Source organism: Monodelphis domestica, chromosome 5 (genome assembly GCF_027887165.1).
Source record: "Monodelphis domestica isolate mMonDom1 chromosome 5, mMonDom1.pri, whole genome shotgun sequence".
Taxonomy (NCBI): domain Eukaryota; kingdom Metazoa; phylum Chordata; class Mammalia; order Didelphimorphia; family Didelphidae; genus Monodelphis; species Monodelphis domestica.
The window spans coordinates 100134426-100206514 of NC_077231.1; the positions used below are offsets into that span (position 1 = coordinate 100134426).

Here is a 72089-nt window from a genome sequence, read left to right on the forward strand (position 1 = left end):
TATATCAAACTAAAAAGCTTTTGTACAAACAAAACCAATATATCTAAAATCAGAAGGAAAACAACAAATTGGGAAAAAATCTTCATAGAAACCTCTGACAAAGGTTTAATTACTCATATTTATAATGAGCTAAATCAATTGTACAAAAAATCAAGCCATTCTCCAATTGATAAATGGGCAAGGGAAATGGATAGGCAGTTCTCAGATAAAGAAATCAAAACTATTAACAAGCACATGAAGAAGTGCTCTACATCTCTTATAATCAGAGAGATGCAAATCAAAACAACTCTGAGGTATCACCTCACACCTAGCAGATTGGCTAACATTACAGCAAAGGAAAGTAATGAATGCTGGAGGGGATGTGGCAAAGTAGGGACATTAATTCATTGCTGGTGGAGTTGTGAATTGATCCAACCATTCTGGAGGGCAATTTGGAACTATGCCCAAAGGGCGACAAAAGAATATCTACCCTTTGACCCAGCCATAGCACTGCTGGGTCTGTACCCCAAAGAGATAATGGACACAAAGACTTGTACAAAAATATTCATAGCTGCGCTCTTTGTGGTGGCCCAAAACTGGAAAACGAGGGGATGCCCATCAATTGGGGAATGGCTGAACAAACTGTGGTATATGTTGGTGATGGAGTACTATTGTGCTAAAAGGAATAATAAAGTGGAGAAGTTCCATGGAGACTGGAACAACCTCCAGGAAGTGATGCAGAGCGAGAGGAGCAGAACCAGGAGAACATTGTACACAGAGACGAATACACTGTGGTATAATAGAACGTAATGGACTTCTCCATTAGTGGCGGTGTAATGTCCCTGAACAACTTGCAGGGATCCAGGAGAAAAAAACACCATTCATAAGCAAAGGATAAACTATGGGAGTGGAAACACCGAGAAAAAGCAACTGCCTGAATACAGAGGTTGAGGGGACATGACAGAGGATAGACTCTAAATGAACACTCTAATGCAAATACTATCAACAAAGCAATGGGTTTAAATCAAGAAAACATCTAATGCCCAGTGGATTTACACGTCGGCTATGGGGGGTGGGGGGGAGGAAAAGAAAATGATCTATGTCTTTAACGAATAATGCTTGGAAATGATCAAATAAAATATATTTAAAAAAAAAAAAAAAAAAAAAAAAAAAAAAAAAGAACTAATCATGTATGCCTGCTAAGAGTTATTTTTAAACCCCTACCTCCCATTTTAGAGTCAACACTGTGGTTGTTCCAAGCCAGAAAAGCGGTAAAGGCTAGGCACTGGGGGTTAAGAGGCTTGCCCATGGCTCAGGGAGTGGTAAGACCAGAAGTCAAGCACTGGGTCATGTGACTCTTAGTTGGAGTCTCTTTTCCTCCTACCCAGAAAGAGAAGATGAGATGAATTTTCACCACTGTTACCCTCAACCCTTTCAGCAACTACTGACCCACAGAGATCGTAACCAAGAATCACATCCCATTGGCCCAGTATCCTGGTCTTTGGCCAGTCTTCCTAGGCAAAAAGCATCCCATCCTAGCATAGATAAAAATGGAAGTCGCCAGTCACCAGGTCTTATTGGCCTGGTTGGAGAAGGGATTGGAGACCAAGACAGCCCAGAATCACCTGACAGATGAACAAATGTATAGCCAGCATGAGAGGAAGGAAGGGACAATTTTCTTTAAAATCAAACCTGTCCCAAAGTGGCTGCCTCAGGAGGTGAGGAGCTCCCAGTCATGGGAAGTGTTCAAGTCAGGTTCTATTTCTCCTGGATAATGTAGGGGGTCGGAGGGAAGAGAGCTGATCTGAAGGCCCTTCTAGCTTGAGTCTATTTCCTTGGGCATGATTGAGTTGGCTAACTAAAGGCTCACTCTGGACGTAAGCTGAACCCCAGAGGATTTGGATAGAGGGCCATCCCTCTCCTCAAGGGCACCTATGTAAGCTTCCGAAATTAAAAATGAGCTGCTTCCTGTGGCCTCACATCATACAAATTTGTCTCCATGTCCTATGCTCCACTATAAAATTGCATCTCCTCGAGGGCTAGGCCTCCATAATTTCTATGCTGGTATCTCTCAACAACAAGCTCAAGCCTGGAACTTAACAGGCACTTAATCTATTTTCAACAAAATATTCAGCAAAAATGGAAGTTCCTCGAGGGCAAGGACTTTTTTCCTTTGGTCTTTGGACCCTCAGCTGTACCTACCGTAGTATCTTGCTCCTGTGAGGTATGTAAAGATGCTGATTAGATTAGAGTGAACCCGATTTATTCTGTTCTCCATTAGCCCTAGATGCTGATCCCCCTCTTCTCTTCCCTTTCTCTTTCTGATTTCCCCTTCTCCTGCCTCTGTGTAGGCTAAAAGGCTCCTCTGTTCCCCTTTCTGACTAAAACCCCAGAAGTTTCACTAAAGACCTCTTTTTCCTTCAGAACCCAGAAAGGAGTAGGGGCATGTGGGTGCCCCACCCCAACAGCTGCCTTTCCACTAGAGAATAAGCATATTGAGAGGTAGAAGAAAAAAGAAGAAACTCAGGGGTCAGCCGGGTGGCTCAGTGGGTAGAGAGCCAGGCCTAGAGATGGAGATTCTGGGTTCAAATCTGACCTCAGACACTTCCTAGCTGGGTGACCCTGGACAAGTCCCTTGACCCCCATTGCCTAGCCCTTACCACTCTTCTGCCTTGGAGCCAGTACACCGTATTGATTCCAAGACAGAAGGTAAGGGTTAAAAAAAAAAAAGAAGTAGGTTTAAAAATTAAAAGAAGTAAGGGTTTAAAAAATAAAAAGAGGAAACTCAGAATATGAGGGGGAACTGGTTAGTATTGAACCAGGTGGGAGGGAGAAGTCAATCTGCAGGAGGCCAGGTTGTGTATTTGTGAGTATTTGGAATCAGAGGACCTCAGTGGACTTAGACATAGCATGTCAGAAATTAGAAAGTCAGAATGGGGAAGGGCTGTAGAATGTGGATTGCAAAAGCTGGGAGGACCTCAGAACAGGGAATACCAAAACTAAGAGGAAACTTAAAATTCAGTGTCAGAGCTCAGAGGAGAATTTGAATAATGACTGTCAGGGCCACAAGAGAGCTTAGAGGGGCAGCTAAGTGGCTCAGTGATTAGAGAGCCAGGCCCAGAGGCAGGAGGTCCAGGGTTCAAATTTGACCTCATACAATTCCCAGCTGTGTGACCCTGAGCAAGTCACTTAACCCCCATTGCCTAGCTCTTACCACTCTTCTGTCTTGGAACCAATACACAGATCTATTCTAAGATAGAAGGGAAGAATTGAGAGACACAGAGACAGAAAGACAGAGAGACACAGAGAGAGCGCACTTAGAATTCAAAATGTCTGAGCTGAAAAGGGCTATAGAGAATTTCCTAAACTCTGAGAATACTTTCTTCTTATCCTTCAAAAAGCAGATCAGCCATCCTGTAGATCACTTGACCAACACCAGTCTTCTCCTGGGTGTGTCTCACCCCCTCCCCATCTGATGCTTATGCCTTTTTTCTCTCTGGTGTGTAATGGCTAAAAATGCAAAGCACCCAAGGCTCTTGGGGGCTTCTTGGGGGAAGTTTTTAGGAAGTGTCAGAGTCTGAAACTTCGTATAGTCTGAGGACTTCCTCTCTGGCTATAGCAAGGGGAGGGGCCTGGAGCCCCAAAGAGACTAACATGTTCCACCCAGTGTGACACATCCCTTTGTCAGAGAGGCATAGAAACTACTGTCACAAGAGACCAAAAGGGCCAGGTCAAACAGAGGCACAAGAGAAGCCCAAACCAAGCAGGAGTGGCTTTATTCTTTCTGGTGTTTCAGTATGAATTTGTGTCATCCAGGTAAGTCTCTTGGGGTGAGTGGGGCAGGTTCTGAAGAGTGGGCATTGATAGCTTCAAAAGTAGAATGGAACAGAATGAGGGGAGGAAAGGAAGTGTGGGAGAGAGCAGAGCTCTATGACCTTGGGCAAATCACTTTCCTCTCTGGGGACTCAGTTTCCTCATCACTAAAATTAGGGAATTTGACTAGATTATCGCTAAAATCCTTTCCAGCTCCAAATCCCAGGATCCTATAAAAGACAGAGGAATGTCCCAATCTTGCCTGAGGGGAGTAGAAAGGGGGAACATTTCATTGTGACAAATGTCACAAATTTCTCTCCTCTATCTCTGGGTACTGGATGGTCTGCTTAGCCCCAGGAAGAAGGACTGGGGGCTATGAGGAAAGAGACAGATGACAACCTGATGTAGGAAATAAACTTCCTAAAACTCAGAGCTGTTCCAGAGGAATAGAGTGAGTTGTCCATCAATGAAGATCTTCAAGGGGAGGCAGAAGTATCCTTTGGAAGAGATAATTAAGATGAGATTCCTAGTTAAGTCCAGAGTAGACCAGATCTCTCAAAGACATCCCTTCTGCCTCTGAGTGTCTGTGAATAGGGGTCTTCTCTGAAAAAGCAGAAAAGCAGAGGAGGAGGAAGAAAATGGGTTCATTCCTTCATTATGTATTTTTAAAAATATGTATTTATTAATATACAAGATACTTGTCACCATTCACTTTAATCATAATAGCATAGAATTGAGAGTTAGGAGGAAACTTAGAACAGGGAATGCCAAAGGTAGAAGGGGGTCTTGGAACCTGGAGTATTAGAGGTAGAAAGAGTCTTAAAACAGGAAGTATCAAAGCTAAAGAAACCTAAGACCAGGGAAAGTCAGAGCTAGGAGGGGCTTAGAACAGGGAATGTCAGAGCTAGAAAGGATCTTAGAACTTGGAATATTAGAGATGGAGAAAGTCTTAGAATAGGAAATGTCAGAGCAAGAAGGGGTCTTAGAACCTGGAATATTAAAGGTGGGAACAATCTTAGAACAGGGAATATCAGAGCTAGGAAGACTCACTTAATCCAGGTTCAGAAGAAGAAATCAGTGAGGGATCTGGGTCATGGAGGTTCTCTCTTTTTGATCTTTTCCCTTTCAGGAAGTAAAGTATGAATGGCATTTGTCTGATTCAGTAATTGCCTGGAATCCCTGCCCTAGGATCCTCTGGTCTTAGTAAATTCTATAAGGGGGGAAGCTGGGTAGCTCAGTGGATTGAGAGCCAGGCCTAGAGACAGGAGGTCCTGGGTTCAAATCTGGCCTCAGACACTTCCTATCTGTGACTTAACCCCCATTGCCCAGCTCTTACCACTCTTCTGCTTTGAAACCAATACTCAATATTGATTCTAAGGTGGACGGTAAGGGTTTAAAAAAATAAATCCTATAAGGTCCAGGATCTACCCTACAGCAAAAGGATAAAATAAATACCTAGGTTTGCCCATCTCCATTCTCCTCTGGCCAATTTCACTGGGCAGGTTCTTCTGAGCACTTGACTAGGCCCTTCCTTCTCTCTCTAGGGACACCAAGTACTTATCTTTGTTCTCTCCCTTCCTCAGTACAGTGGAAAGAGTCTCTGCTTTGGAATCAGAGGATGTGGGTACAAATTCCACTTTTGATACTTTCTGCATGCATGGTCTTTGCCAATTAACAACCTGTCTGGGCCTCGAATTCCCTGACTGTAAGATGGTGTTGGACTAAGTCAGAGCTGGGACAGGCTCTATATATGGAATGTAGAAGAAGCTGGGAGGAGCTGTAAATTGTGTAGGGAAGGGAAAAGGGGTCTCCCTGAACATTAGTACAATCTCCATTGGGATTGCATCTATATAGATTGTATGTACATAGTGGTTTCATGTTGCCTCCTCTTTTAAAATGGGAGCTTCCTGAGGGTAGGACTATATTTTTGTCTTTCTTTTCCTCTCTAGAGCTTAGCGCTCATAGTAAATGATCAATAAATACATATTGACTGACTCTCTTAAGACTCAGTTTTCTCATCTGTACAATGGGAGAGATAACATCTATAGATTCTCAATAAAATGTGAACGTACTGAGGGAAGGAACTGTGTTTTGGTCTTTGTGTCCCTAGAGCTTAGCATAGTGACTGGCATGTAGAAAGAACTTAATAAATGCTTGTTGGTTCACAAATAACCCAATCAGTAATCATTTATTAAATGCCTAAAATGTATCAGGTATGGTGCTAGGACCACAAAGGCAACAGGGGAATAATCCCTACCCTCAAAGCTTTTATATTCTCTCAGAAGAGACAACACAGACACATATAAATATATGAAAATGTATGTGTGTATATAGTTGGTGTTATTGTTCAGTCTTTTTTGACTCTTTGTGAACCTATTATGGGGTCTTCTTGGCAAAGACACTGGAGTAGCTTGCCATTTCCTTCTCCAGTGTATTAAGTTAGATAGAAGTGAAATGACTTGCCCAGGGTCACACTGCTAATGGCTGAGGCAAGGTTTGAACTTGGGTCTTCCTGGCTTCAGGCCCAGCATCCTATCCACTTGAGGCACCTATGTAAAATATATGATTTCCTACTCTACAACCTTATCTTTGCCCACTCTTACCACCACCATCTCTGTAATCACTGTGCTCCTTTGCCCCTGGTAGTATGAGTATTCTGCTGAGAAGAAAATAGGAAAAGTGGCTCAGTATAAAAGGCATTGGATTAGGAGTTGGGAAAGCTCAGTCTGACACTTATTCCCTTCTCAGTCCTGGATTTCCCATGTACCTTGGATCTCATATTATAGATTTATGTTCATCTATAAAATGTAGGAGTTGGCCTAGACCATTAATATAGCCTCACCCAAAAATTATTTTTTATTTTATGTATATATATATATATATATATGTATATGTTCTTGTGAGTGTGTCTCTGTATATAGAAAGAGCCAGAGCCAGAGAGGTTTGCTGCCCATGTTTGAATGCAAACTGCCTGAGAGCAGGGACTATCTCCTTTTTGTCTTAGTATCCCCAGTTCCTAGTTCAATATATGGTTCATAGTAAACAATGTGCTTATTGATTGATAAATTATTTGATGGCTTCTGAGGTCTTTTCTATATCTAGATCCATGAGCCTTTGTCCTGGGTTTGAATCACAGCTTGGCTGTTTGTATAACCCTAGGCAAATCCCTCTGCCTCTGGGTCTCAGTTTCCCCATGGGATTCACAAGGGTTTGGATCCGATTGTTCTGAGGGTCTCTCTCACCAAAGGCATGTCTTATATGAACAAACAACTCAACTTAGAAGTTGTCCCTGCAACCCCCCTAATACAAAGGAAGACCCAACTGGAGGCTCTATCAGGATGAGCTCTTGGTCAGCTCTCTAGCCCAGTTCAGGACCACTGATCTAGGTCATACAGCCTCTTACCCTATCTTTTTCCTGACCAGAAATGTCATCATGGCAATTAAACTTAGAATGGCTGGTGGGAATAAGCCTTCCCAGGCACACTTAATCCATCTATAGACCCTTGATAGCTAGGCGTGACCTGCTAGAGATAGGACTCTACTGAGAACCCCTACAGTACCACCCCTATACTCTGGAGATATAGAATGGAAGATTTCAGGGAATAATCAAAATTTCTGCACTATAGTGTAGACCTCCCCTTCCCCCCCCCCAACTTCAAGATCAAGGGCATTTTCATTACAACAGCTCCAGGTTGAAGGGGAAATGGTCATTCTTACTTTCATGAGGAAACTGAGGTTCAGAGAGATCCAGGTGCAACCTGCTCAGAGTGCACAATTAGTCAGGAGTAGAATTAATATTTGAACCCAGGTCTTCTGACTCCAAATCCTGCTTTGGCTTAAAAAAAAAGAAGAAGAAGACTTATCTTCTGTCTTAGAATCAATACTAGGTGTTGGTTCCACAGAAGAAAAGCAGTAAGGCAATGAAGGTGAAGTGACTTGCCCAAGGTCACATAGCTGGGAAGTGTCTGAGACCAGATTTGAACTTGGGATCTCTCATCTCTAGGCTTGGCTCTCAATCCACTGAGCCTCCTACATGCCACATCCAACTTTTGCTTTTACAAATCCCACTTCTGCTACCATTTAGATATGTGACCAAGATTAAGAGGCTCTGGGACTCTGTTCCCTCGGATATCCAATGACAGGGTTAGACTCAGTGATCTCTAAACTCTCAATGTATGACCTATAATCTAATCCTTAAAGTGGAGGCCTAAGGATTTCTTCAACACCCATTCCATTCCCCTCGGCTCAACAGACACTGATCTCTTCATTTTATAACAAGACATCAAGACCCAGAAAAGCTATCACACGGCAGCCAGCCCCAGCCAAGGAATTCAAAGCCAGACCTCTGGCTTCCAAATCCAGCCTTGTTTTCCTTCTTCCCAGCCAACTGCCTTCTTGTCAGCTCTTAAAAATCTCCGGGGCTCGGCTTCCCCTCCCCCCCCCCCCCCCCCCCCCGCTAACAGGAAGATAAAGGGACCCACTGGCGAGATAGAGCGCCCAACCACAGAATTGTCTAGAAGTGGTCTAAAAGGAGAGGAGGGGGCTGGGAGGGAAGGGGACAGCGATGTGGTTAAAGAAGCAAACAGCTTCGCTGAGCAGCCCCGACCCAGGGAGCGGAGGAAGCCGCTGGTTGGCGGGTGCCGAGTGGTGTACACCCACGAGCCAGGCGGGAGGCTGACTCACTTCCCAGACTCCCCTCAGGAGGGGCTGGCTCCTCACACCTCTCTGGAAGTGTCTGCCCCTTCTCAGGTTGAGACCTGCATGGCAGAAGGGGCGGCATCGCCCACCGGGCTGTGGGCACCTCTGTCTGGGAAAGAGGAAGTGACTCCAGCTGTCCTGAAAACGGGTCTTGCACACTAAATGATTTCTAAAAATACTGACGGGAAAGAGGAAGGAAAAAGCGGAAGCAGTTCAGGGACTGGGCGCCTGGAGAGCCAGGATCGCTGGGGTGGGACTGCTACTGAAAAGAGATGACGCTGACAGTTGGGGTGACTTAATGATTGATGTTTACAAAGACTTTAAAGCATGCAAATGAGCTAGACATTCCACAAAGCATCCCCATTTTCCAGATAAACTAACTGAGGATCAGAGAGGGAAATTACTTGACCATGGTCCTTGTCAGAGACTGGATTGAAAGCCTGGGTGTCAGTAATGCCAACTCCAGTACTCCATCCACTTTATCATGCCCATGTCAGCAAACATTTATTTAAGCTTATACTATGTGCCAGGGGTCGTGCTAAGCACTAGAGATAGAAAGAGATGGAGGAGGAAAAGGAGATGATGATGATGATGATGATGATAATTCCTCAAAGGAGCTCATTGTCTAATATCGTCCCTTGCCTAGTAAAACTCAAAGAACCCTCTGCTACTTACTAGCTGGGTACCTTTCTCTGAGAACAGCTCATGAGGTAGAGTAGTAGGTAGGGTGTCAGGCCTGGAATCAGAAAGATTTATGTCTTCAGGAGTTCCAATCTAGCCTCAACTACTTACTAGTTTTATGACTCTGGGCAAGTTCCTTCACTGGGTCTGCCTCAGTTTCCTCATCTGTAAAATTATCTGGAGGAGGAAATGGCCAGCCACTCCAGTATCTTTGCCAAGAAAACTCCAAATGGGGTCACAACTAAATGCCTGAATGACCCTGTGAGCCTCAGACTCCTATCTGTAAAATAAGGATAATAATCTGTGACCTCCCGAGGTTGTCTAGGGTAAATATTTGATAAAGCACTCTATGAACTTGAGTGAGTCTGATAATACTCTCTCTCATGACTTGCCTCTTTCTCTTTCTAAGCGCTAAGTGAAGCCTGGAATTTGTTTTTGTTTTTGTTTTTCTGAGCTTGGGTTTCTTGCTTGGAATAATGATAGCTGTCATGCATAGTCCTGCAGTGTATGCAGAGCACCTTCTAGACATGATCTTCTCACTTGTACTCCATGAAGCATTGGAGCAAGAATTATGATGTCCATTTTAGAGAGAAGGAAACTGAGGTGTAAGTAACTGTCCTAGGCTACACCTTTATTAAGAGTCATAGGCAGGATTAAAACCCACATCCTGCCCAACCCCAAGTTCAGTGTTCTTTTTAGCATGTCAAATTGCCTCACAGGCAGACAAGATAAAGCTACAAATGCATCCAAATTCATACAGCCCTCTACTGTTCAAGATAACAGGTGGCTCAATGGTTAGATGACTGGACTTGGAGTCTAAAAGAACTGGGTTTGAATCCCAATCTGTGTGACCTTGGACAAACCATTGAACCTCCAAGCCTCACTTTCCTTATTCAAGATAAAGGATGTCATTAATGGTTATGTAGATAACCTTGGACTCTAAAAACTCAACTAGAAATTGATTTGTGGGGAGCAGTATATTGACTTAAAAATCATAAATGAACATTATCTATGTTGTGTTATATTTTTTATCTATTTTGTTTAACTCTTCCCAATTCTGCTTTTTTTTTAACCGTTGCTTTCTGTCTTAGAATTAATACTAAGTATTGATTCCAAGGCAGAAGAGGGATAAAGGCTAGGCAATGGGGGTGGGGGTGGGTCAAGTGACTTGCTCAAGTTCACACAACTAGGAAGTATCCACCTAGTTGCCCCTTCTCAATTCTATTTTAATCTGTTTTAGGTAATTTTGCAGGGAGCATTTGACACCTCTGTAGAAGACCTGGATTCAAGTCTCCCCCAAGAAAGGGTTCATGTTACCTTTGTGACCCTGGGAATGCCCCTTAACCTCCTTAAGCCCCAAATACCCCTCTAAGATTCTAAGTTTCAGGAAAGGTGCCAACTTTCATTGTGTGTGTGTGTTTTTAAAACCAGTACTGTGTATTGGTTCCAAGGCAGAAGAGTGGTAAGGGCTAGGCAATAGGGGTTAAGTGATTTGCCCAGGGTTACCCAGCTAGGAAGTGTCTGAGGCCAAATTTGAACCCAGGACCTCCTGCCTCTAGATCTGGTTCTCAATCCACTGAGCTACCCAACTGCTCCTCAACCTTCATTGTTGTTAGAGAAAGTTCCTAAGGAGGAGTACCCTCACTGGATGAAATAATAAGTCTGGTCAAGGTAAAAACCATAATTATTATGATAACACTTACCTACCATTGAGAACTTCCAAGAAGAAGAAGGACATTCAGAAACATGTCCATGGTTACACAGAACAAAAGTGTTGGAACTAGGATTTGAATCTGGATCTCCTGACTCTGGGTCCAGTTTCTCCAGATGTATCATGTTGCCTTCACAGCTAGCCTATATCTCTCTATCTTGTCCATAAGGATAGTATCAGAGGTTCAGGCAAGTGAGATGTTAGAATCCAGGTTATAATTTGCCTAACTAATCAACTTATCCTGTCACATGAGGAAATGAGGTTAGTCTGCCATGATCTGTCAGCCTAACCCAATGCTGGCTCTTAGTGCTCACCACCACCATCAAGCTTTTCATTCTTGTTCTAAAATTTCCCCAAGAATTAGAGTCAAGCTCACTTGCCTTTATGGTAGTAAATTCTTTAAGATAAGGTCTCTAACACTTACCTGTCTATAACCCCAGGCCACCACTACCATTCACCACTAACTTTTTAAGGTCACCAAGAACAGCTTGGCAATTACCCATGATGATTTTGTATAAAAATTCAAGACAACATAGACAATGTTAATCGATAGTTTTTTAAGTCACGATTTAGTTAGTCCAAGTCTACTGATCTAAATTCCCTAAGTATAGCTAGGGAGTTCTCTTATGCTTCCTCACTTCAGTTTCAATTCCTCATTACATTTTTTGTTCTGTCTTTACTAGTTAGGAGTCTATCTGGATTAAGAGAATGTGAGCTCAAATCTGACCTGTGATTCTTATTGTCTGTGTTACCTCTGGCAGGTCATTTCTCTTTCCTGGGCCTCAATTTCCTCATTTGAAAATCAAAGAATTAAAGTAGTTAGGTTTTAAGCTGCATTATGAACATCTCCATCACTTTCTTAAATCTTAAGACAATCAACAAAACAGTACATCAAGACCTGCTTTGAAGCATTTATCAATTTCTAGGGTGTAATTTGCCGATCAACTTTCTAAGGGATAAACCATCCTCACCTCCCCAGCCTAGATAGCCCATCAGGATGTCTCTATTTTCAGATCCAGCTGACCTGAATCAGAATGAAGCTGAGGAATTTCAGAATATCAAATGGCACCGGAAACAGCTTCTGGAGGACATCCAGGTAGGTGCCCCTGCCCGGGGATCAGTAGCTGCCTGGTGCCCCTCCAGACTTGACTCACAGCCTCAGGCACAGGCTGGACCCAAGGCTTTCTGCCTCATGAGTTAGGAAAGAGAGAAGCAGTCCATCACGTTAGGGAGGCAGATTTCAGTTCACTGTCAGGAAAAATCCTCCTGTTGGTCTGAGCTGTCTCAGTGTAATGGATTGCCTGGTAGCAGCAAGCTACTCATCACTGCAGGGTTTCAAGCAGAAGTTGGAGGACCATCTGACCCAGATGTTGCCGTGGACATTACAATTCGGCTGTGGGTGGGACTGTATGGCATCTGTAGTCTTTTCCAGCTCTTGTGTCCTACATGGTGTGGAATCAGCACCTTGTGGCTAGAACTTGTTTTTCAGGCAGTAGCTACATTTCTGAAGGAGCCAGAAATCATCTTGATCCCCTTTCTGGAAGCCTGTTGGGGAAAGGGCAGCTTGCATTCTTTTCCACTGCTTCGGAGAGCAACTTGGGACAGATCTCTTAACTTGGGTGCCAAAGGAAGGGAATTCCCTCTGCCCCTGGGTTGCTCCTGAAGGTACAAGACTCAGCCTTTGATGGACTGATGACAGAGGGCTCTTCCTGGATTAAGTGCTATCATAATTCTTGGTCATATCATATCATATCATAATTCTGGCCTCCTTGCTGCTAATCAACCCATTTCCCAACTCTGTACCTTTGCCCTGGCTGTTCCCCATGCCTGCAATGCACTGGAAATGGAAATTAAGATAACCTGAAAAGTCCTTATTATCTCATCTATTAGCATCTCTCAGGCTCTCGCCTTCACGCTTAGTCCTGGAGGAGGTCTCTCAATCCTATCAACAAGCATTTATAAAGTGCCTACTGTATGCCAGGCATAGTATTAGGCAGTGAGGATTCAAAGATAAGAGTAAAATGGTCTCTGCCTGCAAGGAGTTTATATTCTAAGGGGAGAGGGAATGGGAACCTAGAGAAGCATATGCAGAAGGCATATAAATAAATACAAAATAACATAGGTGAAGATAGAAGAAGCTGCAGAGTTTAATAGAGGCTTACGGTTGCTCCTCTGCAAGATGGCACTGGAGCTGAGTTTTAAAGGATACATTCCAAAAGGCAGAGGTGAAGAGGGAAAGTGCTCCAGGCATGAGGGGCAGATGGTACAGAGGCCTGGAGGTGGGAAATTGAGCATCATGTTCAAAGTTGATCAGTATGGCTGAGTCTAAATATATGTGTGGGGAGTCATCAGGCTGGAAAAGCAGAAAGGGCAAAACTCTATTGAGGACCACTGGTGACTCTGAAAGGGACTCATTCAATGAATGCTAGGCTGACAACTGGGCAGCCATGTGATGTAGTAAGTAAGACATTGAGTTTGAAGTCAGGAAGACCTGAGTTCAAATCTGACTTCAGGCCTTTACTAGCTATGTGACCCTGGGCAAGTTACTTGACCCTATTTGTCTCAGTCTCCTCATCTGTAAAATGAGCTAGAAAAGGAAAGAGCAAACCACTCCAGGATCTTTACCAAGAAAACCTTAAATGACTTCACAAAGAGTTAGACATAACTGAAACTGAACAACAAGAGGCTTATCTCTTGGTCCTCAGCTGGCAGAGAGAGAACTCTGTCTCCCAATTACATACAAAGCTTCCTCCCTGGACACTATCTAACACCACTCTTTCCTCTTTGTCTCTGACTCTCCTGGGTGTCTGTCTCTGCCCTGGCAGAAGCTAAAGGATGAGATTGCAGAAGTGTTTGCCCAGATTGAATGCTTCGAGAATGCAGAAGAGAGGTGAGGGGGAGCTGGGGGAAGCAGAGTAGGTGGGGGAGGGTAGAACTCTGTGGTTTGAAGGTTATAATAATAGTTCAATGGTAGATTAGGTTTGTTTTCATTTCCCCTGGGGGAAAATAGTTTGGAGGAGGCAGCTGGTGACAGTATAGAAGACAAAAAGGAAAACACATGTCCTCACCTTCCCATGAGGGTCAAGAGGGACCACAAGCCCAAGGTTGGGACATACCAGCACTGGGATCCCAGGGGGCAGCATAGGCCAGCAAAGGACCTTGACACCAGGAAGGAAGCACACTAGCAGGGGAAAATGTTCAGGTGTTCCTCAGGAAGGAAGGAAAAGAAATGATGGAGGGATGGAGGGATGGAGGGAGGGAGGGACAAAGGAAGGAAGGAAGGAAGGAAGGGAGGGAGGGAGGGAGGAAGGAAGGAAGGAAGGAAGGAAGGAAGGAAGGAAGGAAGGAAGGAAGGAAGGAAGGAAGGAAGGAAGGAAGGAAGGAAGGAAGGAAGGAAGGAAGGAAGGAAGGAAGGAATCAAGACCCACTGAAAAGTCAGATTGAGCCAGAAAGGAGAATCTCTGAAAGCTAGGGCCTAGGGGTAAGGTAAGGGGTGAGGGGGTGCCAAGCCTTGCCTCTACTGAGAGTCTGACCATTTCCTCCTCTGTTCATAGTCGCCTGGTCCAGAAGGAGAAAGAACTATGTATTGGCAGGAAGAAATTCAACATGGACCCCAGTAAGGTAAACATTAAAGGCAATGAACCAAGGGCTACCAAGAAGGTTGACCATCAGTGCCCTCAGCTCTGTCTCTAGGTAGTGTCCAGCAGAACTCAGCAGGCACAAAATCTATACAGCCTGGAATAATCCAAACTGTACCATCCAGAGCTCCACAGATCAGTTTCCATATCAGGCAAACACAGAAAGTGTGGAGAGCATCCCAGAATTAAGTAGGTAATTTTTCAGAAGAATAGGCTAAAATCAATCATATTTTTGGTGCTGGGTATCTGGCGGGAGCTGGGTATTACGCCTATGATTTTAATGGTGTGTGGAAACTCCCTCCACTGATGGTAGACCTGGGGGTAGCTAGTTCCTGAAGTGGCTAGAGCTCTGGGACTGTTCATACACAGCTGAGTTGTTCTCTCCTTCCCCTTCCCTTCACTCTCGCCACCTGCCTCAGGAGTGCAGATCTCCCCCCACAGCCTAGTGGAAAAATACCTCATTTCCCTTTGGGCAGGTTGCCAGCCTATCTCTGGCCTTTCTTCCTCTAGCCCTAACAGGCAAAAAAGAGAAAAAAAAGCCACAGACCACCTCCATGACACATAAATGGGGCCAGCTCAGCAGCAGCCTAGGAAATGTCTTACCCTGACTGAGAATTCGAGGTTGCCCTTACATTCTTCTGTCCCCCTCACTGTCAGGGCCCCAGATGCTGCCCGGCCTTTTCTGCATGTCTAGTTCTCATCCAGCCCAGGTCTAGCCCTCCAGAGAGGCTGCTTTGTCTCCATCCACTAGGCAGTCTGGGAAAACCTCCAGGAGGGATGGAGGGGAAGAACAAAATTTCAGGCCAACCCAGTAAAATCAGTAAGAGGTGGGACAGTCAGACTCGAAGGCCAGGCAAACCCTCAAGAGGAAGCTGGGCTAGAAAGCTCAGACCACAGGTCTCTGAGAAGGAGGTAAGAGCTGAAGTCAGGATGCTCACCCGCCCCTCCTGAGAGCAGAGGAGATGCTTTGTGACTGCCTTTGGTCCTCCCACATGACATTTTTCATCCCCTGGCTGGGAATGGCTGAAATCAAAGGGTTAAGTCTCTGACGTGTCCCCCCTGTCTGACCTGAAGCAAAGCATGCCATCTCATTAGACCTCAGTTTCTTTAACTGGAAAATGAAAGGGTCATATTAGATGAGCTCTTTTTTCCCAAGCCATCTCTGAAACATGGCTGCCAAGAGAACACTGGGAGAGCAGGGGTTCAAATACTTGGGCAATGGGTGGCACATGGACTAAAGTCTTGAAGTCAGAAATGAGTTCAAATCCTATTTCAGACACTTATTAGCTGGGGATGTGCAAGCTAGCCAAATGGAAAAAACGTCAATGTATTCTGCCCCTTCCAATTCCCAGCCACTCTTTAATTCCCTCATGGAAGCCTACCTCAATTTCCCCGCAGCATGTACATGAATTTAAATATTGGCCTTTCTTCTGGTTTGAGAATTATGTATGTATACACATACATGTAAGTACCTATATGTGTATATACACAAGTGTTACCTAATGATGTGCGTATAGTACACATGCATATATATAAATACACAGGTATCTAAACATGTATCTACATGCCTGTGTATATATGCATATGTATCGTATGTATGTGTATATGTACACATACATACCCAAATATGTTTATGATAGACACACATATGTATCTGTGCATATACAAACATGTACGTGTATATCTCTCTGTATATGTGTAAATATACATATTGTGTGCTTATATGTGTGTATATATACATGTACCTAAAATTGGGGACACACACATCGTTTACTTTATTTATTTTGCTTGCTTTTTAGCGAATGTGCTTCATCATTTCCTCCAGACTTCAGCACAGGCTGTGTTCCACTGTGTTCCTGTGCCCAAGTCTGACACTCCGAGGGATAAAAAGAACTCAATTAACCAAACGTCCTTTTCTCCCCCTCTCCTCCCCTTCCTTTGTCTTTCTCTTCCTCTTCTGATGACTCATCATAGCATGAAAGTGAGCCTAGTTCTTAGTTACTATGTTGCACAGAGACCAAGTCTAGTCTCTTTCGTATCCTGGAAAGTTTATAATAATAATAACAATAATAGTATTTCTATAGTACCTACTACATGCCAAGCACCATGCTAAATACTTCACAGACATTCTCTCAGCTGGTTCTCACTACAATCCAGTCAATGAGGTGCTGTTTTTATCCTTATTTTACAGATAAGGAAACTGAGATAGAGGTTAAATGACTTGTCCAAGTTCACAGAAAAGTAATGAGTTTGAGGTAGAATTTGAAATCAGATCTTCCCAACTCCCAACTCAAAGGTCTATCCACTGCACCACCAAACAATCTTTTCTAGTATGACTGGGGTAGCAAAATGTTTTCTGAAAACCAAAGGGTGGGAGAAGCTTGACTGTACTGCAGGGTAATTAATTTTTTCAGCCAGGGCAACCCTCAAAGACCATTTGCTATTGTTGTTGTTATTCAGTCATCTCAGGCATATTTGACTCTGATTCCATTTGGGTTTTGTGGGCAAAGATACTCGAATAGTTTGCCATTTCTTTCTCCAGCTCACTTTCTAGTTGAGGAAAGTGAGGCAAATAGGGTCAAATGACTTTCCCAGAGTCACACAGCTAGTATCTGAAGGGGAATTTGAACTCGTCTTCCCAACTCCAAGCCCTGTGCTCTATCTTCTATGCCACCTAGCTGCCCCTTCTACTAAGATGCAAAAAGTCTGTAAGCTTTGTCCAGGGGGGAGGCTACCAGGGTACTAACAAATACATGGGTCTTTGAATTATTGAAGTAATCCTATTCTAATCATTACTGGTTTGTTTTTGAACCATTGGTCTAGGCTTCCGACTATGAGATTGGCACCCTATCTGCCACCCTTATCATATCCTGATAGACCAATGGGATGTTCTCTTAATTGGTCTCCCTTGCTCACATTTCTCTTCATTCCAGTCTATCATCCTTCCAGTAATTATCCAATAATTTCCTTAATTTAACCATGTGACTCCCCTACTAGATAGCTCCAGTGGTTTCTAAATGACTCCAGGATAAAATAAACCCTACTTTTCTTCTTCCTCCTCCTCCTCCATCTCCTCTTCTTTTTCCTTTAAAAAAACCCTTAGAATCAATACTGTGTATTGGTTCCAAGGCCGAGGAACAGTAAGGGAGAGGCAATGAGGGTTAAGTGACTTGTCCAGGGACACCCAGCTAGGAAGTGTCTGAGGTCAAATTTGAACTCAGGACCTCCAGCTCTGGGCCTGGCTCTCAATCCACTGAGCCATCTAGCTGCCCCCAATAACTGCTCTTCTGATTAGCTTTTAAGGCCCTCTAACGATGTGATCTCAACCTATTTTCTAGCCTTGGTGAACATTACTCTCCCTCCCATACTCTATGACATTGCCAAACTGGTCTTCTCTCTATGCTTCATTCATGATACACCATTTCCCATCTCCATGCCTTTTCATGGACCATCCCCAATGCTGGCATGCCTTCTCTCCCTCCTCCCCTCCAAACTGTAGGAGCCCATTCTGCAGGAAACTTTCCTGATCCCCACCCCCTTAATAACTAATGACCCTCTCCTATTTAACCACATTGTTCATCTTGATATTTATTACCTCAATATTTAGTCTATAATTTTTGTGTGTATATCTATATCTATCTATCTATCTATCTATCTATCTATCTATCTATCTATATCTATAAAACCATCTCCCCAATAGGATAGAAACTCCTTGTCAGTAGGGATCATTTCATCCTTTGTACTTGAATACCTAGCACAGTGCCTGGCCCATAATACACACTTAATAAATCATTGTTGAGTGATTTCCAGGTAACTGCTAATAATTTTATTAACTATTAATAAACAACAGCTCTCATTTCTTTACCAAATATTCCCCCCCAATAACTCCAACAAATGAAATATAGGGTATTATTATCATTATTCCCATTTTACAAAGGAAAAACTGAGTCTCAGAAAAGGGAATTGACTTGCTCCCTGTCCCATGTTTACCGAGCATCAGAGTTGAGATTCAAGTCCAGGTCTCCTAACCTCAAATCTAGCACTCTTTTCTCTCTGAAATGAAACCAGTTCTGTTGGACGTTCTGTGTCAGGTGCCAGGATTACAATGAAGATGCACAAAGGAGTCTGTCTTCAGGAAACATGTGCTTAGTAAAAAGTGATGTCTTCTTCTTTAGATTGGGAACTTTGAAAGAGCAGGGATGGTGTCTTCTGTATACAGCCTGCCCTCAGCAGTGCCCTGGCAAGGTGCTTGGTCCATAACAAAGGCTGCTGGAAAGATGGCCAGCCACTGGCCCCTCCTCACTCTGTCTTCTTTTTGCTGCCCCCAGGGAATCCAGTACCTTAATGACCACAAGCTCCTTTCCTCCAGTGTAGAGGAAATCGCCCAGTTTCTATACAAAGGGGAGGGGCTCAACAAGACAGCCATCGGGGACTACCTGGGGGGGAGGTAAGCATGTCCCCCTTTCCTTCTGGCCATTTCTCATGTAGCATTCAGCATTTGTATAGTCCTTTAAACCACTGGAAAGCTTTCCATCTGTGATCCTAGAGGGAAGTACTTATTTCTTAGGTAGGGAAACTGAGATAAAGAGGATGTGATCTGGCCAAGATCCTATGGCAAGTCAGTAGTAAAGTCAAGAACACATCAGGACCTCTGCATTTTTTTAATTTTACACCAAATTATACATTAAATTTGCATTAGATTTGATATTGAATGTTACATCTTGGTCTCCAATAATTGGAACTTTTCCCAAGTACAAAGGTTCAAGATATGATTAGAAAGAAACTTCCAAAGAATCAGAGCTGTCCTGAGGGCTAATCAGCTTCCTCTGTTCCCATCACTGGAGGTCTTCCAGTAGAGGAAATGACCATGTGCTTTGTTCACCCATCCAACAAACATTTATTTAGTACCTACTATGTGTCAGATACTACACTCAGTGCACGGATGCAAAGACCATTGTCTTTGGAACAGTCTCCACCCTTGAGACATTTATAGTGTAATATATGAGGCTATATTGTAATATATAATATATTACATCATATTACAACATATATAAATATAGATCCTAGAATCATAGATCTGGAGACAGAAGGGACCTCAGAGACCACCTAAACCACTCACTTTACAAATGAGTAAACTGAAGCAAAGGAAGATTAAGTGACTTGCCCAGGGTCACACACTTAGTAAGTGTCTGAGTCAAGATTTGAACTCAGGTCTTCTTGTGTCCAGTACCTCCTCAGTACCCTCAAACCTCTGGGTAGAGGTCTAATTCAATAGAACTGATTAAACATTTACTAATTAAGCACCTACTATGTGCAGGAAAACTACCAAGTTGAAGACACATAATGCATTGATAGAGTGACTAAGAAGAGCAGAGTCTAATCCCTCCTGTCTCTCCCTCCACCCCCTCCCTAGAGATCCATTGAACCTCAAGATCCTGCAGGCCTTTGTGGACTTGCATGAATTTGCCAACCTCCACCTGGTACAGGCGCTGAGGTGAGTGCTATGAGGGTAAAGGTGAAGGAATGATGAAATCAAGGGAAAACCTTGATGAATTGCTTACTCTGGACCAAGACCCATGGGAAGCCCTGGAGATAGAAACAGAAGCAGCAAACAAGCCTGATCTACCTTCAAGGAGGTCACCTTCTACAAAGGAAAGCCAACACACAGAGGGGAGGAGAGCTCAGAGATTTGAGTTTGGGACAGGAAGTGGGAGAGAAAGGTTATTAGGGCTACAGGGCAATTTTGAGAGCCTAGAGCACCCTGGGTGATCCAAAGGGACCTTAAATTCAGAGTCTTTTGAAGAAGGAACAAAATAAATAAATAAAAATCTTTTTTTTTTTTAAAGAAGGAATATCACTGATCCAACTAACATTGGCCAAAAAAAGTGCCTTGTATTGAAAAGTGCTTCGAGGAAGGATCAAGGAAGAAGAAAGAAACCTTCACAGCTCTAGAGCTAGAAGGGATCTTGGGGGCCATCTAGTTCAGCTGCCTTCCTTTTACAGATGAATAAACTGAGGCCAGGACAGGTCAAATGACTTACCAATATTATAGAGGTATTGTTAGAAGCAGAATTTGAACCTAGAGCCTCTGAAGCCAGAGACCCTTTCCATTGCCTCCATGCCCTGAGTATAGCTTATATCTATATCTATCTATATCTATATCTATCTCTATATATATATGTATGTATACAAACTTCATTCAGGAAAAAAGTATACTTATTAACAACAATATTATATAATAATATACTAAGCAATAATAATAGGGGGCAGCTGGGTGACTCAATGGATTGAGAGCCAGGACCAGAGATGGGAGGTCCTGGGTTCAAATCTGGCCTCAGACACTTCCCAACTATGTGACCCTGGGCAAGTCACTTGACCTCCATTGCCCAGCCCTGACTACTCTTCTGCCTTGGAACCAATACATAGAATTGACTCCAAGATGGAAGGTAAGAGTTTAAAAAAAACAACAACAACACAATAATAATAGCTTATATAGTCACATATAATAAACTTGTATATGTGTATGTAGACATTCTTTATTCAAGAGGTAAAACTGATACTTGTTAATAATAATAATAAGGGCATACACCCCCCCCCTTTTTTTCAGGAGAAAAAGTCTGTACTTATTAACATGAGAAGAAAAGTGTGTGTATATGTGTATGTATCTACTGTTTACTCAGGAAGTAAAATAGATACTTGTTAAAAATAATAATGGCTTATAGACACACCCTTTATTCAGGAGATAAATTTATACTTATTGACTAATGATAATAGCTTATTTTTGCATATCTATTTATTCTTTATTCAAGAGGTAAAATGGATACATAATAATAATAATAACAACAATAATGGGGGCAGCTGGGTGGCTCAGTGGATTGAGAGCCAGGTCTAGAGATGGGAGGTCCTGGGTTCAAATCTGGCCTCAGACACTTCCCAGCTGTGTGACCATGGGCAAATCATTTGACACCCATTGCCTAGCCCTTACCACTCTTCTGCCTTGGAGCCAATACACAGTATTGATTGTAAGATGGAAGGGAAAGGTTAAAAAATAATAATGGCTTATAAACAAATGTCCATATATATATATATATATATATATATTATATACACACATTTTGTATATATATATAATATATATACCCTTTATTCAGGAGATAAAATGTGCATATATTAACAATAAGAATAATAAATGTATGTTGTTTAATTCAGGAAGTATGATTTATACTTTTTAACAATAATGGCTTATATATATGCCTTTATAATATATATAGTCACCCTTTATTCAGGAGATACAATTTATACTTATTAATAATAGCTTATACATAATTATATTAGATAATAAAATCTATTGCTTTAATATTTGCAAAGCATTTTACAAACATTGTCTAATTTTATCCTCACAACAACCCTAGGAAGAAAAAAAATAAACATTTAATAAGCACCTACTATGTGCTAGGCACTTTACAAATATTTCATTTAAGTCTCACCACACCCCTTAGACATAGGTGCTTTGGTTTGCTGTTTGTATTTAGGTCCTCATTTTCTAGATGAGGAAACTGAGGATTCAGTGACTTGCCCAAGCTCATTCAGCCAGCAAATATCTGAAGCGAGATTTTAATACAGGTGTTTCTGGGACTAGATTGGCTGCTCGGCGTTCTCTGGTGCCATGTAGCTATGTGGGTGCTAGACCCTAAGGACTAGAGGAATTCTGGGGAAGTGAAGAATTATTATGGGCTAGGGTTACTTAGGAAAGAATCAAAATCATAAATTGTGAGAGCAGGAAGGCCCTTAGAACAGAGAATGTCTAAGTTGGGAGAGAAAACTTAGAACACAGACTATCAGAATGTCAGAGGTGGAAGGAACTTGAGGAACCCCTCCTCTCCCAAGTCTAAGCTACCCATTTCACAGAAGAGGAAACTAAGGACAATAAAGGTTCTGGAGGAGGTGACTTTTGAGGTTAACCTTGAAGGCCAGGTGGGATATGGAAGGATGCAGGGAGAGGGAGCAGAGTGGTCCAGCAGCCCAGGTGTGGTTTAGAAATGCCTCTTTCTCATTCTCCAGCCACTGACCCCTTGTGCTCCTCCCAGACAGTTTTTGTGGAGCTTCAGGCTTCCAGGGGAGGCCCAGAAGATCGATCGGATGATGGAGGCCTTTGCCGCACGTTACTGTCTCTGTAACCCAGGTGTCTTTCAGTCCACAGGTAAGAGGATTTATCCCTTCCTGGGAGGAGGGGTGGAGAGAGACTGGTCAGCTGTAATTTGAACTGGCGCAGTAGACCTGGACAAGTCATTTCACCTCTATTTGCCTCTGTTTCCTCATCTGTAAAATGGGGGCAATAACTGCACCTACCTCCCAGGGCTGTTGTGTGGCTCAAATGAGACAATATTTGTACTTAGCATAGTACCTGGCCCTTAGTGCTATAAAAATGTTAGTTATTGTTATTGAATGAGATTTTCTTCATAAAGACCTTTGCAATCAATCCTTAAATGCTCTATAAATGCTTGCTGTTGTTATCCCTCAGTAGGTGGGATTCCCAGTGTGGAAATGTCCTTCACTAGTTGTAAGAATCAGAGGAGGTCATTCCCCTAAGCTGCCCGTCCTTCCTCAGTGACATCAGCTCTTGTTTCAGGCTCTCATTTTTCAAAGCCTTTTCTCCCAAGCAGCCCTTTAAGGCAGGCAGGCAGGCAGGCAGGCATTACTTCCCTTTTTCAGATGAGGAATCTGAAACTCAGAATGGGGTCCCACAGTTCCCTCCTCAGGATGTTTGGAAATCACACAGCACCACTGGAAAGGGAATGATTCTCCTCTCTAGCCTTTGTCCCCCAACTGTACTGGGTAGCCCTGGGCGTGCCTCTTCAGAGAGAGGGACCCCTGCTGCCCTCCGGGGTAGATGTGGAACCCTGCACATCCCAGGGATTGTGACCCTTTTCTCCTCTCCCATCCCACATGTTCAGACACCTGCTATGTGCTGTCCTTCTCCGTCATCATGCTTAACACCAGTCTACACAACCCCAATGTCCGGGACAAGCCCCCCTTTGAACGATTTGTGTCCATGAACAGAGGTATCAACAATGGTGGAGACCTGCCTGAAGAGCTCTTGAAGGTACTGGCTGCCCCAGTCCTCAGCCCCAGCCTGGTCATTTCTGGGGCTAGTGAGGAGTCTGTCCTTCCCCAATCCTCTAGGGCAGTGATGGCAAACCTGTTAGAGACTGAGTGCCCAAACTGCACCCTTACTCCACATGTGAGCCCCATAATTTACCCCAGACAGGGGAGGGAGGAAGTGTACCCATTGGGCTGCTGAGCAGAGGGGAAGGTGATGGGAGAAATGTCCTCAGGCATGTGTGGAGAAGGGGAGGGGAGCAGTCTCCTCCGGCACATTCCAACATGTGTGCCATAGGTTTGCCAACACAGCTCTAGGTTAATACTGCCCAACTAAAATTAAAAAAAAATGGTCTCTCCAGGCCACTAATTAACTTAGAAAACCACAAGCTAACATTAGTTAGGTTGGATTGTATGTTTACTTATGTTGTTAAATATTTCCTAGGAGTTTTGTAGCCCTTCTCTGCCCTGGGGGGAATGGGGGGAAATGGAAGTCAGAAGACCGGGTTTGAGATTCTTACCTAATACTAAGAACCTGTGTGACCTTAAACCTGGCTTTGGGGAGATGGGTGGAATCATTGATTTAAGTTCTAAAGGCCATCCTTTCCCCCTTCTAGTCAATCCAATAATAACTAGGATTTGTATAATGCCTTAAAGTTTGCTCATTGCTTTCTGACATATTGTTGGAGTCAGGAGGAACCTTGGAATAGGAAATGTCAGAGTTGAGCTGAGTCTTAGAAAAAGGGAGTGTCAGAACTGGGAGAGACCTTAGAATGGAAAATATCAGAGCTGGGAGGAGGCTTAGAACAGGGAATATTTGCTCTCTTAATATTAAATGTTAGGCAACTTAGTGTCAGAGAGATCCCTGCATTTGAAGTCAGAGAGCCCATGTTGAGTTATATCCTCTACTGTTTATCATTGTGAGACCTTGGGAAAAACTCTTTAGGCCTCAGTTTCCACATCTATAAAATGAAAAGATCTTCTCTAAGTTCCCTCCCATCTCTAAATCTATGGCCACAGGTTCTAACTTCAAGCAAGACCAACTCTCTGGTGTTTGGCAAGAGGCTGGCTGACTAGCAGTGAACACTATAGAGGGGACCTGTCCAGGGTGTTGGAGCACATGCCCTCCCTCTATTAATGTGATGGTATGGGGTCCTAAGTTTCAAGTTAAAAGGAGCCTCAGAGAACATACTGTCCAATCTTCTCATTTTTCAGAGGAGAAACGGTGGTCTAAGGAAGGGAAATAACTTGCTCGGGGGCATACAGGGGGAATATAAAGACTGGGTCCTCTGAGTGCACTGCACCCCATTTCCTCCTCCTCTTGGCTTCACCAGTCCTGAGTTTCCTCCTCTGCCAAATAGAGAGATTAATCCCTGAACAATTTACCTTGAGAAGTCATTGAGAGGAAAGTGTTTTGTCATCTGGAGAGCCCCCCAGAAGATGGCATTCGAGTCTAATTCTGCTCACAGCAGCATCCATTCCCCCAAAGGCCTTACTCAGCCTCTCCTTATTTGCTTTCACCAGAATCATCCCTTCTGTGAATAATAAATAACGTGCTGCACTATTAGAGAAACATTGAACGTATTTCATGTCTGTTGTCTTAACTGAGATTCAGAACAGTCTGGGGAGATATAGGTCAGGGACTAACATTCCTGTTCCATGGGTGAGATGATCAATCCATCACCAGCATAAATAAAGCACCTATTATGTACCAGCCACTATACCAGGCACTGTGAATACAAAGAATGAAGCAACCCTTGCCCTCCGTTAAGAAGCCTGAGCTACTCTCTGTCAGAATCAGGAAGGGATCTCAAAATTCTCATTCTCTTCACTCTGCCCAAGAAAAGTGAAACCCAGAAAAAAAAAGTGACTTCCCCAAATTCACACAGGTAGGAAATAGCAGAACTCAAATCATCTGACTTCACCAATGGTTCTCTTTCCTCCATACCAGAGTGCCACCCATGGAGGTTCCAAGAACCAGATCACTTGTCCAAGGTCACTCAGCCAGTTGATCCCAAAGCCAGGGCTAGAACCTGAATAAAGAAATGGCCAGATATTGGGTAACAATCCAAACTGCAAGATAGCCCTGAAAGGTCTGCAAAATCCTTACCTGGGGCTTGCAAAAACCTGCAGGGTACCTAATGCAACTTCCAATTTCCCAACTGTACAGAGGGGAAAACTTGAGCCTGGATGAGGGAAATGAATGGGCCAAGATCAGCAGCTCAGTTGAAGCTATAGCCAGTGTCTCCTGATTTCAGGCCTGGGGCTGATTGCACTGGCCTGGCCCTAATGCCTTCCCTCTTGCTGCCTTTTCTAATTCTATGTTCCTGATTTCTTTCTGGGTAGCTCCAAAGATGGGGTTTTACCTTCTTTACTGCTCGGGCACCTAAAGGTCTTTGCTTAATTAAATCGTGGTCTATCTCTCCTATGTCCTGGGGGTGGGGGCAATGTGGGAATTTGTAGGTGGTAGCTAGAGGTTTTTGCTTAATTCAATTTCTGTCCAACTCTTGCCTCCCAGAGAGGAAAAGAGTGTGTGTATTTTGGGGGTAAAGGGGGAGCTGAGGAAAGGGAGGGAATGGATCTAGGAAGGACAGCTGTATTTTGGTGGATTCTTTAAGCCTGGGTCGGGACTGTGTTCCTTAGCCTCCTTCTCACTTCTCACCAATTTCTCCTTGGTGCCAGAGAGTTGAACTTGGAGGGAATGGATGGAGGTTTCAAGGAGGCAGATTTCAACTTGATGAAAGAGTTTCTCAACACTCAGAGGGAATGAGCTGCCTGGAGGAGTGAGTTCCCTTTCACTAGAGGGGTCTAAGCAAAGGCTGGATGGCCATTCTTCAAGGATACTGGAAAGAGGATACTTGTTCAGGTCTGGGTTAGACTCTATGAAGACCCTGCTGACTCTGAGATTCTAGGGCTCCAGGTATTCTCAAGTCTACCTTAAGTCAATTTTCCCAGAGTCCCCCAAAAGGCACCTCTTTTATAGGTAACTTCACATTCAATAATCAAATATAAAGTTTAGCAACTTAGAGCTGGAGTGAGGACATCCTGGCCAGGCCACTCCTTTTATAGACAAAGAAGCTGAGATAAGGAGGGGAAGCAAATGACTTATCTAAGGTCACTGTATCAGAGGAAACTAGATAGTAGAGTGGATAAAGTGGTGGACTTTCAGTCAGGAAGATTTGTGTTCAAAAGGCAATTGGAAATTCGAGATTGGAGGTCTGCCAGAGAGAATGGGGCAATAAAGGAAGATTTAGGACTGATGAGATTTGATAAGATCATCAAGTGAGGTAGCATAAAGGGAGAAGAAAAGGAAGCTTGGAACAGAGTCTTGAAAGGCACCTATACCTTACTAAGGATCTAGAAAAGAAGACAGAGAAGTTGTCAGACAAGTAGAAGGAAAACCAGGAGAGAGGGTGAGGCTGAAGCAGTTGGGTAGCTGAGTGGATTGAGAGCTGAGCCTAGAGCTGGGAGGTCTTGGGTTCAAATTTGACCTCAGACACTCCCTAGCCGTGGGACTCTGGGCAAATCACTTAATACCCATTGCCTAGACCATACTGCTCTTTTGCCTTGGAACAAATATGGTGGAAGGTAAGGATTTTTAAAAAAGAAAGTCTAGAGAAAATAGAGAATAAGAAAAAAGGGTAATCACATGTCCAATGGTCCTAGGACCATGTTCCAGCTTCTCCATTTTTTACCTTGTATGGTGGATAGAAGCCACTTGGGCATGTTAGCAGATCTTAAGTTCAGTGTGAGCCAACTCTGAATCAAGAAAACCAAAAGAAAACTTCTAATTTGGATTTAGAAGAGCAGAGTTCAAATACTTGGGCAGCTGGGTGCATAGTGACTGGAGCTCTGGACTTGGAGTCAGGAAGACTTGAGTTCAGATCCTGACTTAGACACTTATGAACTTCATGGCCCTAAGCAAATCACAGACTTTCTCAGTCTCATTTCTCCTAGTTGTAAAATGAGGTTGCTGGATTCTGTGGCCTACAATGTCCCTTCCAGCCCTAGAGCTATGATCTTTTGATCCTATACTTCACCTCTCTAAAGTTGTTTGTGTTTTAAATAAACTGAAGGAATCTAAATCTATGAGCATGTGAGAGCTAAGGCAATCTTGGATTACATGAATTAGGGGATCAAGGATCCAGATCTAGGGAGGTGATAATCCCAATCTGTTCTGTTCAAACCATGTCTGGGGAATTGCATTCAACTCTGGGACCCATTTCAGGAAGGACACAAAGAAAATGGAGAGCATCTGGGAAAGGAATTCTCAATTTTAAATCTCTGAAAATCTTTAAAAATTGTTTTTGATAAGCATATTTCTATAGAAATTATTTCCCTTGTGATCCTAGGTACTTTCTTTTATGCCTTTGAAAACATGATTCTGAGAAGAGTTTCAAAGGACTTACTAAACTGCCAAAGGGGTTCTTGACTCAAAAAATGTTAAGATCCCTGATCTACAGGAGGATATCCAGGTTGGTGAAGAGAGTAGGAAACAGGCTATATGAAATTCAGTCTAACTGGGAGTGTGTAGGATGGAGAATAGAAAATTTAGGAAGGGACATGATAAGCATCTATGATTATTTAAAAGGCTGTCCCACACCACAGTCGAGGGATTGGTCCTGTTCTGCTCAGCCCCAGAAGCCAGAAATCAGAGCAATGAAGGAGGTAAAGGCCATTACAGAGACATGGATTTGGGCTCAATCCTAAAGAAAACTTCCCTATGACCAGAGCGATCCAAAAATGGAATGAGCTGCCTTGGGGGGTAGTGAGCTCTCTGTCCCTATCAGTCTTGGAATAGAGGCTGGATTTCTACTTGTGTATGGGATGCTATAGAAAGAATTTGATGTTCCAGAAAAGGATGAAACCAGATGGGCTCCTGAAGCCCCTCCAAGTCAGATGGCTTCTGACTTGGTTCCTCCAAGTCATATATTCTATAATTTGGTGCCAACAATAAAAGCTGGGGCTGACTACACAAGAGTCAGGGACCTGAGAGAGCTAGGAAGCAAGGCTCTCATACATTGTGCTTTCAATAGACTTCATTATTGTGATTAATTGCAATAAGTATTATTTCTCTTGTCCCTGTTCTCCCTAGGCTAAAATGTTGCACAGAGGATTAGGCAACTTTCTGATGTTCTAGGACACCTCCAGGTAAAGCAGCTGAAGGTGCCAGGACTTGTGATCCAGAAATTTGGACTCCAGCCCTCCTTCTGTCCCCAATCATATGTTAGGTGTGTGTTCTTGGTCTTTTCTGGGCCAGAGTTTCTTAGCCTTGCCTCAGTCATGGGGTTATCCCATAGACAATGCACAAGAAATTGTTCATGAGTAAAAGAGAAATAGAAATGGATAGTGTTCCCATTGTCATCCTGATTGTGATTTTCTCCTTCAGTTTGTGTTAGCAAAGAACCCTACAAATAGACCTGGCTCATAAAATCATGAGATTTTGAGTTAGAAGGGAGCTTGGGACAGGGAGTGTCAGAGCTGGGAGAAGCTGTAGAACAGGGAATGTCAGGCCTAGGAGAAACTCTGGAGACAATCTATATCATGTCCCTTAATTTTCTAGATAGAGCAATGGAGGTCCCTTAGAGAGGAAGGAATTTATAGGGCCAGTTAGTGGCAGAGCCAAACCTAGAACTCAGGTTCCAGATTCTAGGATCAGTTTTCCTTTCCAGCAGCAATAGCCACAGACACAAAATCTTTTGTACCCTCCTTGGCTTCTTAACTAGTGAATTTCCATTCTACAAACTCTTTTGCCTCCTTCCTTCACTGACACCTCACCCACATCATCTCCATGGAGAACTGAAAGCAAGTTGGTGTCAGGAAACTAGATCTGACTCTTCACCTCCCCTTCTCCTCTTCATAGCCCTTCCGCCACTTGCAAGGAAGTCACCAGAAGAATTTAGATCTAGTTCTTAATAAAGAACATATTTCAGGATGCTGTCTTCTGTCTTAGTTAGAAAGAGGCAGGGCAAGGGGATGGGGGAGGAACCAGAAGATTTCAGACATGTGTGTGCCTATCCAACACACATGCCTGGGTCTGTTGATCATCATACGATCACTGAATTTGAAACCCAGTATAGAAAGGAGCTTATAACGTAGAACAGCATTGGTGAAGTATCAGCACGCATGCAGAGCCGGCATTCAGGGAGCTGCTCCATTCCCCCTCTTCCTAGCACTCAAGGACATTTTTTGCATCTCTGACTCTTTCTCTCTCGGTTTCTGTCTCTCTCTCATAATGGGGTGTGGGGAGGCTCACAGATAGCTTGAATTTGCCATCTGGGCACTGGAACTCAAATACTTTCACCAATACTGACACAGAGTACCAGACCTAGGAGGGACCTGCCAGTAAAGAATTTCAGATCTGGGGAGGGCCTTAGAATAGGAAATGCCAGAATTGGGAGGGACCAGTCCCTTCATTTTATAGCTCAGGAAATCAAGAGCCAAAGAGGGGACCAAGTACCTCCAGGGCAGCCAGCAAGTATGTGAGTGTGCCTAGATGGGGGCCAGGTCTTCTCCCTCCAAGCCAAGGCTCATTCCATCCCTCCTTATGGCCAAGCCCCACCCCAGCCCCCTCCAACACACATCTCTCTACTTTTGGAACAGAGCAGTGGTGGGGTGGGTGGCTGGGGCAAGGAAGCTGTATGGCAAGAGGTTTTTCCTGTGGGGGCAAGTGGTTGCAGGATGCAAGAAATCCAGCTCAGCTGAAAGGTTTTTTGAGGCTCTGGGTAGGAGGGAATGAATGATAAATGGACCCTAGAAGCATCTGTGGGCTTCTGTGGCTTTCTGGGAAAGCCCTCCAATCTTGCACGGAGCGCCGAGGTACCTTCCAAATATTTGTCTACTGTTTGACGTGCGGATGTCGATTCCCCCAGGCAGGCAGAGCCCAGGCCAAGCAGACAGCTGGCCATGAGGGAGCTGCAGTGGCTTGTGTCTGGGAGGGGAGCTCCCAGCTGCGCCAGCCTGCGTGGGTGAGAGCAGGGCAAAAGCCCTGTAAACAGAAGCCCACTTTCATTTTTGGAGCCTCCTCCTCTGGACTGAGTGGGGGGATCTGGCAGCTTTGGAGAGTCCTGTCTGCCTTGAAAGCCCACCCAAGCTGGGCCAGCCTTCCCATCTCAAGGGCTTAGCATGAGGGGACAAGTTTCTTTACTGGCCTGCCCTGTCCAAAGTGCTGTCTCTCAGTTGAACCAGCAGGTGAAGCTTTGGAAGCAGAGTGGTTGATCATGGGGGACCACCTGAGTTCCAGGACGATCTGTTCTTCTAGTAGTCCCTTCTGTGAAGTCCATGTCTCTGGACCTCAGTTTCCCCCACATGTGAAATGATGTGGGGAGTGCTGGATGGCCTCTTAGGTCCCACATACCATGTTTTACTGCCCTTTCCAGCTCTGACAGTTCATGATTCACTTCATCTATCTCCCTTTGCGAGTGTAGGCAAACCAAAAGGCCCCCTAGGAACCCTTGAACGCCCCCAGGACAGCCCCAATCCTGTTTCCAAGGCCTCATCCAGTCAGAGTTGAACCACTGGAACACACTCCCACCTCTCTCTTGTCTCTCTGGAACAGAATCTCTTTGACAGCATTAAGAGTGAGCCCTTCTCCATCCCAGAGGACGATGGGAATGACCTTACTCATACCTTCTTCAATCCAGACCGGGAAGGCTGGCTCCTCAAACTGGGTGAGAGCAATGCCCCCTCCCCCTGACCCTGACATCTTGATTTGGGTCTCCTTAATGCTTCTCTCCAATGCTCCTTGTACCTTGCTGCCTCCCTTCACCCTAACCACACCTCCAAGAAGATCCCCCAACCCCCAAGCCTAGCTTGAAGGCAGAGTGGTATAAAGGAAGGAGGCTCTGGATTCAAATTTCACCTCTGACACAACCTCCTATATGACCTTAGGTGTTTCACCTTATTTCTCTGGGCCTCGGGGTCCTCCTTTGTAAAGTGAGGGGGTTAGGGGGCAGCTGGGTGGCTCAGTGGAGGTCCTGGGTTCAAATCTGGCTTCAGACACTTCCCAGCTGGGTGACCCTGGGCAAGTCACTTAACCCCTATTGCCTAGCCCTTAGCATTCTTCTGTCTTGGAACCAATACATAATATTTATTTTGAGATGGAAGGTAAGGGTTTTTAAAATAAATAAATAAAATAAACTGAGGGGGTTGAACTAGGTGGCCTCTAAGGTCCTTTATACCTCTAAAGCTAGGGTGTTTTCTAAAAGATAGGTGTTTTCTATGGCCTAGGGACAGAGGGAATTTTCTAAGTGCTATCAATTTCAATCTCCTGGGTATGGAGTCCCATTTTCTACCCTGGGGGAGGTACAAAGCTGAAATAGGACATGACCTATCCAGGAGGCAGGATACAAAGCAGAAATAAAATTTGCTCTGGATCAAAGGACCTCAGTGCAAATCCTGTATCTGTTATTATCTGTATGATCCTGAGCAAGTCATTTCCTTCTCTGTCTCTAAAATGAGATGATCAGACTAAATGATCTCTAAGGTCCAATAAATCTGTGGCCCTATGGGTAGTTTTAGAGTTTGAAGACCAGTAAGGGGATAAGATGCCAATGCAAATCATTACTAGTCCAGCATGGATGCATTGTATCATGGAGTCAAATGCTCTATAAAGTCTGAAAGAGAAAGTCATTGCTTGAGGGATCAGCAAAGGCCTCCTGAAAGAGATCATATTTGCATTGGGCTGTATAGAATAAGGTATTGATGAGAGAACTGTTAAATTCTTGCTAAGTTGTGATTGGCTGGTTGAGAGGACTTTCCTAAGGAATGAGGTTAGAGTAAGAAGACACAAGGCTTCCTTGTGGGTCTATAGTCGGTCATAACTAAGGAGAGGTCATTGGAGTTTTGATCCAGGACACTGAAATTTAGAAGCCATTGGCTCCCTGATGAGCTTCTCTCCAACCTTCCTGACTATATTCTTCTACCCCTAGCAGCAGCTTCATTATATACTTGAAACATCCTGGGTGTATGTGTAGGAAGAGATTTCTCACCCATTTAAATTTGTCTTTAAAAGTTGACTTGAGGTCTTGTTTATAAAACCAAAGATGCTCTTTATGGTAGATTGATGCTCTCACAGTCTGGCCTGGGAAAGGGCTGTCATGCTTGACCTCAGTGACCAGAAAGCTGACCATAACTATATGAAGCTCAATGTGGGCTACCTCCCTGTGCAGCTCTGCCTTCCTGAACAGCCCTGAGCAACATTGTGGGTTCAGAGGAAGCTGGGAGATGAAGGCTGGACCAGCAGGAGAATCCTGGGGGCTGGGGAAGAACAGGGTTGGGGAAAGAGGAAAGGCTGAGAACCAACTTCTGACTAATCTGTAGTTGTGCAACTGAGCACAGTGTGTATTGCTCTGTGTGGTTGTGTAGGTGTAATGGGGTTTTGTTTCTTCTAGTTCTGTAGATGGGGGTGGTAAAAAGAAAAGAAATGGAAGAAAAAGGAAGGAAAATGAGAAGAAGAGAGAAGAGGAAGGGAAAGAAGGTGGGAGAAGGAGGGAGAATGAGAATGGAGAGGAGAAGGGGGAGAAAATAGGGAGAAAAGAGTGAGGAAATGAGAAAGAGGGAGGGAAGTAGAGAGGGAAGAAAGAAAAAGAGAACAAGAGAGAGTTGAGGGAAGAGGAATAAAAAAGAGGAGATGGAGGGAGAAGCAGAGAATAAAAGAGAGGGAAAAGAGAGAGAAGTGAATGGAGAGGGAAAATAAAAGAGAGGAGAGAGAGAAAGGAAAGGAGAGGCAGAGAGGGAAAGAAAAAGGAGAGGAAAGAAAGAGTAAAAGGAAAATAAATAGGAAGAGAATATAGGAAAGAGAAAAAGGAAGGATTAAGAAGGATAGGAAGGGAAAAGATAAAGAGGCATGAGGGAGCAAAGAAGAGGGAGAGGAGTGGAAGAGTTAAGGAGAGAGAGGGAAGGAGGGAGGGAGGGGAGAATGAGAATACCAGGATGGCTATGAAGAAAAGGTGAGGGGAAGGAGGAGAAAGAAAAAAACTGAGGAGACAAAACCTAGGAAAAGGAGAAATTGAGGAAGAAGAGAAAGGGAGAAATAGGCAGATAGGCAAGAAAGGAGGAAGTGATAGACAAAGAGAAGAAGAGATGAAGCAGGAAAGAACGAGAAGGAAAAGTAAAGAAAATGGGAGAGAGAAGTTCTTAGAGAAAAAGAAGAAGGGGTTGAAGAAAAAGGAAGAGAAAGATGAGGGACAGTATTTCTAAGGACTATACAGAAGGGTCCAATCTTGGCTGGAGATGGGCATAGGCTGATTTTTGCTACTGCTGATACTACAGGCCAAGGCGGAAACCTGTTGTTCTGCTAGAATTTGCCCTTCCTTTCCCATGGGGCTCCAGTTTCTCCCCTTGCTTGAAGACTTTCTCCTGTCTCTACAGGCTCTGTCACCTTCCATCAGCCTGGGGGAGATCTGTGGATAGCAAGAATTGGTCAGAGGTCTCCCTCCTTCTTTGTTGGGGTGGATTAAGGGTTCTTGGGAAGTGGTGGCAGCAGGTAGGAGGCAAGCACCTTCAGCTGGTTAGGGGCTATGGTACAAAAACAAATTCCAAACCCCCAGATCTTGGCCTTTTGGCTAGGGAGAGAGTTCTCAAAAGACCACTCCTTGGCTCTCTCCCCAGGTCTAGTAGGCAGTTTCAAAGATTAACCAACCTTTTACCTCTTTCTTTCTCTCCAGGTGGGAGAGTAAAGACTTGGAAGCGCCGTTGGTTCATCTTGACGGATAACTGCCTCTACTACTTTGAGTTCACCACAGTAAGCCCTTTGTCTGTCAGTACACCTAGACTCCTCCTCACCCCACCCCTGGCCACTGGGGCAACTTCATCCTAGTACCAGTCAGAGGCAGAGGGGAGGAAGCACAGCACTCTGTGGAGGACAGCCACTGCAAAGACACAGAGATGGGAGCTGTCCAAACACTCCAAGGAAGCCTGAAGAGCTAGAGAGCATAGAGTGCATAGAAGTAAAGGCAATCAGGGGTCAGATTGTGATACCTGATCCTGGAGAAGCTCCTTAGGGAAGGAAGAGGGGGTAGAAATAGGGTCAGATTTAATTCTTTTTGGGGGGGGGATATAGAGTTCAGGGAATCATCTGTATAAAATAACTGAACTCATGGGAGCCAGTTTAATCACCAAATGACAAAGGATAAAGTGAAAAGAAAAAGAGAGCTGGAAGAGAGCCTTAAAGGGCACTCACAGATCATGGGCATGACAAAGATGAAAATCTAACAAAGGAAATGGAGGAGCAGCAGTCAGATAGATAGGAGGAGCCAAAGAAGAAGAAACAAGAAGATGGAAGAGATAGGCAAAGGGAAGTACAGTTTACATCAATGTTTATACTGACTCACCACTGGGTCTAAAAAATGCCTCCATTGGGTAGCTGGGAAGAATACAAATTAACTGAAAAGTTAGATTTCCAAAGTATATTAATTCTATTGACTCACTTAATCTTCACAAAAGTCCCTTTAGGTAAGTATTAGCTACTGTTATCCCCATTTTATAGATAATTAAACTGAGGAGCAGCAGAGAGGGACTTGCCCAGAGTCGCATGACTAGTAAATGTTAGAGGGAGAATTTGAACCCCAGTCTTACCAATTTGGGGATCAGCATTCTACCCATTCCTCCACTATGCCTCTCAGTTGAGACCCAATAGGGTTAGAGAACTTGAGTAAGGTCCCTTTGATACTCTTTTTTTGTATAAACTTAGTAAATTAATAAATGAGTTAATTAATTAAAAAGTATTTATTAAGCACTTACTATATTCCAAGCACTGTGTGAGATTCTAAAGTTACAAATGCAAAGGTTAGACATTCCCCTCCAGGAGTTTGCATACTATCCTGAGAGAAGATCTTTACATGTCAATTTATTAGGTGCTTACTATATGCTAGCACAGAAGACACCAGAACAAAGGTTAGACATTCTCTTCTGTCAAGGAATTTACATTCTAACTGGGGAACACAACAGATGTAAAGAAGTAGTGATCAAGGAAGGGGAATTTTTGTCTGGGGATTCCCTAGGGTAAGGTCAAAGTCCCTGTCTACTTTCCCTTTCCTTCCCTCCCTGATATTATTGATACCAAGAGTGTGAGCAAGAATGATCTTGTCTTCTTTTCCAGGATAAGGAGCCCAGAGGCATCATCCCATTGGAGAATCTCTGTGTCCAGAAGGTGGATGACCCCAAGAAACCAGTAGGTTTGGGAATACTGAAAGGAGCTTTAGAGGTTATTTAGTAGAATAATTTGATAAATCTCTTTCTAGTTTAAAAAAAAATCCCAAACTTATTTTCTCACTTGAACTTTTTTTTTTTGCTTTTAAAAAATTGCTCTTCAGAACCTTGCCTTGAGCCTCCTCCAGGACCTTGCTCCCATAACCAACCTTCTTCCCTCTCCCTCCCTTGATTCTTTTCCATATGCTTATAAAAACTGTAATAACCCATTAAAAAAAACAATAAGCCTTGGAGGCAGCTAGGTGACTCAATGGATAAATATTCAAGCTTGGATTTAGGAGGTCCTGGATTAAAATTTGACCTCTTATCTAGCTGTTGTGACCCTGGGCAAGTCATTTAACCCTCATTGCCGAGCCTTTACCATTCTTCTGCCTTGGAACCAATACACAGTATTAACTCTAAGACGGAAAGCAAAGGCTTTAAAATAAAATAAAATAAACAAGACTTCCTTTTCTTTGTACCCCACAACCAGCCAAATATCCTGGGGAAAAATTATTTAAACCTAAAGACTCTACTTTTTCCTAGAATCTTGCTGGAAGATTTTGACCTTAAAGGTTTTCTAGCCAGAAACTCTTAGCCTGGGGTCTTCAAACTTAAAAAAAAATGACAACTAGAGATTCCTTTGTCCTCTGGATTTTATTTTATGCATTAAAAAAGTTGTGTTTCTGAGAAGAATCCCTAGGCTTCACTAGGCTAATGCTTCAAGGGATTTATGACACTGAAACAAACAAGAACCCCTGAACTCAGATAAAATGCCATCAGCCTGGCATATAAAGCCATTCACAAGCCATTCTCTCCAGCCTGATTGGATATTCTTATAGTTGAGATGCTAGCACCTGATGCCAGAGAAACAATTCAAACAATTCAGGTCAAACTAGACCACAGCCTTCCACTTCCACTTGCCATGCCTTTGTATTCTCTGCTCTCAGTGCCTGTCGTGCTGAGAACCCCAGGCTCTCGTCAAGGAGAACTCAACTGAAACCTTTTTGTGAAGCCTGTCTTGAACCCCACCCCCTAGTAATTACTGCTTTCTTTCTCTACAGGAAATGGCTTTGTATTTCCCTTTGTATACTTTCAAATATATATACCCTGAGGTTCAAAGGACAATATGTACACAAACAAATGAATGGATATATAGAATACATTTATTCATTATAGATGCACATATTAATGTGCACTAATAATATATGCATATTATACATGCTACGTATGTTTATGTATTCACTATATGTACATATTATTATTGGTATATATTACCAATCTATACATATCATATATAGTATATATTCACTGTATATATTCATCTATTTACTAGATATACATGATACATATAACATATTCACTATATATCTTTTCATACTAATTTTATACAAACACACACACATATATATATTCACTTCTCTGTGTACATATCATCCTCTGAACCTCACCATTCCCAGTAAATAGAAGTTGTTTGAGGGCAGGAATTACTTCCCTTATGTCTTTGTACCTCCAGGGTCCAGTAAGTAGTTGGTACAGGAAGGCAGCTGGTAGAATGGAAAAATCACTGATTCTGGAATCAGAGGTTCAAATAATGCTATTTAACTATCTGTACGATCTTGGGCAAATCAATCTATGTCCCTGAGCCTCTGTTGGCTCTTTTGTAAAATGAGGGACTTATACAGATACCTCTGAGGGTCCTTCCAGCTCTGGATCTGTGGTATCAATAAATGTTTGTTGAATTGAATCCATTTAAATCTAGTCTGATCCTTATCATTTGACCATTCAAATTTCTCTTGAATATCTCCTTGATGGGAAACTCATCAGCTTGTTCCTTTTGGTCTTACCCTTTCCCCTTCTCCCCTTCAGTATTGCCTGGAGCTCTATAACCCCAACTGCAAAGGCCAGAAGATCAAAGCATGTAAGACTGATGGGGATGGGAAGGTTGTTGAAGGAAAACACCAGTCCTACAGGATCTCTGCCTCAAGCCCTGAAGAGAGGGATGAGTGGATCAAGGCCATAAGGTATAATCAGGGGGTGGCAGGATTGATGTTATGACAGGAGTGGTCCTGGAGCACGTTCTCCTTACATAGTTCTTCACAGACTGATCTCTATCCATTCCCCCAATCCTCAAAGCCTCCTCGAAGTTAGGAAAAGACTGGACAGGGCCATTCTTGTCATCCTCCTCCCATCAGGCATGACAGCATCTTAACAACTTCTTCCCTTTCTTAAAATCCCAATCTAGGGAGGCAGTAGGGTATGGCCGGCAGTTAGATGGCACAGTGGGTAGAATGTCAGACCTGGAGTCATGGAAGACTCATCTTCCAGAGTTCCAATCTGGCCTCAGATATGTACTAGCTGTGTGACTGTGGGCAAACCACTTATCCAGTTTTGCTTCACTTTCTTTATCTGTAAAATGATCTGGAGAAGGAAATAGCAAACCTCTCCAGTCTCTTTGCCAAGAAAACCCTAAATAGGATCACCAACATTCAGACACAACTGAAATGACTAAACAACAACATGGTACAATGGAAGGAGCATAGGATTTAGAACTAGAAGACCTGGGTTTGGAACCTGACTCTGCCACTCATGGCTTTGGGTGAATCACTTAAACTCTATAGGTCTCAATTTATTCCTCTGTAAAATGAGGTGGTTGGCTCCTGAGGTCCCTTCTAGCCCTAGACCTGTAATATTAAGGCTTCTTTGATCTTAAGGCTCTCTGGTAAAGCAGTTCCTCTCCACCCTACAACCCCCATCACCAGCACTCCCAGCCTTGACATCTCTTTGCTTGTCTTCTTTTTGTTCCCCAGGGCCAGCATCACTCGTGTTCCATTCTATGACCTGCTTTCTGCTAAGAAAAAGAAGATTGCCAGAAAACAATAGGCAACCATTGGGTTGCCATTCTGTCCTTTGAAGGTTGAGATGACCTGTGATTCCAGCAGTCTCTGGAGACAACTATGTGCCTCATCCCCATCCTTTGCAGGACCCTCTCCTACCTCAGCCTCTCCCATCCCACCTTCTCACAGGTTCCACTGGAGATGAAAGGAATAGAAGCAGAAATGGAGAAATGGGTGGGGAATCAAGGAAAGAAGTCACAATTGGTGGGAGCCAGTTCCTTCTTCCCTGGCCTTGAACCTCCTTTGAGATTCGACAAGGAGACCATGACAGAATCTTGGCCTATCAGTACATTGGACTGAAGAGATTGGAATCCCCTTTCTCTATTCCATCTACCCTTTAGGGATACACTGCAACAAGGGGTATAGGACTGAGCAAGCAGTAGGCTGGGGAGCCCCAGACAGGAGACACTTGGGGGCACTCAGGAGTGGCCATTGAGATCTGAAGTCAAAAAGATAGACTATCTGGGACAGAGCAACTAGGGATGTGTACCTCACTGGGTAGAGAGTCCCTTCGGAAGAGCTCTGTCTCAAACACCTCTCATACTTACTATCCATGTGACACTGGACAAGTCACTTCATAATCTCTCAGTATAAATGTCCTCATCTGTAAAATGAGGAAGTTGGACCTAATGACTTCTCTGGTCCTTTTAGCTTAGGGGGCATAATCCTCTGTATACCTATGCCTATAACCTTCTGCACATAATCAGGGCATGACCTCACATCCCTATCACTATCCTTCCACATCTATTTTCTATCCCCAGCTAGTGGGGCCAAGTAAAAACTGAGATGTTAGCTAGCTCCCCTGCTTTTGAGGAGTCTTGCAGTCAAGGTCAAGAATGAAGCATAGAGGCTCCTGTGTCCCACCCTGTCTGTATGTGTCTGAGATGCAAGAAAAGGAAAAAGGACAGGGCTTCTCCCCTGAACACTTACCATCGAACTGGGCATGGCCAGCAAGGACCTCAGACAAAATATACCACCTCCATGTGTTTGCAAAATGGGGATTAGAAAAAAAAAAGACCAATCACTCCACCCTCTACCAAACAGGTAGATGAAGAAAGCACTTTGGAAACTGTAAGCTGAAAATCGAGACAGAAATGCCAGCTGTTTTCATTCAGTTCAACTAACATTGATTAAAGGGCTAACATGTGGAGCTGTGTGTAAGTTGCTGGGGAAGATAAAGGAGCTTAGATAAGACATGGCCCTATCCTTGGGAAGTCTAGAGTCTAGTGGGAGGTGGGGAGCAGGGAGAAATGCATGCAGAGGGATTCATAAGAAGCAATATTGCACGAGATGTAATATCAGGAAGTTAACAGGAAGTTAAAAAGGCAACGTTGCACTGTGGGGGGAAGCAATGGATTTGAAGTCAAAACCCCCAGGTTCAAGTTAATCCATCAACAAACATTTAGGAAATGCCTACTATGTGCCAGGCACTGCCCTAAGTGCTAGGGATGCCAAGACAGAAATAGAACATTTCTTCTCTTCAATGTGTTTTCATTCTTTTGAGAAAGTTTGCCTAAATCTGATCAAGCATTTAGCAATCCCTGCTTTGTGCTAGGCACAGTGCCAAGCACTGTCTAGGTACAAAGACAAAAACAGGAACCCTCCTTCTCCTCAAGTAATTCACACTCTTATAGGAGAGACAATATATCAAGAACCAGCATGACAAGTCACCTAATCACCCTGAGTAAAATGAGAGAATTGTACAAGTTAGTTGCTAGTCCTTTTTAGTTTTAAATTTATGATCCTGTAAGTGCCTTCAAGAAGTGCTAAGGAAAGTCCAAGGTGGGAAAGGCCTTTATGGACCTGGAGGAGGGTGGGGGTGGGGAGAAAGATGGGAAGAAATCAGAGAAGACTTCTTGGAGGAGGTAGCAAAAAGGATGAATAGGACTATTCCACAGAGGAATAGGACCTAGAGATTTTTTTTTGAAGCATGAGAAATTTGAGAGAATAAGGATCCCTAAGAATTCATCAAAAGACTATTTACTCCCCTCCCAGGGACTAAACTGGGAGACTCTTCCAGGGAAAGGAGACTAGGACCACCTTTGGTCAGGGAACTCTCAGGTCAACTGTGATAGGTGAAGCAAGCAGGAGAAAGACAGCAGGGGACTATCTGGAAGCTGGAAGCCCTAGAGGGAGGATGGGATTATCATTGTTTCTTATTTATAACAGTAAGGGTAATTTATTTATAATAAAAAAATAATAGTTATTTATAATAATAGCAATTATTATGAGGAAGAATTATTTGTCATTCGTTTTATATACCATTATCATCTTTGATCTTTATATACCATTATCATCTTTGAAGTGGGTTCAGGCAACTAACCCCTACCCCATTTTACAGTTAATGAAACTACCATCCATTTGGTACGGTGACTTGTGTAAGTTCACATTGTCAATGATAAGCAAGCCTATTATAATTTACATCTGGCCACCAAAGCTTTGCCCAGGCTGTCCCTTAGCCCTGGAATATCCTCTCTTTTCCTTTTGAATTCCAAAGCTATAGTTTAGAATTTTTGCTCCAGGGGAAAGCAACAAGAAAGGTACCATATACTGGTTGTGGAACAAAGCCAGTAAGTACACTACTCCATGGGAGAGGAAGCCGAGACCCTGGGTTGTTGGTGAAAATTTTATGAGATGGGAAATATTGTGGTGATCAAAATGGTACATGGAAGGAATACATCAGCATCCCTAAGAACTGCAAGTGCCATCATCACCCTTTAAATTTGAAGCCTTAGAACAAAACTCTAGTTACCAAACTTTTGTATTGCTTTAATTCCTAGAGAGTACCTAAAGTACAACCCAAATGCCACCTCCTCTAGGAGGTTGTCCCCAGGCTCCCCAAGTTGGTAATGGCCTCACATAATTGTTTTATGCATTAGGGGAAGAGAAGAGGTGAGAGCAGGTAAACTATGCCTGTGATTTCATCTTTATAAGAAGCTCCAGGTAAGGAAACTCCCTCCATCACATACCTACTCAAATTTCCCAGAGCACTAAGATGTTTAAGTGACTTGTCCAGAGTCACTGAGTCAGTATGTATCAGGGACTAGAATAGAATCCAGAAACTTCCTGACTCCTAGGTCTGCCTCTCTTATTGTGTATTCCTTCTCTTTCCTATTGGGGATGAAGTCGACCTGCTAGCATGGCCGTTGCAAGGCTTTATTCTTACACCTGTGATGTCTCAGACACTGGGCAGAGGATGGTCTTTGCCCTTCACCTCTTCTTCTGGTCCCTCTTTTACTTGCCCTAGACTAGAGAGTGGAGGCTGGCTGGCCTCCCTTTGCCTTGTCCCCCTGACTTTTTCAGGTCTGTATCTCTCCCTGTGCTCTGCAATGGCTCTGAACACAGCAGACATGCCCTGTTTGTTATCTTTCATCAACAAAGAAACTGATGCCCAGAGAGGAATGGAGACTGGAGGGAGCGGTCCTCCAAAGACCTAGGGCTATGTTTGAAGGATTCAGCTCAAGAGTCACCCCATTTGGAAGCATCATCCTGATCCTCTCTCTTTGGGATCCTGGGGAGATTTGACCCTAATACCCCAACTGGTGCAGGGAGAAGCCTAGAGGTGAGATAGGCTGAAGCTATGGGAGGACCAGGATCCAGGGAGCTAAGGCTCCTACCTCCAAGCCTCCCCTGCACTGTCCCTGTACTCGTTCCTCCCTCTTTCAGTCTTGTTCCTTTCTGGCTTCCTCTTGACCACCCTCCACCATCTACCCTCCCTCGGAATCTCCCCCAACTCTTGCCTGTTTATCTACATTCTTCTCTATGGCCTGCAGGGGGCTCCAACTACAAGCAAATATAAAGATCAGAATTGCCCAAGCACTGAGGACTACTTAGTGCAGAGGCTCCATCCTAGGCACCAGAGGGGAACTTTCACTAACTAGGTCTCTGCCCAGGAAGGTTCAAGTATAATGAGGGAGAAAAAACTTACCACATGAAGAGTATTCAAGAAAATATCTAAGAACAAATAAATATAGCATAGATGTTGGAAAGGAAGGGCAGTAAAGTAGAGCTAGATGATGTCAGAAGTCTGAATTCAAATACTTCCTCTGCTACTTGATGCCTGTGGGACTTTGGGCAAGTTTCTTCCTCTCTCTTTCTGTCTTTCAGTTTCCTTCAGACTAAAATAAAAGAGCTGGGCAGATGGCCTGCTAAGGTCTCCACTGCCTCTAGACTCATAGAATGCTAGAAATCTTGGAGATGGAAGGGCATTTGGAGGTTGTACACCCCAACTACCCACCTAGAGGAATAATCTCTGTAACAACTGATGGGAGTGGGAGCTAGAGGAGAGATCCAGACTCCACTTGAATGGTGCTAGTGCCAGGGGGCTCACCAACTTTTCTATTGCTGAATTTGTTGTTTTTCAGTTATGTCTGACTCTTGGGGACCCCATTTAGGGTTTTTGGGGGGCATAGATCCAGCTATTTCCTTCTCCAGCTCACTTTATATCTGAGGAACTGAGGCAAACTGGATTAAGTGACTTGCCCAGGGTCACACAGATAGTAAGTATTGAGGCCAGTTTTGAATTCATAAAGATGAGTCTCCCTAACTTCAGGTCCAGGACTCCATCCACTGCACTAGGATTAGGAGGATTTTTTTTTCCTTAGTCCTCTCGAGCTCACACAGAAAGCAATGGAGGCATTTTGAATCAAGGCCAACTTAAAATCCAAATGCAGGCTTTCACAGTCTTCATCAAACCAAAATCTACATTGTTCCTAAGGACCAGGAATCAAGACTGAATGATTCTAATCCTTCTTGAGGCAACTATGTGGCACAATGGATAAAGCACTGGGCCTGAAGTAAAAAACAACAACCAAAAAAAAACCCCACCAAAAACAAAAACCCTAGAGTTCAAATCCAATCTCAGAGGCTTCCTAGCCATGTAACTAAGCAAATCACCTCGTTTGTCTCAGTCTCTTCAACTAGAGAATAGGATTAATAACAGCACCTACCTCACAGGGTTATTGTGGGGATCAAATGTGATAATATTTGTAAAGTGTCTGGCACATAGTAGGTGCTCTATAAATGTTTATTCCCTTCCCACTGTTCTATGCAACATCCTTTCTAGTACTTGAAGTTAACTATCAGCCTTCTCTTATCAGTGGTCCTCATAAGACATCATTCCCCTTCCCTTCACCACTTTGCTGCCTTCTTCTGTACTCCAGCTACAATGCAGTTCCCAGAAAGAGTCACAATCACCTATATGTGGTCTGATCTGGGCAGAAGACAGAAGGAGTATGACCTCCCTGTCCCTCTCCATTTAGTCCAAGATCATATAAGCAAGGAGCTAGAAGTCTACTAAAACCCTTGTGTCTTTGGCACATGAAGGGATGTGTAAGCCACCTCCACTCTTTGTGGTTTTTGTGGAGTCACCGTCTTGAACCTCAGTGCAGAACTTTATATTTCTCCATATTGAATTAGACCTGGTTAGACTTGGTCCATCTTTACAGTCTGTCCAGACCTTTCTGGATCCTGATCCTATCATGCAACATGTCAGCTCATCTTTCTCTGCTTTGTGTCAGCAGCAAATTTGATAACAAGCTGCATCCAAGTCTCTGATAAAGACATTGAACATATCAGGACCGTGGACAGGTCCAGGGGGGAAATTCGGAATCTCCACTGGTGATATCCCTTCAGGATCACGGTTTCATAAGATTTGGAGCCGGGAGACATTCTCCTAAAAATCATATCAACCAGCCCTTTGCTTATAGATGGGGAAACTGAGGTCCTGAGAGGTGTAGTGGAAGGAAATTGGCATGAGAAAAATGAATTGAAGAAAAATAGTAAGTATCAGTTCCAAGGCCAAAGAATGGTAAGGACTAGGCTAGGAAATGTCTGAGGTCAAATTTGAACCCAGGACTTCCAGTCTCCAGGCTTGGTGCTCTGTCCATTAAGCTCTCTAATTGTCCCTACACACATTTTTGTTCTTGTTGTTGTTGATGATGATCTTTGACACTAAGCCAGAACGGCTTGTAAGATCATTTGGCCCAATCCTCTTGTTTTTTAGCTGAGAAATATGATGTCCTGAGATACTGAGTAGCTTAGGATCCTTAGAATCACAATTTAGAGATGGAAAGGAACTCTGAGGTCATCTAGTCCAACCCCTCCTTTTAACAAATGAAGAAATTAAATCCCTAAAAAATTAGATGACTCCAGATCATAAAATTCTAGATCTGGAGCTAGAAGAGGAATTAGAGGACATCTAAGCTTACATATCCATTTTATAGATGAGGAAACTAAGGCATAGAGAGACTAAGTGACTTACTCAAGGTCCCATAGCTCATAAGTACCAGAAGCAGGATTCAACCTCAGTTCTGATCCCAAAATGGGGGGAGGGGGGGGGTAAGGTGATGCCATATTGCACAGAGCACTGGGCCTGGAGTCAGGAAACCTTGGATTCAAATTTGACCTCAAGCACTTAATGTTTTACCATGGGCAAGTCACTTAACTTCAGTTTCTGAGGATAATAACACCTACCTCCAAGGGTTACTGTAAATCTCAAATGAGATAATCATTAAGTGACTCTGGGCAAGTCATTTAACCCCTTTTAACTTCAGTTTCTTCATCTGTAATTTGGGATAATAATAATAACCTCTACATCTACCTCACAGAGCTATTTTGAAAAATCAATATATGTAAAACATTTTTCAAACATTAAATGACTACATACATTTTAAAACCCTTATCTTCTGTCTTAGAATCAATACTAATTGAATACTAATAGAAACAATGCTAATTAAAAAGCAGAAAAATGGTAAGGGCTAGGTAAAGAGGGTTAAGTGACTTGCCCAGGATCAAGCAGCTAAGTATCATCTGGTGTATAGTAGGTGCTATATATTAATGTTAGCTAAATATATGGTGTTCTTTCTTCTATACCACTATGCTTCCTTTGGATATAACGATGATATGGAAAGTTGGATTTAAAATCAGAACAATTGAGTTCAGATCTTGACTGCAAATTTCTATCTGTATGACCCCAGGCAAACCACCTATCTTCAGGCTTCAATGTTTTCATCTGTAAAATGAAGGAGTGAGATTAGGTGATGTTATCTTTAAGAGAATTTCCTTCAATTAACTTCTTAAGCCTCAGTTTTCTCATCTGAAAAATGAAAAGGTTTGACAAAAAGGCCTTTAAGATTCCTTCTAGTTTTAAGATTCCTTCTAGGACATCACTGTCCTGTCATCACATGCCCATCTTTCTATTTTGTCCATAAGGACAGTATAGAAAATTATGTCAAATTCCTTACCAAAATCCAAGTGTTTTGTGTAGTCAATCAAGTGAGGTTGATTTTGCTGGGTCCTTGCGGCTGCCACTATATATATACTCTCTCTCTCTGTCTGTCTCTCTGTCTCTCTGTCTCTGTCTCTCTGTCTCTCTGTCTCTCTGTCTCTCTGTCTCTCTCTCTCTCTCTCTCTCTCTCTCTCTCTCTCTCTCTGTCTCTCTCTCTCTCTCTGTCTCTCTCTTCCCCTACCCCCACCCATCTCTCCCCTCCCCCCTCTGCCTCTGCCTATGTGAATCTTTATGTTCCTTCAAACTCAGCTTCTATGTGAAGCTTTTGCTAATCTCTCCAACTGCTAGTATTCTCCCTTCCAAACTACCTTGCCTTTATTGTATGTTTTCCTGCATGTATTTCTTTGGAATATTCTAAGATACATACATGTTATTTCCCCTGACAGAATGGAAACCTTTAGAGACCAGAGTATGACCAAATTGCCTCTAAGGTCCTTTATGGCTGTAAATATAGGATTCTATGATATAACTGTCCTGACATTAAGTTTTTTCTTGTTTCTTTTTTCTCTTTTTTTTGTCTTTATATCCTCAGCTCCTGGCACATACTAGGTATTAAATAAATTCCTTTTTGATTAACTACTTGATCATAATGTTGACACCTGGTGATCAGTTTGCTTTTTCAGAGTACTCACAGAACCAAGAGAACACAGTAACAGCAATATTTTGGAATGATCAACTGTAATGGGCTTAGCTATTCTCAGCAATATAATGATCTGGGACAATTCTGAGGACTTATGACAAAGAAGACTATCCACCCCCAGAGAAAGAACTGTTGGAGTCAGATGCAGATCAAAGCAGACTATCTTTCACATTAGTTATTTATGATTTTATTCAGGGGTTTTGGTTTTATATGAGTCTTCTCTTACAAAAATGAGCAATATAGAAATGTTTTGCATGATAATACATGTATGACCCAGATTGAATTGCTTGCCAGGTCTGGGAAGGGGGAGGGATGGAGACAATTTGGCTCATATAACTTCATAAAACTCATGTGGAAATTTGTTATTACACATAATTGGGAAAACAAAATATCTTTACAAAGTACTCAGAGATCTTCTATCAATTTCCTAATCTATTTGAGGAGTTTGCTAGTGATGGAAATTAGGTTCGATGGCCTTTTGTGGATAACACCCACCTTCTTCCATTCTTGAGGATTGATTGAAGATCACTAATAGGAATTTTTTTCATAAGTCTTACTTTCTATCTTAGTAGCAACTATAAGATAGAAGGACAAGGGCTAGGCAAATGGATTTGCCCAGAGTCACACAGCTAGGATGTATATAAGACCAGATTTGAGCCCACATCTCCCAACTCTAGGCCTGATACTTTAACCATTGTGCCACCTAGCTGCTCCTCAGTTATAGAAATTCAGCAGTCTCATCTCAAGGCCTTTTAGTAACCAAAGGTGGTGGAATGATCTTTATAAACCCAGAGATGGGCTTGCTTATTGACAGTTGCTGGCTAGATACTCAGAGATCTCCTGGGGCTGCAGTACCTTGTAAATCACATGTTGGGAGGTAGTTTGGTATAATGCAAAGAGCACTGGACCTGGAGAGAGGAGACCTGAGAGTCACAGTTCCAATATTCAGTAGCTCTTTAGGAAAGTCACTTAACCTCCATGTGTAAAATCAAAGAGCTGGACTAGATTATTTTTATGGTCTAAGATCTCTCCCAATTCTGATATTTTCTGTTCAAATAATATTAAATCTATATTAATAGTGGCCTTCCAGCTTAAACATTCTAGGTTCTAATATTCCTTCCACTTCTGAGGGGCAGTTTGATATGGGGGATAGTGCTAAACATGGCTTCCCAAAGACGTGGATTCAAATCCCACCTGACACTAGCTGTGTGACCAATGGCATGTAATTTCCCATCTCTGAGATACAGTTTTCTCTTCTGTAAAATGAGGGTGTGGGGCTTGATGACCTGCAATGTCCCTTCCTTCTCTAAATCTCTTGCCCTGTGATGTGGCACTTTATTCTAACACCCTTCTGGCTGCAGAGCACTACAATTATAATAAGTATTAAAGCCACAGATACTCCATGCCCCATCTCCATTTCCAATTTGTGTGCTGCTCCAGGCTGGGATGTTCTATTTCTTTTGACTCTTTAGCTGTCTAGGATTGGGCTACATATCCCCATGGACTCTGGTCATCGTTGTTTTGCAATCTGGTCATTAATACATTATAACCAAATCCAGCATCAACCTAGCTATAAAATAATTCATCCAATTCCCAGAGAAGCAAATCAGATGGTCCACCACAATCTGTCATGTGGAAAAGGGATTAGACTCATTCTGCCTGCCTAGAGGAAAGAATTAGAAGGGGGTGGAAAGGAGGAATTGCAGGGAGTTCTATTTTAAATCAATATCAAGAAAAATTTCCTAGGAATGAGAGCTATGCTAGAGTAGGGTGTGCTACTTTGGCAGGTGGTGGCTTCCCCCTTGATGAAGAGCTTAAAGTGAAAGTTAAATGACCACTTCTCAGGGACATTGTTGAATTCTGCTTCAGGTACTGGCTAAAAAAGGTTCAGTTACAGAGGACTAACCCTCCATAGGGCCACTGGGGCCTTTTCTTCCTTCTTTCCTTCCTTCCTTTCTTTTTTCTTTCCTTCTTTCTTTCTTTCTTCCTTCCTTTCTTTTTTCTTTCCTTTTTTCTTTCCTTCTTTCCTTCTTTTTTTCAAACCTTACCTTCCACCTTAGGATCAATACTATGTGTTGATGCCAAGGCAGAAGAGAGGTAATGGCTAGGCAGTGGGGGTTAAGTGACTCCCCCAGGGTCACACAACTAGGAATATCTGAATTCAAATTTGAACCCAGGGCTTCCTATCTCAGGTCCTGGTTCTCAGTCCACTCAGCCATCTAACTACCCCCTTTCTTTCTTTTTAATAACCCTTACCTACTGCCTTAGAATCAATACTAAGTTTCAGTTTCAAGGTAGAAGAACAGTAATAGCTAGACAACTGCGGTCAAGTGACTTGCCCAGGTTACATAGCTAGGAAGCTCTTTCAACTTGGGTAAAGACTGAGCTCTTAGTTTCCACCTCCTATCACCATGGAACTGAAGGATTATAGATTTAGATCTGGAAAGGAACTGGAAGATCGTCTAGTCCAGTGATGGCAAAACTTTTAGAGATGGACTGCCGGGTCCCAGCCCCAACCCCCAAATCTACCGCAGTGCCCATCCCCCCTGGACCAAGTGCCATCCCACCCCCCTTATCAAAGGCAGGGAGAAAGGGCTCCCACTGGGCTGATGGGAATTGGGGTGGGAGAAGTGAGGAATGTCCTCAGGCAAATGGAGGAAAGAGAGGAACAGCTCCACTCCATGTTTCTCTGTCTTTCTAGTAATGAACTCTGGTGGACAACTGTAGGCATGCCCATAGAGAGTGCTCTGTGTGCTACCTTTGGCACCCATGGCATAGGTTCACCATCTTTGATCTAGTCCAACCTTCTCATTTTATAGATTTCAAAACCAAGACCCAGAGAGACTGAATTGCCTAAACCACACAGCTAGAAAATGGAAGAGGTAGCTCTTGAATCAGGGTCCCAGGATTTCAAATGCACCTCTCTGTCTCTTTCTAAAAGGGAATAGGTGACTCTGTGGATTGAGAGGCATGCCTAAAGACAGGAGATTCTAGGTTCAAATCTGGCTTCAGACACTTCCTAGCAATGGGACCCTGGGCAAGTCACTTAACCCCCATTGCCGAGCCCTTACTACTCTTCAGCCTTGGAGCCAATACACAGTATTGACTCCAAAACTGAAGATAAGGGTTAAAAAAAAAGAAATGGAATAAACTTTGTTCTAATTTATTTTTTCCCAGTGATATATAACAACAATTTTCAACATGTTTTCCAAATCATAAGATCTGAATAGTCTCCCTCTCTCCTTTCTCTACCTCCTCCTTCCTAGAGATGGTAAGCAATTTTATCTGGGTCAGCATTGGCAAACCTTTTCCAGATCACATGCCCAAACTGCAACTTCAACCTGCCTGTGAGCCACCTGCATTACTTCAGACATTGGAGGGGGAAAGTGCTCCCAGAAGGGTGGGGCATGTGAAAAATGTCCTTGGGAACTGTGGCAAGGGGGAGTGGAACAGTCTCCTCTGGCATGCTGGGGCACGAATGCCATGTTTTTGTCAACAGAAATCTAGGTTATATATGGATTATCAGGCAAAACATGCTCCATATTGATCATTTTTCTAAGAGAATATTTATATAAATCTACAACCCCAAAATAAAAACATGAATAGATAAATGTGAAAAATAATCTACTTTGATCTGCATTCTGACTCTAACAATTCTTTAAGGGGGTGGGGGTAGATATCATTATTTATCATAATTCCTTCAGAATTGTCCTGGATCATTGTATTGCTGAGAGTAAAGTCTATCACAGTCGATCATTGTATAGTATTGTTGTTCCTGTGTACAGTGTTCTCCTGGTTTTGCTTATTTCACCCTGTATCAGTTCATGTATGTCTTTCTAGCTCTTTCTAAAATCATCCTGCTTATTATTGTGTCTTACAGCACAATAATGTTCTGTCACCAACATATACTACCATTTGTTCAGCCAGTTCCCAATTGATGAACGTCCCCTCAATTTTCAATTCTTTGCCACCGCAGAAAGGACTGCTATAAATATTTTTGTACACAAAGGTCCTTTCCCCTTTCTCTTTGGAATACAGACCTAGTAGTGGTATTACAGGGTCAAAGGATATGCACAGTTTTGTAGCCCTTTGAGCATAGATCCAAATTTCCCTCTAGCATGGTTGGATCAGTTCACAACTCCATCAACAAGGTAGTAGTGTTACATGTCCTCCAACATTTATCATTTTCCTTTACTGTCATTTTGGCCAATCTGATAAGTATGAGTTGGTACCTCAGAGTTGTTTTAATTTTTATTTCTCTAATCAAGAGTGATTTAGAAAATTTTCTTATGATTATTGATAGCTCTGATTTCTTCACCTGAAAACTGCTTGTTCATGTCCTTTGACTATTGGCCATTCTTGATTCTTATGAATTTCATTTAGTTCTCTATATATTTGAGAAATTATACCTTTATTAGAGAAAATTTGTTCTAATTTTCCACAATTTGTTGCTTCCCTTCTAACCTGGTTTGCATTGATTTTGTTTGTTCAAAAGCTTTTTAATATAATCAAAATTGTTCATTTTACATCTTGTAATATTCTCTGTCTCTTCTTTGGTCATAAAATCTTCCCTTCTCTATAGATCTGACAGGTAAACTTATTCCATGTTTCTCTAATCTGCTTATACTATCACCCTTTATGTCTAAATCGTATATCCATTTTGACCTTATCTTTGAATATGGTGTGAGATATTGGTCTGTACCTATTTTCTGCCATACTGTTTTCCAGTTTTCCCAGAAGTTTTTTCCAAATAGTGAGCTCTTATCCCAACAGCTAGAGTCTTTGGGTTTATCATAAACTTTGTTCTTATCACAGTAACTGCTAATATAATTTTTCCATGTGTTTCCATGGGTCCCCTTTTTTGGGGAATCAATGAACAATAATGGTCAATGCCCTACTATAGATCAGAGGTACTTAATAAATACTTAGTGGACTTCCTCTACATTGATGGACTTCATATCATTTCAATAGGGACGGAAAAGGTCAATGAAAGGCTATGATCTAAAAATCCCCATTAGATATTCTTTCCAGTGAGTAGGTATCAACCTTTCCAGAATATCTTGAAGAAGGAACATGGGAAGGAGGAAGGGATGAATTTGGTATTAAATGTGACCTAACAGTCTGAAAGCATCAAAAGGTGGGAACAGCACACACCTACTTCACAAGGTGGTTGTGAGGACCAAATAAGACAATGTATTTATTAAAGGAATTTTGAAGCCTTAAGGTACTATTTTAGGAGAGGTAGCTTGGTATAGCAGATAGACAACTCATCTTCAAATCAAGAATACTTGAAGATTGGTGCAGTTAAGACAGAAAATAAAATTTAGAAAAAATGTGATGACTTTGGTCCATTTCCCAGTTCTAATGCTGCTGGCTGTGTGACCCAAGGCAAATAACTAATCATTCTGAACCCCATGTAACTCCAAGATTATAAATTGCACTTTTTTGTAGGAGTTTCTTCCCATGGAGTTCTCTAAACCAATGAAGATATAGATTTAATCCCTCTTTTAAAAAAACTATCTCCATTTTAGGGATGAAGAAACTGTGACCCAGACAGGTTAAGTAATTTGCCTAAGGAAGTTATCAGAACTAGGATTTAAACTCAGGTGCCCTGACTTTTAGTCTGATGTTTTTTCCATGGAGAAGAGGAGATTATAATTTATAAATAATTTTGAAATGTTGTCCTTTGGGGGTTGGGGTAGAGAAAGGTAGAGTGGAAGAAGGTGAGAGACCTCAGCAAGGATTGGAAGGACAGAAGTGGCTGTACTTCTCACCCACTCTGGCTTGAGTCCTCCATGACTCAAGCCTGGTGACACAGAGTGACTATGCCTCCACTGTCCCCAAGACTGATGATTTACTGTAGGGAAAAATTGAAGGAATGATGAAGGGCTTGGAAAAATTACTTTATTAGGAGAAGCTAAGGGAGCTAAATGCTTCTGATTTGGCTCAGGAAATCTACATGGAGAAAATGAATAGACCACCTTGCTCTCCAACTTTCAAGTCAAGCCTGAAATTTTCTCTCCTAGAAATGGAAACTCATTACTGTTCCCCCTCAGCTTCCCATTTGTTCCTAAGAAATCAAGCCTAGAGAAGGACATGGCTTTCCTACCTAGGAGAGAATAAAGAGGCTAAGGTTCCCTTTTCCCAAATGGCTAGTTGTCCTCCAGAAAATTCTTATAAAGCAGGAAGGAACCTTACAGATCTTCAAGTTTGTGCCCTTCTTTTTACAAACAGAGAAATTGAGACCCAGAGAGGCAAAGTGACTAGAATTGGTTAGCTTATAAATCCCAGAGTCAATATTCAAACCCAAATATTCTGACTCTGAATTCATGACTCTATCCATTTAACTATGCTAGTGAGACAAATATCCCTCTGGCCACTGGGGGAACTAATTTAGAGAGGACTTCCCAAAATTATTGAAACAGTTTTCTTTGTTTTTCTTTAATCCTGTCTTAGAATTACTACTAGTTATCAATTTCAAGGGAGAAGGATAATAGGAGTTGGGCAATTGGGATTAAGTGATTTGTCTGGGGTCACACAACTAGGAAGTGCTGGGGACCAGATTTAAACCCAGGACCGAGAAGAGACATTGGAGGTCCACATTTTCTATTGTCATTGTTAAGGAAATTGAAGTCTAGAAAAGTAAAATGGCCTGGCCAGGCTCACAGAAGTATGACAAATATGGGAATGGAAGCCAGGTCCTCCAACTTCAAATCCACTGGTATTTTTTCACTGTGCTCACTGTACAATGTAGATCAGGTCATAGATCACAGGACAGCTATTTGTTTCCTCCCCACAAGAGAAATGATTAAAACACAACCCAGATCACCCATTATCCTCTTCAAGAAGTTGATTCTTTTTTTTAAACCCTTACCTTCCATCTTAGAATTAATACTGTGTATTGGCTCCAAGGCAGAAGAGTGGTGAGGGCTAGGCAATGGGGGTCAAGTGACTTGCCCAGGGTCACCCAGCTGGGAAGTGTCTGAGGCCATATTTAAACCTAGGATCTCCCCTTTATAGGCCTGGCTCTCAATCCACTGAGCCACCCAGCTGCCCCCTAGAAGTTGATTCTTAAAGTATCAAAAGAGGAGACATTTCATTGGGTTGCTCAACAATCATTTAACTTTTACCTTGGCTCTGGATTATCCAAACAATGTCTTTAGGGTCCCTATCTTCTGGAAAGCCAGGGACTGATGTGGTCTCATCCTCTTGGCAGTGGTTGGCTCCTCCTGGAAGCATTAATAGCTAGGGGGAGAAGTTCTTAAAGTGTAATTGTAGCCAGCTGAGGGATCCAGGACTCTTGAACTTATGAGAATGGAATGAACCATCTCAGAATTGCCACTCATTTCTCCTCTATGAGCTGAAGACCATAGATGAAGGTTGACTCTTCTTGAAACCAGCTAAATGTCTAGAAACTCATTTAAAAAATTACTGTCTGTCTCAGAGTCAATACTGTATATTGATTCCAAGGCAGAAGAGAGGTAAGGGCTAAGCAATGGGGATTAAGTGACTTGCCCAGGGTTGTACAGATAGGAAGTATCTGAGGTTAGCTTTGAACCCTGGACCTTCCCATCTCTAGGCCTGGTTCTCAATCCATTGCCTCACTTAGCTGCCCCCTAGAAGATCATTTTTGAAAATTTTTGGATCCAAATGACTCATTCAGACTTCCTCATCACAGTGAGGGGGAGGAAGAAACAAGGATAGAGAATTCACTGACAACCATGGCAATGGAAAGGGTCTCCATGCCAATGAAATTGAAGGTTTGGAAGTTTTGATGTAAGTAAATTAAGGTGATCCATTTAAGTGCCTACTGTGTTAAACACTGGAGGTATAAAAAAAATCACAAAAAAGACAGTCCCTGCCCTCAATGATCTTACAACCTAAAAGGGAAAACAACATAAAAGAAGAGGCAGAAATATGGGGTGGTAGGGAATGAGACACCATGGGGTTCCTATTCTGTGGAGTTGAAACCAGGCAGGGCAGCAAATGCAGAGTGAAGTGAGGAGGCCAATTTCCATCCTCTCTAAAGGAAGGCATTAGGAGGCATTGGGTGCTCTGCTGTCTAGCCCTCCCATCAGAGGGGAGAGGAGGCTGGAGCTGAGGCTCAGTGGTGGTGAATTTAGAGGTGATGAACTTGTTCTGGGAGAGGCATCTTGTTCTGAGTAGTTAAAAACCAACTATGATAGCAGATGCAAAGTAGATGGATCAAGTACAGGCTCTTCTGTTGGCATTTATAGCTCTTCATAACCTGCTTTCAATCAACCTTTCCACTCTTATTTTACATTCTTACCTTCTTTACAATATACCACCCAGAAAATCTGACCTTGCTATTCCTCAAACACAGAATTTTATCTCTATCTTTGCTCCACATCCTTAAAACACATTCCCTTCTTACTATTGCCTCTGGGAATCTTTTCTTTTAAACCCTTGCCTTCTGTCTCAGAATACTGAGACAATCAATTCTAAGTATTGATTGGTTGCAAGGTAGGAAAATGGTAAGGACTTGGCAATTGGAATTAAGTGACTTGCCCAGGGTCACACAGAAGTGTTTGAGTCTAAATTTGAACCCAGAACTTCCCAGGCTCCAGGACTGACTCTCACTGAGGTACCTAACTGCCCCCCACTCCCCATAATTCTTTTTAAAGCTTAGATCAAGTGTTAGTGTTACCTTTCCTGGCCCCAGCTACAGTTGCTCATTCCTACCCTCCAAAAGATCTTGTTTGTGTGTGTGTATGCCTATGCTTATATGTGTGCATGTTGTCTCCCCCATAGAATATAAATTCCCTAAGGACAAGGACTCTTATTCCTGTCTTCATAAAACCCAGCACATAAAACCTGTCACATAGAAGACATTTAATAACAAATATTTACTGATTGATTTGATTTAAAATTCCTAGCTACAGCTTTGCCCCAGAACATAAGACTCAAGAGCCAGGAGATGTACATTTGAATCCCAGCTCTGCCTCTAATTCAAAATGAGCCTTCTGGCATGTTCCTTGCCCTTTCTTAGTCTCCATCCCTTCATCTTTGTGCTATTTTTTGTAAAAAGTAGAAAGATTTGGACTAAAAGAATGTACACTCGAGTGAATTCAGACTTGGTTAATTGGCCAGACCCAGAGAGCACTTGTCAACGGTTTGATGTCAGCTTCAAAAGAGGTTTCCAATAGAGCACCCCAGGGACCTAGGCTTAGCCCTGGACTGTTAATATTTTTATCTTTGGCTTGGACAAAGGGTTAGACAGCATACTTCTCAAGTGTGAAGATGACACAAAGCTTGGAGAGATTATCACAGAATGAATAACAGAGTCAGGATTTTTAAAAATCTCAACAGGTCTGAACATTGGGCTCTGTAGGGACAAATGTAAAGTCTTAAGTTTGGATTCAAAAAGCCAACCTCACAAGGGAAAGATGGGGAGGAGGTTCACCTAGACATTAGTTTGTCTGAAAAAAAACCCAAAAGACCTTGGGGTCTTAGTGATCTATATGCTCAATATTTTAGCAGTCTGGTATGTGAGTGCAAAGACAGAGACAGAGACAGAGATATGGATGGGGTGGGTGAAAGAGAGAGAGAGACAGACAGACAGACAGACAGACAGACAGACAGAGACAGAGAGACAGAGAAAGAGATAGAGAGACAGACAGACAGAGACAGACAGACAGACAGACAGACAGACAGAATACATTGGGACTTGGACTGCCTTGAGGGGCATAACTTCCAGCAAGAGTAAAGTGATAGATTGTCAGTATACTCTGCCCTAAACAGACCCTCATCCATAGCATTGTGTTCAGTTCTGGGGACCACAATTTCAAAAGGATTTTGATTGGCTGGAGAATATTTGGAAAAGGAAGCAACCAGGATGATGTGACAGTCTTTGGGTCCATGTCTTTGGGGACATTTTTAGCCTAAAGCACAGAAGACTGTGGAGGCCATAAGATCTGGCTTTTAATATTCAGAGGACTTCATGGGAAGAGAGATGAGTCTATTTTTGCTTGGCCTCAAAGGGTAGAACCAGGGGCAATGAGTAGAAGGTTCAAAGGGGGCTTAAGGTCTGGAAAAACAATTCCTTTGAAGAACTGAGGCAAAGTCAAACCTGGGAGAGTGAGTTACCTCTCCCAGGAGGTCTAGTGGAGGCTCCTTTTCAGCTACAGGTTCTACTACTACTACTACATTATTACTGAGGTCCCTTCCAGTTTTTAATTTATGATCCTTGGCCTTTGATGTCATCAGGTCTTAGTTTCCTCCTCTCTAACACGAAAGGATTGGACTAGATGGCCTCTGAGGTCTATTCTCCCTCTAATGTTATCTCATGATCCTAAGAAAATCCCTCAGCTCCCTTCCAGTTCTGGAGATGGAAGAAAACTGCCTTAAATCAGACGAGCATTTGGACCTGCAATCCTGCATTTCTCAATGGCCTTATTCAAGGTTGGTTCTCTCTCTTGGAAGAGCAGAGTTCCCTCTTACAGGGTACCTGCAGTGCTGCAGGAAGTGCACTGAATTTGGAGTTAACAAGACCTCAGTAATACCTGGCACCTTCCCTTTCTAGCTGTCTGATTGGGTCATGTCATGATACTTTTCTGAAGCTCTGATTCTTCATCTATTAAATGGGGATAAATAAGACCTGTTGTTGTTCAGTCCTCTTCCACTCTTTGTGACCCCATGAGGGGTTTTCTTCACAAAGATCCTGAAGTGGGTTGCCATTTCCTTCTCTAGCTCATCTTACAGATGAGGAAATTGAGACAAAAGGGTGAAGGGGCTTTTCCCAAGGTCACACAGCTAATAAGTATCTGAGGCTAGATTTGAACTCCTAACTCCCTGGCCCAGAGTTCCATCCATTGTACCATGTAGCTGCCCCCCAAACAATCCCTGTAGATCATTTAAGCTGTTATGGAAATCAAATAGTATAAAATGGGTCAATGATCAATGTCAGCTTGCTCTTGCTATTGAGGAAGGCACTTGGGCTGGCAGTTGCGGAATGTGCTGCCCAAGATCACACAGCTCTAAGTGGGCAGTCAGGTTTAGAATCCAGGTCCCCATTCTCTTCCCACTTCACCAGGGGAGGATGATCACAGCTGACACGTGTGTCACACGAGGCTTTCACATCCATTATCTCACTGGAGTCTCACAAGAGCCTAGTGAGGTAAGTGGGAGAGAAAGTGTTGGGCTGTGGCTCAGGGGCGCTGCTTCTCCCCCGCAGCAGGCATCTCGGCCGCTCCCTGGGCCTGCTTCTCTGCTTTGGTTTGGTTTTTTCTGGTCGAATTCTCGGGCCACGCCACAACTAGGGGCCCTTCCCGTTCCTGACGCTCTGGTTTAAATTTTACTTCTGGGGCTCCGTCTGTGAGCCGGGCCGAAGCACTCCGACTCTGAGCCCTTGTACAAAATCAAGGATGCTAATTAGGATCGTCATTCCCCGAGCCCCGAAGGGAGGAAATCATTTACCCAAGGCCGTATAACGAATCAGTGCCCAAGTCGGGGCTCCTAGAAGTCCTCCTGGCCATCTCCACCCTTTATGTGGAAAATCTTGGTGAAGAGTGAGCCTCCTCTCCCACTCCTAAGGAACTACATCTCGGTGCCTCACCGAGCCTCTTGTCTCCGAGAGGCTCTCAGCTGCAGTTTCCCACCCCAAGGTCCCTGCCTGGAACAGCTGCTCTCCATCCCCTGGGCTCCTGCTGGGCCTCTCCCCGCCCCCCCCCCCCCCCCCCAGCTCTCTGCTCTCCCCGGGGCTCCTGACTCTAGGCCAAGAGGGTGGGGAGCGGGGAGGTGACGTTCTGGCTCCTCCAGCTGCCTCCTCCCAGCTCTGGGCTCCGCGGCAGTGGAGACGCGCCCAGACTCGAACGCGGGCGTGACTGATGAGCCGTCGGCGGGCGGAGCGCCAGCGCGCCCCTGCACCCAAACACTGCTGCGCCCGCCCCGCCACACGCGCACACACACACACGCACACACAGAGCCGCGTGGCCCCACATGCAGACAGTCAGGTCAGCGACCCGAGAAGCCTCACGAGCCTATTTACTTCATCCCCCACCCCTCGCCCGATCAAGGACTCCTGCGCACGGCAGGGGAACTGATCTCCATAATAAACAGTCATATATCTTCATAAGAAGGGCAGGGGGAGCAGCCGCTGCTGCCTGCACGCTCCGGGAAACCTGCAGCGTTCACTCCCTGCCGCAGCCCGCCTCTCCCTCCCCTCCCCTGCCTGCCTCCTCTCCAAGTCCCCTTCCGTCCCTCCTCCCTCTCCCCCTCTGCCCGCCCCTCTTCAAACCCAAGCCGGATTTCTCGCTCCTCCTTCCCCTTCTTCCTAGCCTGTCTTCCATTTATCCTTCCTTTCTCTTCGTCCTTACTTTCATCCTCTCTCCTCTCATTCCTGTCTCCCTTCTCTCCCTCTTCTCCCTCCCCTTTCCCTTCTCCCCATTCTTCCTTCCCTTGTCCCCGGGGCCCTTTGTCTCCTTCTCCGCGAAACTCCCTCCTTTTCTCCCCTGCCCTCCCAGAGGCTGCTCCTAGAGACCATAAACCATTTTTAAAGGCTTTTGAGAAACCCATTGTGAGAGAAGGTGGAGCTGAGAGAGGGGCCGGGACCCGTATTCATTTGGGGAAGAAGGAGTAGCCAGGAAGGCAAAGGGCTACATCATTAGAGTGATGCGGCATCGGAAAAAGAAAGTGAGAGAAAAAGATTGGGAGACAGACAATGAAAAAAGAGCAAGAGACACACCGATAGTTCATCGGGAAGAGAGAAAAGAGAAAGGCTAAAGATAATGGTTCATTTTTTGTATGTAGTCTTTAACGTTTGCTAAACTTTCCTTACCACGTTCCTGTGAGGTGGGGAGTGCAAAGATTATCATACCAATATCACATATAAGGAAACTGAGGTCCAGAGAGGGCAAGGGAACACAGGACTAGCTAAGAGTAGGGCTGAAATCCAGATCCTGACCCCAGGTCCAGGTCTCCTTCTACCAACTGCCGCCTCTGTGTGTGTAAGAGAAAGACAGACAGACAGACAGAGAATGATGGAGTGGAGAGGCAGGATCTTTACCCAATGAGTAACCTGATTGGCTAATACTGAGTACTTCCGAAAACAAGTCTTAAGTCCCAGAGATGGGTCCACAGCATCTGGTCCCTTCTGTAGTTGGGGGCCATTGGCTGGGATGTTTCCACATCCCATTCACATTCCACATTCAACAGTGTCCCGGGGTCATCTCTCCCTGTGTGAGTCATCAGCAAGCAGCCACCACTTGACAGGGCCACTATGGGGGCTGCCAGAGATAAGTTACCACCTGATCAGATACTGCAACTTCCTTCATGCCTTTCCCTCTTCAGAAAATGAGTAAAAACTGAAGAAGGGAAACTGTAGAAGAAACCAACGATCCCTTTGCAGACCTTCATTTGGCCCTTCTTCCCATGTTTCCCCAAAGCAAGCCCCAGAAAGGATATCAAGGTTTGGGAGAGTAGTTGAGGGGAAAGGGGAGATGATTGTCAGATGGGAGCTTGATAATTCAGTGATCAAAGCACCAGGTCATGAGTCAATAAGACCTGGTTTAAGGCTGACTTCTACATCATTGGACCCTAATAATTTCATATCCCTTCTCTGGATCTCTATAAAAATGAAGGGGAAGGACTAAATCATCACTCAGGGCCCTTTCAGCTATAGTGTTCTATTGTTTTAGGTTATAATGAGAAGTAGGGAAAAGTGACCCTTATTAACTGATCAGTTTCTTGACAAATACACAATCCTCAATTCACAACAATTCTTTTAGATGGAACTTTAAAGTTTATAAAGCACTTATACATGTAATGTAATAGCAATCAGATTTCTTCAAGTTGTTTTAAATGTAGAGGAAGTAGATGTTTGTTTTGTGATGGCTGTAAGAAGATACTACTTAAGCTCTTTAAAAAGTCATCTGTTTAAATGCATCTATCTAACCATGCCTATCCCATCTTGAACTGCTAATGTTGATTGTTTAGGCCAAAGAGTAAGATTTTATTTTTATCTGTAAAGAGTTTCATCTCAACAGATTCAATACAATATTCTTTCCTATGACGATGCTTTTAGATCTTAACTCTGTCATCCAATGTGTTTGCTCTTCCTCCCAGTCTTGCCTTATCTGCAAATTTAGAAAGTGTGCCAAATCACATCCAAGAAGGTGAGAAAGCTGGCATAGAACATGTGGACCGAAATCCATAGAGGGAGAAACAGAAGTAGTTTTATCATCATCAGAGTACACTACAGACCACATGGACAGAAGGAGAAAATAGATGAGGACTTTGGGAAATAGTTCAGGACAGAAATGATGCAGGACTTTATGTGTATTTCTTCTGAAATGCACTCCTGCTGAAAAAAAAAAAGCATCTAATTACTTCGTGATCTGCCTGAATAATCATTTGAGGCTTCAAAAGGTAGAAGGGCTAATGGGAAATTCTATTTTGAACCTAACTCTCCTAGGAAGAACTAGATACTGGGGTGCAAATAATGCTAACTTCAAGGGAAATTGACCACTCCCACTTAAACACTATGATGGAGGAGAGGAAAGCTGAGCAGAATATGGCACTTACCCTAGATCTGAAGAAAGCCAATTTCAAAGTGGTAAGAGAAAGGATAGGCAGGATAACTTAGTCTAAAATTATACAGGGTAAGTCAGTCCAGGAGTGATGGGAAACTTTTATTTTTTATTTTTTCATTCCAAATTCAGCAAACATCAAATAAGCTAAATGTTTCCATGTACAAAGCAGAACAGAAAAAGGATTGAATACACAACTGCAAATCTGTACCCCATATGGCTTGCTTCTGTTTCCAGGAACATATAAATCCAACATTTCAAAGTGATCCTTTCTGTTTCCTATTGATCTTCCTTTGTTTCCCTTCTGTGCATTTTTAGAATGCTTTCATGACCCTCTCTCCTTCCTTTTCTCCTTTTCTTTTTTTATTTTGGTAATCCTATCACTTACTACTTACTACCCTTTCTTCCTTAATTTTCCTACCACACTGAAAGAAAAACAAAAGCCTTATATCAAGTATGCATAAGCAAGGAAACCATATTTCCACATTGGCTATATCCTAATATTTAGGTCTCAATCTCCATCCACCTTGAGTTTGTTAACTCACTAAGGAAACTTTCAAGAAAGAAATTCTGAAAACTCAAAGGGAAACAATTCTGATGAGGAAAATCGGGTGTTGCCCAAAGAGACTGATGTGGATACACAGGGTACTCACCACCTAAGTTTTTGTTTTAAGTCAAAGTACAGAAGCAAGGAACAGGAGAAAAATATTACAAAAGGAATAATAATATGATAGAGTCCTGTTAAAATGGTGAACAATGAGCTGAGGTTGGCAAGGAAAGAAAGTTTAGACCAAGAAAGGAAAGTTTGGGTTGGGGGTTTTGTTTGTTTTATTTATATAGGGAGAGCTGATTCAAAAAAGAGGAAGCAAATCTGACCTTAGACATTTCCTAGCTGTGGGACCTGGGTAAGTCACTTAAACCCCCATTGCCTAGCCCTTATCTCTCTTCTGCCTTGCACCTGATATGGATGTTGATTCTAAGAGGGAAGAGAAGAAATCTTTTTAAAAATAAAATACTTTTTAAAAGAAGGAGTGGATGGAACTTTAACTATCAGAAGAGGGAAAGTAGAAACTTGTTTTTTATTTGACTTATTTTGTCTTCTTCCAAGAATGACCAACACTGGGAAGGACAGAATAAAAATTACTAACACAATTTGGATACCTATATAATGAGATAATCACCTTAATTGCCCTGGATGAATGCAAGACACCTGGCCTAGATTAAGCATGTCCTTGAGTAGTGAAATCAACCAATTAATCCATCAGCAAGCATTTATTAAATGCCTAATGTATTCCAGGCTTTGTGCTAAGTTCTGAGAATGCAAATACAACTAGGAAATAATTCTTATTCACAAGGAGTTCACATTCTAATGGATAAACAGGTAAATTGAATAAATACAATACATATGTATTTCTATAGATAATTGTATATACACACTTATAAATAAATAAATACAAAGTAGATAAACAAAAGATAGTTTGAGGTGAAGATGCTATCAGTTCCAGGGACCTGGAAAGGTTTCAAGTAGATAGAAAGTGATGGTCGAGCTATATTTTGAAGGAAGAAAGTGATTCCATGAGATAGAGGATGATCAGGAGTACAGTGTCTCTAGCATCCCTAACATCAGGGATAGCTAGGAAAAAACACAGAGATGGGAGATGGAATGTCACCAGTGAAGAACAGACAAAGCCAATGCGACTGGATTGAAGAGCAAGTATAGGGAAAAAATTTCCAACAAGATCGGACAGAACATTAGTTATGGCCAGGTAGTCAAGAACTTGGAAAGCTAAACAGAGGACTTTGTGTTTTATGCTAGAGGTAACTGAGTAGGGACATAACATGGTCAGATCTGCACTTAAATCACAAAGTGATTTCACTTTGGCCACAATACTTAGGATGGACTGGAATGGGAACAAATTTGAGGTGAGACACGAAATAGGAGTATGGTGCACTCATTTAGGGCTGAGGAGATGAAAACGATCTAAAGTGGTGGCTGTGAAGGAGAAAGAAGGAGTAAAATAGGGGAAATGTGGAGGTCAAACTGACAAGATTTCACAAAGGGATGAAAGGAGCTGAGTAGGCTGCAAACCTAGGAAACTGGAAGGAAATTGCTTCCTTGGGCAGAAACAGGGAAGTTTAGAAGGGAGGAGGTTGAGGATGGGACAGTAGATAATAAATTCAGTCTCATATATAATAAGTTTTAGATATTTTCTAGGTCATGTACTTTGAAAAACCTGATAAGTCATCTGCATGGATATAATCACTAAACTCATTATAAACTAATAAGGTTACCAAGAGAAAAAATGTAGATCGAAGGGAAGAGGACAGGATTGTGGAGAATACCCAGCTAGGGATACAATCTAGAGGATCAGCCAGCACAGAAAACTAAGGACTGGTCAGACAAGTAGGAAGAGAACCTGGAAAGGCAAGCATCATGAAACCCAATGAGGGGGGCAGCTGGGTAGCTCAGTGGATTGAGAGCCAGGCCCAGAGATGGGAGGACCTCAGTTCAAGTCTGGCCTCAGACACTTCCCAGCTGTGTGACCCTAGACAAGTCACTTGATCCCAATGGCCTAGCCCTTACCACTCTTCTGCCCTAGAACCAATACATAGTATTGATTCTAATATGGAAGGAAGGAAGGAAGGAAGGAAGGAAGGAAGGAAGGAAGGAAGGAAGGAAGGAAGGAAGGAAGGAAGGAAGGAAGGAAGGAAGGAAGGAAGGAAGGAAGGAAGGAAGGAAGGAAGGAAGGAAGGAAGGAAGGAAGGAAAGAAACCCAATGAGGAAAGAGCAACCAGAAGGAGAGGATGCTCAGCAATATCAAACAGTGCTAAGAAGTCAAGAAGGATGACAATGGAGAAAAAACATGCTTGTTAGGATAGCTGAAATGCTGTCAGAGATGAATAAAAGATCAAAGAGAATTGGAGTTCAGTGTCAGAGATATGAGTGAATTTTAGAGGATGGAGGAAGGCCAAAAATTAGAATTCAAACTACAGGCCAGGGAGCTTGACTTCCACTCTTGGGAAAATTCTAAGACCTAATCATTAAGTAGGTAGTGAGAAAACATCTAGAAAAGAAAGAGGTGATTATTAAAAAACAACATGGCTACAGAAAAATTAAGTAAGTCATCCGAGATCAACCTGATTTCTTTTCACCAGTTTCTAACTGTTAGACCAGGAAACAACTATAGATGTAATCTGTCTTTATTTTAGCAGAGAATTTCAATAAAATATCTCATGCTATCCTTATAAAAAGTTATGAAGATGTAAACTAGATGATGGATTATTGATAAATTCAACATCGTCCAATTTGTAGTACTTAATAATTCCATATCAATTAGACAGGTCTCTAGTGAAGTGCCTCAGGGATCTGTGGTTGGCCTTATGCCACTTCAAATGCTTTTCAAATTTGCAGATGACAAGAAGCTGGATAGAAGAATTAACACATGATGTGACTATCAGGATCTAAAAATATCATGGTAGTTTTAAGCCATGAGCTATATCTATTGAGATGAAATCCAATCAGGATAAATGTAAAGGTTAACCAGGGGTTCAAAAAGTCAACTTCATAACTCCAAAATGAGGGGACCATTTGTTAGGTAGTATTTTTCTGACTACCATAATGTGAACTCTTCAAGAACAAGGACTATTGGGTTTTTTCTAGTTCCTTATAACTCAGAAAGTAGGACTAGGATACAGTAAGTGCCTAATAAATGATTGTTGCCTTGCTGATTAACAAAGATTTAGGAGTTTTAGTAGACTGCGAGCTCAGGATGAGTCAGCATGGTAATGTGGTAATCAAAAAAATTAATGAAATTTTGGGCTGTCTGAGAGGCACAATGCCCAGGAATAAGAAGGCAGTAGTTCCACTATACTCTTTCATGAACAGACCACATCCAGAGTATTTCGTTATATTCAAGATATGGCAGTTTATGTAGGGAGTAAAGGCCACCAGGGGGAGCTAGGAATCTACCCATAACTACCCTCTCTGGATAGCGCAAGCACGCATGGCCACATACACACATGCACACCCACCCCAGCACTGTTTTCCTCTGGTTTAGTCAACAAAAACAGAAACAAAAACAGAGGCATTGTCTCCAGAAGGTTGAGCACATAGAGACTGAGACCATCTTGTCCAACTTCCAGAAAGGTGAAATAGCTTGCCCAACATCATATAGTCAATATAGTCATATAGTCAATATAGTCATATAGTCAATAGCAGAGCAGAGGTTCAAACCTAGGTCCTCCCTTCCAAATCCACCACTTTCCCAGATGTGTTATGCCGCCTGTTTTTGGAAGAACATCTTCGCTATGTTTGTCTTCCAACCCTCTCCCATTTGCACAGGTTAGTTCATCTGGCCCCACAGCTGTCAGTTTAGAATATAAAGAACTTGACCCTCCAAGAAAGGTCTATGGAGTCAAGGAAGTTTCTGGGAGCCTTGATGGGGGATTGATGGGGTAAAGATGGCATAAGGAAGACATCTTATGGGAGGAAACATGTCCAGAGCTAAATAGAAGCAGAAAGAATTGAACAGGAACAGGATGAGATAGCAAATTGTCCATATTTTCCCTGGGGTCAGCCTTGTTAGAGATTCAATCCAAACCACTTCCCACCCATCCCACCAAAAACCTTCTGAGATATAGATATTCCACTATGGGCCAGGAAGTTAGAGAGAGTCTTGTGGGGCTGAGGCAGGATTTAGAGAACAAGGAAGCTCTTAGATTCTCTTCTCATATAGGAAGGTAGCAAGTCACGGGGAAAGTGCTATCTCTAGAATTGGAGGATCTGAGTTCAAATCCCACATCTTATATCCCCTATCTATATAATCTTGGCAGGTCCTCTTTAGATTTGTTTCTTCAGGAATGAGATTCAATGATTTCTGAGGACCCTTTCATCTTTAGATCTATGTTCCTATAATTTACTACCTAAATTACTTTGGATAAGTTACTTTACCTACTTGGGACTCAGTTTCTTCCTTTGTAAAATGAGAGTATTGAACTAGATATCTTCTAAAATTCCTTCAATATATATGATCCCATTATTCTCCAGGCCCCCCTCACCTCTGTGTCCCCCTTCGAACCTTCCTCCCTCCACCAACTTCAATTGAGAAGAGGGAGAGCTCAGCTGCAATTAAGTCTAATCAGCCAAGTGAATATTTATTCTGATTAGGCCAACATGCCTCTCTCCCCCTTTCTGCTTAAAGCCCTCATTGCCTCATCCTCTCCTGGGGCCAAGAAAAGGAGAGGAGAAAAAGGTTTAGCCCAGACTATGTCGGGAACACTGGCCCCTCCCCTATACCCAATCCCAGGTGTCCCAGCAAGCATTTTGGGTGTGATCATGACAACTCCCCCCATGAATCTTTGCTAAACAGCTATGACTTAATATTGAAAGGTGAATCATTCAAGGGGAGACAAAAACTGTCTACTTTAGAAGGAGGAAATCACATAATCCCAAACAAATGATCCCACAGGCCAAGGGCACCTCTACTCCAAGGACTCTGTGATCAGACAATGAGGGTAACTTCCCCCTACCCCTCCCTGGGAAAGACTCAGAGCCCGCCTCCCAAGGTCATGACTTTAGGATAGCAGTCTTTTCTTTTTTTTTAAAAAAAAGTCAGTCTAGAAATAATAATTTTATTTAATACTTAAAGGGACCTTGTGATTGTTCCCTCCATGGAAGCCAGTCACAACCTCTCTCTTATTTATATTCAGCATAGGATCTTACCTAACTTCATTCTTAGAATCACAGGATACAGCTCTAGTGCTAAAAGTGGCCATAGAAACCATTAATCCACCCCTCTCGTTTTACAGAGGAGGAAACTGAAACCCAGAGAGGAGAAGGACCTTGCTCAGGGATGCAGAGTAAGTGACAGCCAGGATTTGAAAACAACTTTTGATTCAAAATCCAGTATTCTTTCCACTACCCATACATTGCTTCCCAGCTGGTAAATGTCTGAAAAAGGATTCAGGCCCAGGTCTTCTGTGTTCAAGTCCAATGCCAATTCTACCAAGCTAGGCTGCCTTTCCCTGGAAAGAAGTTAGCACAACTCATATATGCTCAGTCATTTTTTTAATATTGGAAAAGCACTGTGTTCCAATATGGGGAAACCACAGGGTATTTATGATGACATTCTTTAATTGAACAAACAATTACTAAACACCTACTATATGCCAAGTATTGGAGATAAAAGGAAAAATGAAACAGCCTTCATCCTCATACTCCATCTTCTCTGATAGTGTAGTTAACTGGTTTTTGCCACTGTTGAATATATAAAGATTCAAAGAGTAGAAATGTCAATGTTAACTTGGAGGAAAGTCTCCGGTGGAGTACAGCAGGGATCTCTTTTTGGTCCTTTGCTATTCAACATGATTATATTTCATGACTTAGTTGAAGACATACTTATCAAATTTTCAGCTGACATGAGCTGAAAGGGAAAACAAACATGTTAGGTAACAAAGCCAGGACCAAAAGAACGCCAACAGTCTAGAACATAGTGCCAAATCTAAGGATTGAGTTTGGTTGAAATAAAGGTAAAGGGGGCATCTGGGTATCTCAGTGGATTGAGAGCCAGGACTAGAGAAGGGAGGTCCTAGGTTTAAATCTGGCCTCAAACACTTCCCAGCTGTGTGACCCTGGGCAAGTCACTTAACCCCCATTGCCTAGCCCTTACCACTCTTCTCCCTTGGAACCAATACACAGTATTGATTCCAAGATGGAAGGTAAGTGTTTATTTAAAAAATGTTTTTAAATAAATTAATAAAAAAGAAATAAAGGTAAAGGCCTACATTTGGACTCAAAAAATAAGTTTCAAGGGTACAAAATGGTAGAGGTAAGCATAGAAAATGGCTAGTGTTTTGTTTTTTCTTTTTAGTGTAAAAGTTTCAAATTTTAGGAACTAGAAACTAAATATGAGTCAATTTTGGAGTCATGGTCCCCAAAAATATCTCATAAGAACTTGGATTTCCTTAAGAGCACCAGTTTCCAGAACACAGGATGTGATAGGCCCAGTTGGCAAAGAGATTGGACAACAGAGTATAGGAGGGATCAGTAAAAGAAACTGGTAGTGTGCAGCCCAAGGAAAAGAAGACTTATGGAAATGTGGCAGCTATGGTACTTTTGAGTATTTTAAAGTTTGTTGAGAGGAGGGAATCAATTGGACCTAAAAGATCATATGGAAGTATGCCTGGAATAAAACTTCAATGCCTTTTAGTTCAACCCTTAACTCATTCACAGATGAGAAAACCGAAGCCCTTGCCCAAGTTCACATAAGTAGTAAGTGTTGGAGGTGGCATTTTTTCTCTCTGGCCTCTGATAACACAATTTAGGAGCAAAGGGAGGAAGTTTCAAAGAAAAGAATTTAGGTTCAAGGTAAGGAAACATCTTCCTAATGACTAATGCTATGCAAAAGTGGAATGGACTGCCTTTGGAGGTAATGGACATACCCTCCATCAACCCATTTCCCATGGTTTCTATAAATAACTTTAAGGTTTATAAAGCATTTTTGCCTTTTAAAAAATTCTCTAAGGTAGGCAATGCCATTATGAGAACACCCATTTCCTAGATGGGGAAATTGAGGCTCAGAGAAGGTACCCTCCCAGAGTTACACCCACCTATTGAGTGTCAGAGCAGGGACTGAAGTCCAGCTATTGTCCCCACAGAGCACAGAAATCTTGATAAATACTTGAGTCTATTTGAGGTTTTACCCTTCCATATGAATATGCTGAGCCTTAGAAGGAGTTGAGGGCTGAAGGCAAATAGGACCTCCAAAAGGAAAGAAAGCATTGGGACAGGTGTCACCCAGGACTGACTTAAAGATTCAAAGGCTCCATAATAACCTTTCACCCACCTCTGTTTTCTCACTCATGCCCCAAGAGTTTCACACTGCTGACTCCCCTTTAGTTCCTCCAGATCTGCAATTCCCTCTGGTTGCCATAGTAACCATTCATCCAATCATCCACCATCCAGTTCTTGGCACAGTCCCAGAAGTTGCTCTGCAGGAGAAGAACAAGGCTCCATAGGAATGGTCCAGTGACTGGTCTCTACCCCCCACCACCCTCTCTCAGCTAGATCTACTCTACTGATCAGGATTCCCTAAGAATATGCCAGCAGGGTCTCCATTAGCTAAAGTGAAATATTTTAATAACAATCCCAGCTGACATTCAAAGTTGTTAAAATGCTTTACTTCACAATAACCTGGGTCACAAGTACTTATATTTACCCATTGCAATGATGAGGAAATTGAGGCTTAGAGAAGTTATCTTACCCTATCATAGTTAATATACCTAGTTGGAGGTGGAATTTAAACTCAAGTCTTTCCTGACATCAGAGCCCATGGCCTTTCTTTATAGCAAATGAATTCCCTTCTTCCTTTTCTGGGAAGATGCTGGGAATTGAGCATATATGTTATTGAGTAATCATGTTACATAGATTCTGAATCATCACCCTCCCATCTCTACCACCTTAACCTTTTGGCATATCACAGATCCTGAGCCAAAGGGCACTATGTTACTCGGTGAATCACTTCTATTGAAATAAGTTAGTGTTAAGGTTATTTATGAAGTCATGGCTTAATGTCCAATTTTTGTTGTTGGTTTTGAAATGACAAATAGTTTCTTAGTACTGAGAGCTAAACCTCTAACTGCCAGACTACAGCTAAACAAGGTAGGACCATAGCTGGTCAGCCACTGCCAAAGGGATGTGGTCCTTGAATCAGGCAAACTGTGTACAGCACTGATGCTTCATAATTCCCATTTTCATGACTTTCCTTCTTCACTCCATAACAGTATTCCTACTCCACTATCAAGGTTCCTTGGCCAATGACACAAGCACACCAGGAAGAATAGGGAAACTCCCAGAAGAATCCAACTGTAGCTGACTTCGTGATAGTAAGTTATCATCACCCAATTGTTTGACATTTTATGTGCTTAAAGTCTCAATTTCGATTATAGCCCAACCTAATATACAAGGATGTCCCCAAAATCAGACACAAAAGGGAAGCCACTCAAATAACCAAATCCCCCAGAACTGTACTGCGCTGACATCACAAGGCTCTCACATTTTTCCTCCTTCCTATATATGTGGTTCTGCCACTATAATGCAATGGGACAACATATAGCATCAATCTAGAAACCTGACCTATCCTTACTTTTCTCAGCTGCACATTAAAAGCCTCAATAGGAGAGATGGGCACCCACTTCTCAGGGCTCATGGCAGTAGCTCTTGCCTTTCTGCTCCACAGATCAAATGCTCTGCTTCCCTGAGTTGGGATGCCCTATTTGCCTTGGAATCTTTCTGTTTTCAAGCTCAATTCATGACAAACACTTTTGGTTCGTTGTGTTTGTGAACTGTTGGGTTTCACTGTTTTTAACCATATAGTTCCTTCTGGTCATTAAGTCTATTCTCTTTGCCCTGAGTTAGTTAGCAATGCATTAACAACCCCCCCACACACACACACTCCCTTTATCCCTTCATAGGAAGAGAGGACTTGATCTTTAGTTGACTAACCTAGTTCGTATAACCAATGACTATGAGTCAAGGATCTCAATTAGATCATAGGACCTAGAATCTTTATGTTAAAAGGGGATACCTCCGATGTCATGTAGAGAAATGTATGGGGGGGTGAGAAATGCTGGTCTTGAATTCCATCCCACCCCAGCCCATAACTGCTAATGCATTCCCCTCTACTATTACTTTTAATCTATTCTATAGATATTCTGGAGCTGTTATTATTATCACCATTTTACAAACAAAGATACTGAAGCTGAGAGGCTAAGTGGTTTTCTCAGGATCATGCAACTCATAAGTATCTGAGGCAGGAATTTAACTCAGGTGTTCCTGACTCGAAGACCAGAGTTTTATCTACTCTACCACCTAGCTGGACCTCATGAAATTATAAAAAAAAATTTCTTTTTTACCAATTACATGTAATAACAAATTTCCACACAAGTTTTCCTAAGTTATGATTGAACTTATCTTCCTCCCTCCCTTCCCTTTCCCCTCAGGGTGCTGGCTTGATCTGGGTTATACGTGTATTAATCATGAAAAACATTTCCATATTGTTAATTTTTGTGAGTAATCTTATAAAGCCAAATAAACAATTGAAAAATCATATGGTTTCTTCTGCATTCTGACTCCAACAGTTCTTTCACCATAAGAGGATAGCATTTTTTGATATGTCCCTCAAAATTGTCCTAGATCATTGTATTGCCAGTAATACTCAAGTCGATCACATTTGGTTGTTCCACAATATTGATGTTACTTTGTATAATATTTTCCTGGTTCTGCTTATTTCACTCTGCATCAGTTCATGGAGGTCTTTCTGCTCTTTCTGAAATCATCCTGCTCATCATTCCTTACAGCACAATAGAATTCTATCACCATTAAATACCACAATTTGTTCAACCATTCCCCAATTGATGAACATCTCTAATTTCCAAATTTTTGCCACCACATACAATGATTTTCTTTTTTGAAAAATTTTATTTAATTAATTAATTTAGAATATTTTTCCATGGTTACAAGATTCATGTTCTTTCCCTCCCCTCTTCCCCCCACCCCATTCCCATAGCTCACAAGCAATTAATTCCCCTGGGTTTTACATGTGTCATTGATCGAGACCTATCTCTAGATTATTGATATTTGCACTAGGGTGATTGCTTAGAGTCTACATTCCCAATCATATTCCCCTCGACCCATGTGATCAGGCAGTTGTTTTTCTTCTGTGCTTCTGCTCCCACCGTTCTTCCTCTGAATGTGGAGAAATTATAAAATTTTAGATCTATCTTCTATTTCTCTTTCTCTGTCTTTATGACTCTGACTGTCTCTCTCTCCCACCCCCTTTTCTGTCTCCCATATTCCTCCTCCTCCTCCTTCTTCCTGAAGAGGAGGCTCTTCTGTATATATTCTTTGCATC

The 72089-nt window shown here is 42.7% G+C and overlaps 1 protein-coding gene across 1 annotated transcript; it reads left to right on the top strand.

Moving 5' to 3' along the window:
* The first annotated feature begins 3630 nt into the window (after positions 1–3630).
* On the top strand, positions 3631–40189 carry CYTH4 (cytohesin 4). The gene is made up of 13 exons (XM_001366728.4): positions 3631–3795; positions 11896–11978; positions 13708–13772; positions 14437–14503; positions 18849–18967; positions 19934–20014; positions 22608–22720; positions 23475–23623; positions 31178–31289; positions 34287–34363; positions 35720–35791; positions 37678–37832; positions 38619–40189. The coding sequence occupies exons 1-13, from the start codon at positions 3777–3779 to the stop codon at positions 38689–38691; spliced, it is 1185 nt and encodes a 394-aa protein (XP_001366765.2). The 5' UTR covers positions 3631–3776; the 3' UTR covers positions 38692–40189.
* The last annotated feature ends 31900 nt before the right edge of the window (positions 40190–72089 follow it).

What these genes read in the sequence shown, in the direction of transcription:
- CYTH4 (XM_001366728.4), top strand. An exon ending in AGCTTCTGGAGGACATCCAG is followed by an intron (nt 11,979 to 13,707) that starts GTAGGTGCCCCT and finishes CTGCCCTGGCAG; the next exon opens with AAGCTAAAGGATGAGATTGC. An exon ending in GGGGACTACCTGGGGGGGAG is followed by an intron (nt 18,968 to 19,933) that starts GTAAGCATGTCC and finishes CCCCCTCCCTAG; the next exon opens with AGATCCATTGAACCTCAAGA.